The sequence below is a fragment of the Excalfactoria chinensis genome, chromosome 6 (assembly GCF_039878825.1).
Source record: "Excalfactoria chinensis isolate bCotChi1 chromosome 6, bCotChi1.hap2, whole genome shotgun sequence".
NCBI lineage: Eukaryota > Metazoa > Chordata > Aves > Galliformes > Phasianidae > Excalfactoria > Excalfactoria chinensis.
In genome coordinates, this window is record NC_092830.1 from 28,803,025 (window position 1) to 28,874,671 (window position 71,647).

Below are 71,647 nucleotides of genomic sequence, written 5' to 3' on the forward strand. Positions count from 1 at the left end.
TCATTCTGCTCGCTGAGAGGCTGGGTGTCAAAAACCACTTCAGGTCACTTCAGCTTTTGTAGAGTAAGGAGCTTTTTTTTTGGCATTGCTGGTTTTGAAGCCAGACTGCTGAGCAGTGACTCGATGCTGCAGATGGGGGGTCACGGAGCCTAATTTTACAAGGAACAGCTGTGTGCAAGATGGCATTTTAGGTTTTGTATTGATGTTGTTTATTTGTATCAACAAGTGGTCTTAAAGCTGCTCTCTGGTCAGACAGTTCCCACAAAGGCGTACAAGCCTTCCCTTAAAGTTCTGCTTTAGTGCTTGTTTTGTAACCTCGAGAAAGTGCTCCTTCTGTCCAGTGAAAGCAGATAGAACCTCCTCTCACAGCCACCTGTAAGAGACAACAAGTGGCTTTCCTCAAGGAGATCCAAGTGTTGCAGAGCTATTACCAATGGTGTAGCTGAGACAGGGTCTTTAAGGTGCAGGTGCAGTACAGACTCCCTCTCCAAAAAGCAGTGGGCCCTTCTCTCAGATTATTTTAGTGTAAATGAGAGTTTTTCTAGGCAGAAGAAAGTTCACACCTACCCCCAGCTGGCAGCAAAGGTAAGGAATTAAGATCTACTTGATTTTTGCAGTGCTAGTGACATACCTCCCATTCACTTTTGAGTATCATGTTTTCTATACCCATTGTTCCTATGTAGCATCAGCAGATTCTATACTTCTCTCCATCCTGATTATTTACTGTGCCCACGCCACACGTACATTATGTTCACTTTGACAGATATATCCAGCAGATTTTAAACACTTTATTTAATAAAAGTTAAACATACAAAACTGAAATTAACACACTTTGTATTCATAAAAATCACCTTCTCCCATTATAGGGAAAACTTCTTTCTATGCATGGATTCTAAACTACCAGTTGTAGAGTTTAGCTTGAGTTGTGACTCAGGTAACTGATGGACATCTCCACCAATCAGTGCATCAACAATTGCTGACGTGACCTGATCTAGGTAACAAATTACAAAATGAGCTACATTAACATAATATACAGGGAAAGAACGGTCAGGGTTAATGAACAAGACGCACCCTTTAATCATTTAATGGGGGAAAACAGCTGATGTACTCTTGTCCATTAACTCAGCCCTAGGTTTTACAAAAATAATATCTACATTGTATACAGGGCTACCCATTAAGTTCTTTGAACACGTTACGGATTCAGAGATGGCACCGCTACCATAAGTGGGAGACAAATAACAGAAGAAAGGCAAATCACATGAAGTACAAAAAAGCAAGAGCTTTTACACGTGGCTTCCTGAATAGAACTGAAGGGGCTCAGCAGCTCTGTAATACAGCTGAAGTTACAATGAACACTAGGGCCAGTCAGTTATTTACGGACAGAAACTTGAGACTAACCTTCACTCGCTCACAACTAAGTGGGATCTAGGCATTCATACCTGCTATGCTTCAGTACTACTTGACAAGATGGAGGCAGCCCGGACACAAGATGTTACCATCTGCTCGAGGTCTGTGAGCATACCATCTAAACTCTTAAGTTTGAAAACTGCAAGAGAGGAGGTGATGACATTTCCAAAGCATAACCGTCTACAGTTCTCCCACCTCTAATCCCTGGGGCATTGCTTTAGGTACAGTTCTGGTCTTCAGAACTGAAGTCTCTTCCTATGTTGTTCTGGTTACATATTCCTGTTAAAATTTGGCGACTATTAAAGAAAAAAAAAACATTTCTACTTAACTTTTAGCACAGGAAATTTGGACTGGAATTAAAGTCGGATTTATTGTTTCTAGCACATGAATCATACTTAGTAATAACAACCACAACAGCCCTGTTCTGCCCTCATTCACAGCTGTACAAATCTATCCGCAGGGAGTAATTTAGAACCTCCCTTATAATTCCACATGACTTACACTCTACACTGGAATCCTCCCAGTGCCGCAGCAGCTCTGTAACACTGAGACCAGCAGACAGCACTGTGACTACAGAAATGAGGGAGGCTCTTATAGGTGCCATTTTTATACCACCACTTTTCGTAAGGAAAAAGAAAACTTTAGTATCCATACAAATGGAAGATTCTGGAGATCAAACTTCCAGATAACTACTGCTTTTTAGCACAAAAGGCAGCAGCAGTTCATGAAAGCGTTTACCCGCAGAATGTATTTTAATGCGACTACCAAAAAATATGATGAGGGGAATCAAATCAATAGTTGGAAATTTAAGGCTCATATCAGCTGAAGCCAAAGTGATGGTGACCAAAAGGGACTACTTGCATGTGCCAACAAATAATTTACTTTTAGAAAAATATAATGATAAAAAGATAAGTGAAAAGCCCTGCAGAGATGAAGTTCGACCTTTTTCCCCTGCTACTGAGGCATCAAATGCCTGACGTTATATTTAGAGGTATCTTGATACTGTGTCATAGGTTTGTCTGCAATTCCACATGTTCCAACTCCAACCTTGCCGGTAACACTCTCTGGGGAAGCAAAAATACTCCGCTTTACCTGCAAATGAAACAGAAAATACCATTTCTGAATGATAACTGATTGGCTTTTAGAAATAGGCAACCATTACTATTTGAAGTGTTTCAGAATCCTGAACTTCCTACTCTACAAGCAACCATGCTTTCCAAAGGCTAACTCACCTGTGACATTATTAGCAGATGAGATGGGGCTGGGCTGAGATATGCTGGATGTGATCTTTGCCCCTGCAGCCTCAGATCAAGCCAATAGTGAATACAAAAGAGATCACCTTATGAGGAAGGTAAGTGCTCGTAAGGGGGAATTCGGATTTAGCACAATGTCTAGCAGCTCTCTTGGTTAAGCCATGACATAAATTTAAGCAAAGCTTCAGGATATCCTTGCTAACTTGTTTTTTTTGCAATGTGCTTACTAGTCCACGGGAATTACTACCATGTGTGCTGCCTCATAAACACAAGAGGACTTTGGTTGGTTTAGATAGGCCTCGGGACCTTAACTCCAACAAATGCTGCATTGCAACTCAGAGTGAACCCAGTTCTTCGATGCAGTGCAAGCTCAGCCTCATGAGAACACCCCAAAGTCATCCAGTGCAAAAGTAGGTCTTGAAACTACAAAATTACCAACTGCACATTTCAAGTAAGTCACAGGTGAACAAACTACCTTTAAAAACACCTTCTTCCCCTCTCCCAAGTTACTGCATAGAATTCTCTAACTGTTCACATACAGACAAAAAGCAGACAAACCTGGCCTTTTTTGTTTTTAGAATATGCTCTGTTGTTGAACTGTTGCCATTTGACTTTCTGGTCCTCTCGTTCCTGTTCAAGTTCTTTAATTCTCTGAGCTTTTTTCAAAGCTTTTTTCTTTTTATACTCCCGTTGCTGAGCTATCATCTCTTTTCTGGAAGAAAGGGGGAAAAAAAATCCTTTATGTTTATGTCTCTGTCTTTATATCTGTAGAGTATCCTGTAAGAAACTAAAACCTCTCTAAGAGAAGGGCACGCACAACAGTTTTTCTTAAGAAACTTTTAAGCTTTTAAATGAAGTCAAATCCCAGGAGGAAAAAATTCTTACTTGGACATGGGCTTGTTGCCACTGTCCTCTTTTGCTTTTCTTCCCTCTTCCACAGGCTTGAGGTTGAACAGCGGTGTAACTTCAGCATTCCCATATCCAGCAAAAGTGACTGCAGCTGTTCCATTCTCCTCATCTATTTCTTCAATCTCAGCTTCATAACACCTGTAAAGATATCATGGCTGTAAGCATGTGAGTAAAGGTTTAATACTCAGCCCATCAACATCTTCACTGTCAGCCAGCTAATGGCATTAAGTAAAAATAACTTGTAAATATCAGCCTTCATTTTCAGGAGCAACACAAACCACATCAAAAGCTTCTTCTTAAGGCCAGAAGGATACAACTACAAAGATTAGGTTCTGTTGTATTTGACCTTAAGCATCAGGAAGCAATGAATGGTCTCAGCAGTTATCAAGACTAATGACTAATGCTTGGGCAATCTAATCAGAAATCTTGATTTTGTTTCTAATTCTGGCGGGTCACAGGACTGGAAAAAGCCCCAATCAGATACAGCATTCAAACAGTACAGCCTTCAGGGAACTTAGTGAGAAGCTTTGGAACACGGTAGCTTATGACTATAAAGATTTGGTCTCATCTTCTTCCATATGAAGAAGAGTTAAGAAAACCTCAGGCACTACAAATATTTCTTCTCCGCCAGGTACAAATTACATTTCAGAGATTAGGAAGTCAGAATAAACTGGTTTGGTTCCCAGAACTTCAAACACTCGCACAGTGGAGACCAAATCCCCAAATCCTACAGCTGCTTTACACAGTTACTTCTTTCACAGCCAGAAAATAACACTTTCAATTAAGAACTAATTTCCAATTATTCACACAAATTGAGATACAGCAAACATTTTTTCTTGATGGTGATCAATGACAAATACATGCACATGATATTGGGAATTGTATTGCCCGAAACCTTTATGAAACACTGCCATAAAATCCATTAATGAAAGTCTGCCATTTATTACATTAATAAATGGTCACTTACCAATGCTACTCTGCTTGCATAAGGTTAGCAACAAACAGGGCACTTCTAGGAAATGACCCCACAGCTCTTTGCTTTTTATCTACAGTGCTGATCTTTATTAAAGGGGTACCACGAGAGCTAGTTTTGTAGTTCTTTCCCAGTTTCTTATTGGTTGCCCTAGGGGCAGTGCAAACCGAATGAAAGTCTCTTACCATGGAACTATTTCACGTAACGGTTAGAGAAGTTTTCTACACTTACTGTCCATCTTCACTCCATATTGCCATACACCTATCCCCAACCTTCCAGGAGTGACTGGGAAGAGCAGAAGCAGAACTGTCAGAACTTGCAAGAGTTTCCGAAGGTTGCGTAGAAAGGAGATCTTTGGTCAGTTCTATCACTTCCTACAAGAGACAGAAATAACACAAGGAATAATTTCTCAAGTCCTGTTGCCATTCGTATTTTAGAACTCACTCACTGCACACCTACATAAAGGAGCTGCGGGCTTCACTGTATCTCAGTAAAGATCCCCATCCCTTCATCTGAGGGTCAATGGAGCCTCAATTTTCCTCACAGCTCAGCTGTGGACTTCAGAAGCCTTGCTGAGGGAATGGTGGTGAAGAAGCTATTCTTCATTCCTCAAGAACACAGAGGACTGTAAGCAGTTCCCAGATAGCAGGTTAATGCAGCGTACCCTTCTGTGCACTTTTATCCAATAACCTATACTACCAGAATCAATGTCCTGTTTGTTTGTAGCAGTTGTTACTGTCTTAATTTGTCAGCACCTTTCTAACAGAAGATCTGTTCTCTGTTTTAAGGACTTGCTTGTTTCTAATTTAACAGTAATCACAATGGTAGCAACCATAAGCACAATGACATGCTGAAAACTATTTCTACTTAACTTTGGTCTCTATCTTCTGTAACATTAGAGCTGAACCAGAACAGACTCTGAGATTACCCAGTTTGAGAGAGCTCTTCAGAAAACACAGTATCTGCATAATTTTTCCTTCCAGGTGAGAAATCCCAAACCAGCTGTATGGGAGATTGGTAATCACAGCCTGAACCTCTGATTAATCAGCTGAGGCAAGTATGGGGTCAGCTGTGGGAGCACAGGTGAGAGTGATGTAGCTGTGCTCCCGGAAGGGGTGGAGCTCAACTCCATCCCCTCTGAGCCCTCATTTAAGGGCTGACTCCCACTGAGGCAGCATCTCTTGGAGATGGCTCAGCAGTGAGGACTGCCACAGCTTCTTCAGCCAAGGCACCAGCACTGGTGAGTTTTCCTTTACTTATTCCTTCTGTACATTACCTCACGCAAAATGCAGAGTTTGTTGCTTTGCTGTATGGACAGTGTCCAAAGAAGCCCTTCAGTGGGACAAAAGGCAAAGAGCAAAGCATTCGTTAAAGTTTCTTGTCATATTTATTTTAATCCTGTTAATCAGGAATAGGCTCAGTATACAAAAAGCAGCAGTGCATCTCTATGCCAAATGTAAGAGGATATTTCAACTTCACAGTAAGTCTGAACAAAAGAAAAGCTACGCAGTCAGGACAGAAAGCACTGAACCTGTTTACAATTGTTAGGTTGATATATCAAGTCTGCAAAACATTGTCTACGTCATTTGCAAGGTGGAACATATGAATAGCAAACCTTTTGGGGACGAAAGTGTAAACATCTTCCCCATTCTGTGCAGAAAGCTTTTATTAAAAAGTTTGCAAGTTGTCCTTTCACATCAATGATCTCTGCACATCAAAGCCGAGGTCGTGTTGGTATCGGAAATATCATCCCATATGGGTTTTGCTGTGCATTTTAAAAATATAAAAATATACACATGCTTTTAACAGTGTACAACAAAGGACATTCAGATGATCTATTAAGAGCCCTGTGGGCACCCAGCCTTTATAATTTAAAAGGAATTCTAAGGATCACTGACTTGAGGCACTGCTTGTATCTTGGCTGATGCATCATTCTTAGCACTGCTTTTCTATACAGAACAGTGGTTACCCAGTTCTGCACTGGGTGGTTTTATGCATCTTAAAATGTCACTGTGTTAAAGCAGTCCACATCAGAAAGGAGGCAGCATCTTGCACTCTCACGAGAGATTGGCACAGTATTACTGTTTGCTTATATGCCAGCGTAACTTTCTATACACAAGAATGTAAGAGCCCTTTTATCAGTTTAAGATTAGCTGCTGGTCTCCCTGGCACTGAGCAGCACCCGAAGCACAGAACTGGTTGGAGCTTCTTACAGGATGCTACGCTCAAATGTTTAAAGAAACCGCAGGCAGCAAATGAAGGACACATCTGTCTGCCTTTCTTCCATAAGTAACTCTTGGCACAACGGAGGATTAGATGTACAAGGAATGCAGAAATAGATTCTGAAGTTTATATTGCTACAAATGCATGTAATGAATACACGGATCCTTGATCAAGGATTTGACAACTCAGGAACAGGCAGAATGAAGCACTGTTAAGCCCACCATTAGGTTTCAGCACGTTAAAAGCAATATGAGGCCGTGGCATCCTTTAACCAACGTGTAATTTTGTAACGTTCAGGAAAATTTGTTGCTGTTCTCTCTAAAGCAGCCCTACCATAATTCCAACAAGTTATCAGCGATCAGTAAACCTACCAGGTCCATATTTCAGTTGCCACACAGACATCTGGAACAGGTGAAAAAAAACCAACCAAACACTCCCATTCCCTCACCTGTAAATCCTTCTTTAGCTTTAGCAAGTCCTCATTGTCAGCGTTCCCAGACAAGGCTGCCTCGACCTGCTGGAGCTGGGCCTTGTAGCTGGCTAACTGCTTGGCCAGGTCTTCCGACATCTGTGGGAACACACAGCTCAGCACACGGACAACTCAACACCGGCCGCGCGGCTTCTTAACCTGCAGGGAGAGCCGCTGAGGAGATGTCAGCCTGCGCCGGCCTGACGCCGAGCCCTCCCCTTTCCGAGGCCCGGCCGTGCGGGAGATAGGGCCGGCACGCTAGGCCTAGGCCCAGGCCCGAGCGCGGGCTGCCTCCCAGCGGGTAGAGGGAGGCCGCGGGGCGGGAAAGAGGGACCGAGCAGCCGCTTCTCACCTCGGCGGGCGCTGTGGGGCCCGAGGGCCGGGCCGGGGGCGCCGCGCTGGGAGCCGTCGGGCCGCTACCGCCTGATGGCCGGAGCCGCGGGCAGCACTACGGGGACAGACCGGAAGTGGGCGGAGCCGACGGCCAACGCGCGCCGGCCCTCGCGAGAGCGGCCCTGACGGTCACGTGCTTCTGGAGCGCGGCGGCGATTGGTGGAGCGCGTACGTCACATGAAAGGGGGACGCTGATCGCTGCGCAAGGGATTGATATGGGAGGGTGGGGGTGCGCATGCGCGAAGCCGGGGTTGGGGGTGGGGGGACATGGACGACGGCTTGATGGAGGACTTGAAACCAGCCGCCTTTAACTCTTATAAATCGGAGATTAGAATTAATTGTATCCTTAACATTGACTCGTCTTCGCCTGGGACTACAGACAGTTTGCTGTTCTTGACAAAATGAGGTCTGTTATACAGAGGAGAAAGAATATCATACAGACTTATCTTGGAGATTACAGCCCTCGAACAATATGCTTTATAGTGTATAGTTCATATAGGCCGGTGTTTGGAGGACTCTCTCTCAGCTCTGTTTCAAACAATATACATCCAGTTGCCAAGGTTCTGTTCTTTGTTAAGGGATGAGAAGTTCACACGCGTCTGTATCTGGGCAGGAGAGCTTCCTCCGCACGGGTCGCAGCTGTTTCCTTTGTGCTGTCCTGCCGGCGGTTGGCCGCTAGGTGGCGCTGCTGCTGCGCACACGGCGAGCGCCGGTAATGAGCATCGCAGGAGAGTTCTGTTGTCCGACCCAAATCACACCTCTTTTATGTCACTTCACATTTGGAACTAATAGCAGCATTGTCCTTATTGTCCTGGATCTACCCACTCTTTTGGTGTGTGCGTTCCCTGATGTTAAATCCTATTATTCTATTTGGCTTTCCGTTTATTTTGTATAACTGTTTGTTATGGTAGAGCTTCCCAGTTTGTCCGTAGATGCAGTTCTGTGATATTTGCTGTTTCATGGCATTGGTTTTTGTTGCTCATGCAAAGTTTGGGCTGAATTGGTTTTTTTTTCTGCCCTGGTTCTTTGATTCCGGCAAGACTTTGGAAACCTCCAGCAGCTTCAGCTACAAAACGAAATGACAGGAAAAAGTGCTCATGGGCTGGGCATGAGATACAAGTCAATAGGTTGGAGTTTCCAGCCTCTCTCCATTCTAAATCATGGACTTGGAATTTCATGCACTTTGGCTCTTGTTGGTTTGTTTGTTTGTTTGTTTGTTTGTTTTTGCCATTACAGCTCCTGAAACTTGGCCTAATTATTGGTGTTTGAAATACCTGTTCTTACAGGAGTTTGTTTGTGAATTTAGGTGAGCATCCACAGCTCTGAACATAATTAAACTCTCTGTAACCCCAGTACCCGACCTGAGGTACGGGGCTAAGCGGAGAAACTGAGAGTTCTGACACGTTCTGTACTCTGAATGATTACAGTAATTATCCCCCATCAGTGAAAAGGCCCAGTGACTCAAAGTGAGGGGGAGAGGTGAATCAGAACTGAATGAGGATTAAGAGACAGGGCGGAGCATCGTGGAGATAAGAAGAAAAGGTCAGTATTAGGGAGAGGTGACAGAAAGCCTGCGCCCATTGGGGCATCACCTGCTCCAGAAAAGCCTGAGGTTCTGGGTTTTCTGTTTACCTACTGTTGGCAGCTTTGTGAATCCTGACAAAATGGTGTCTCCCGTAGGAAATCACAACCTGCCAGCACACAGCTGGTCTGTTCAATGGGTCTGCATCGGGATACACAACTGGCAGGTTGTCAGGTGGTTTTTCAGCTCAACGTGTGCCTCCAGCATGGAAGAATATGCCACGTCAAGGCATGACTTCTCTCTGCGAGGCACTCTACCATCTGTGTCAGTGAGTTTGTTGGTGCTGCTGGAGATGCTGGTTCTGCAGCTCAGGGTGCTGGGAAGGCTGTGGCCGAGATTGCTTCTGTTCATATGAGGCTTGGATGACAGCAAAGCTGAGAAGATGATGGGAGGCTGGAAATAGAGAGCAAGGGCCAGAGCAGTGGGTAGAAGAGCCTGAGAGGATTAGAGGAGCCTGAAGCAGTGAGCCAGCAGCGTGGGAGGGTTGGGAAGCAGGAACTCGAGGTTAACATGGGAACAGCGTAGGGGTGCTTTGTGTTTGTGTGTGGGGAGAGACCTGGGAAGCACGGAACAAGGAGTGCTGCTGTGATGAATGGAGGGACTGGTGTGGGGGGAGGAGGCAAAAGCCTGGCAGCAGCAGCTGCTCTGTCGCAGCAGCTCCGCTGAGTGCTGGCAGCCCCTGCTCTGTGATGGCATCTGACAGCAGTGCCCCCACAGCTGTGTCTGTGCCCACCCAGCCTTGCTGGTGCCAGCGCTGCAATGGGCTCCTTGGGTCGCTTTGCTCTCATTTTGTTACCTGCTTTGCTTTTTGTGTTTTATTAACGCAAGCACATTGTCTTGTGAGAATTAGTATGAAGCAAGCACCTGAAATCCCAGCATGAACCTCGCCTACGTGTCTGTAGTTTGACCACTTCTGCTTGTGTGTTAGGCTACGGTCTTTAATTACATTATCAGATGCCTTCATCCTCTTCCTCTTAATCTCTGTTCCGTTCAGCACACAGGACTTGCAGCAATCGATGATGTGTTGTTAAAATAGATTGTAGTTTTTAAGTTCTGCTTCTCTTTTTGTTGCATTTAAAAGGAAAATGAGATGGGAGAAAACAAGATGTGCAAGAGGGCAACAGAGCACCACTATAGAGATCTGAGTTTAGTTTCCTGTGTGGGAATTTCTGAGCTCTGTGAATGATGTGGACTTGTGTACAGAAAAAGGAAAGCTGAGAGTGGAAACATAGAGCAAATTCCACCATGGGACTTGACACTGGAACCTGGCTGAAGGATCCCATTTTCAGCTGGAGGTACTTCTGCTGCCATGGGGCATCGTTGGGTCGCCTTCAGGAACTCTGTACATTCCTGGTTATGAAGGATCATAACGTCTTGACCTGCAACTGTTACCATTCCTGATCAGTGTTCCTTAAGCCGTATTGGGAAGTTGTTTGGGGTCATCAAAAATGGAATGAAGTAATTTGAGGTGGGGTGATTTACTTGTGAGGAGAGTACTATTTCTTTGATGTCTCTTCTAAAGTTAATGTGATCAGAACTTTAATTAGCGCCTCAGACACCTTTGGTTGTTTGTATTTTCTGTCCTTCAATAGAAAAAGGGATGGTAAAGTTACTTTATATTATGGAAATTAATATTTAAAGAATGCTGAGATGCAATACTGATGGGGACCAATGAAAGGCAGTAAGATAAGGAAGAATTCTCTCTTTCAAATAGAATTTGAAGAGTCCTTAGCAAAGGATATACACATCCCCGTTCCAAACTCAACCATCATTCCTTTTACTGATAGACTTTGAGACACCTTCTCCTAAGTGAGAGAATTCCTGAAGTATGCGTATAGCGGCGAGATGTGGCAACAGCCCATCTTGTTGCAAGAATGGACTTGTTAAATATTCCCTTCTACATCATGTTAGTCACTACTTGAGCCTCAAGGCTGCTTTCATGTGGTTTAACATCCTGTTCTTGGTAATGTTGTCTTACACCTGATGCAATGCTTAGGGAAGCTGAAATTCCTGCAGATGTTTCCTCTGAAAATGAAACTGAAATTTCTCTCACAGTAATTGTTGTGCATGTCACTGCAGCTGTCTCCAAACAAAGTCAGTTTGGATTCTTGGCAAGCAAATAGCATTATTTAGAGGCTAATAATGAAAGGAGGGTGTCTCACTTGTGCAGTTAAAACTCTCCTTATCAGTATTTCCCGTTATATGTCACTTGAAGGAGAAAAGCATGCAGAGCTACTAGTTGATATTTCTTCAGATGCTGGCTTTCATATTAAAATGTTGCAATATCTATCCTAGTATGATGGGAGAACCAAGATGGCAGGTTATGAGGAGCATACAAAGATACAGCAGCTCTGCAAGCCTAACTAAATGATTCTTGTTCACACAAAGGTTTGTCCTCTTCTTGGTCAAGGCTAATGGCATAATTTGGTGAGAGGATAAAATACACTATTTGATGGCATTGGACCCTGAACTATTGCCAGCAGAGAGAGCTTAAGATGAAAGTCAGCTGTTGTCAATGGGGACAAGATGACAGTAATTATGGTCAGCGACCATTACAATGGTCATTATCCCTTGTAATAAATTTTCTTGTTATATTCATGGGATTATTTTTTTTTCCAAGGAAAGTAACTCTTGAATTGGCAGAGGAAATAGTTGTGTCCAACAGTGGGCAAAGTGCTGTCAGAAATTCAAACACATCGCCATCAGTGGACATCTGAGGTTATTTCTGCAGAAGTTCCTGGATCTCTGCTACCACCCTTAGCATACCAAGGAGTATTGCTAAGGAGTAAAAAAGGAGTGAGTTTCTCTTGTAAATTTCATTTGTGATGACTGCCTGGTTTGGTACTATTGCAGTACCTCCTGAATGAATTAACTTGGTGTCCAATCATGCTAATTATTTACATGATGCCTGCTTTTCTCACAGTTTTTAGGTTTACACCAGGTCAGTAATGTACTGAACATTTACAGGACAGGTGCTGGCCAGAGCATGTTTAGACCAGCACCTGTTCTTGTGTTTGTCAGGGTGATCTGATGTGTAGTTTTTAATTGCGTAGTGGGAAGACACGGTGTTTTACAGCCTAAGGAAGGATGGATAAGGATGGACAACTAATCAGCTGAAGTGCAGCTGAGAGCTTATTCTTCTGGGTTTTAAGGCTTGGTGGGTTTTTACACCTGGACTTTTTAAGTATCAGTCTCAGAATCTCCTTGGGATTTGCCAAGCAGGCAGATAAAGGTGACAAGCTACATCTGGATCCCAGCTGCCTGTGAGCAGTACTGCTCTGTCACAGTGCAGCTTTATGTCTAACATTTTTTCCTCTTTCTGCCCTCCCTCCCACACCTGATGAAACTACTTAGCTTTGAAATGTCGGGAGGCCACATACCTGAAGCAGCAGTGGGCTTGTTTAAACATCATTTGCTGGCATTATAGATCCAGATATGACTAATAAGGAAATTTCTTCAGCTGGTGTCAGTGGATGACCAGTTTGTGCTAGCATGAGGAACAAAGCCAGCATGAGGAGGTTGTGTTGCCCAGGGAGCAGCTCTGTCCCTGGAGTGAGTCACGTTGCTGATGTCTTAAGCCACCGGGAGAAAGCACAATAACAAAACTTAAATATCTCTATTTTTTTTCTGCCCTGCCTCTTTCTGGAGGTATCTCCAAGCAGCCTGACATCCCTGACACCCATAATGTTAATATTTCTAGATTCAGAGCATTCGCAATTTCCCTTTTGTTGTAATAAAATGAAGAAACTAACTACCTGTAAACCAGAATAGTGAGTATGGTAAATATTTACTTCAGTATCCTTAGTTGATGTTTCATAGTAAATTTCTTTTTAAATCACTTCTGAGATTCAAACGTACATTGCTAAAGAAGAGAAGTCAGAGACTTGTTTTTCTTCCCAGAGTCTGTGTTTCTTTTGGAGTTAGAGATCAGGCTCAGCATCGTTATCATTACCAAATTACTGCACGTTCTGAAATGATTTTGACAACAGTAGTGGGAGACATCCGTGCAGCAGAGCTGCTCTGTGCTTGGAGAGTAGCTTGTGTGCTCAGCACTGCCCCGGGTCACTGCTGAGATGAGACAGCAGTGTGTTCGCAGCTGACAAATGCTTTTAGTGGCGTCTTCAATTAAGTCAGTAGATCTTTCCTAATTCCATTTCCTGCTGTACTAAAAACTGCCTACCAGTAGATGATGATGCTCTTCAAACCACGAAACCATCTTAAAAATTTAATCTGGCTAATATGTAAAACCAGTAACAGAATCAGAGCTCAATAAAATATAGACATGGTTTCAGACTAATGTAAAGTGTGATCAAATTAGGCTGTGATATAATTTTAAGGCTAACCTTGAGGGAGCTGTTGTCAGAAACCATGGTTCAGAGTGGTTGAAATATTAGATCAGCCATGCTCATCCTTCCTTTTTTATTTATTTAGTGAAAGCTCTCGGGAAATACTCCGTCTGGATTTCTTTGGAGCTTCTGAACAGATCTGATCGGGGAAACGGTATTGGTTTTGAAACTCTACAAGTCTCTGTGGACTATTACTACCATCAGCTGTATTAATAATACAGGTGTTTTTGGTATAGAGTGCTCAGTAGCTATTGATTCGCTTCTCCTTTGGAGCTAGTCAAGCTTCCAGACAGTATATTTCCATTTGCATGGTATTAAAACACTGTGTGTGTCTAATAAGACCAATTATTGACATGTCAATATCCTTGAAGTAGAAACAGGAAGAGAGGAAGGAGAATATGAAATAATAGACGGAAGGAAATTAGGGGTGGTTTAACCTGCAGATGGGGGTTAACAGTTTGAGTTCTGCTGCAGGAAGAAATGTAACTTTGAATCAATGCATGGTGCATAGGGCAGGGACAAACTGAACTAAGTTAAATGCGTGTTTGCATCACAAGAAGAACAGAGTAGCTCTGTGGAGTTGTTTGTTTTCATTAGGCTAATCCTCCTCCGCTTGGGTTTGGTTTTGAAGCTGCAAACAGTAGAGCAGCTAAATGCCATCGCTTGGGCTTAGCTACCTTTGCCTCACTGCTTTTTTGCTTTTGTGTATAAGAAAAAATGTAATAAAGGTTATGTTTTTATTTTGGGGCCGTTCTTGTAATGACATGCTTGTTAAATGCATTCTTAAGTAGTTTTTACTGTGTGATTTTTTCTGTCCCTTCTTTTCCACTATGATGGTCTTCCATGTGAGTTAACCAGCTGTGTTAGAAGTTCATTTGGTTGGAGACAAAGGACCGAGATGTCCCTGGGGCAGACAGTGAACTGCCCATGGAGAAAGCAGCACACAGGTAGCATGAGGATGTGGGCCCCAGTGGAAGGGGCCTGTGTCTTAGTGCCATGTTTGGGGTGTATGTAAAGTTATGCATGGTGCAGAAAAGTTGGGTGCCTGAAGGTTAATAGTTTTGTGCTGTTGCTTCTTCTGTTAGGATTGGTTCTGATTCGCGCAAGCCTCTAAAAACAAGAGGACACTCAGCTAACTTGTTTGTGCACCCATATTCAGATTTGGTTCAGGCTTTGGAGGGCAGTTAGTTAAGATAAGCTCACTGGTGTTCATTCAGTTTTGATATAGGCAGTTACTGGCACTTCTGGTGGGAGAGATGGGTTTTGCTAGGATTTACACAAAGATGGTAACTTAAAGCACGGGGGCCAGAGGTATTGACTGGGGGTTTGATTTTGTCACTGTTTTTGTGTTGGTTTCTTTTGGTCACCTATATCTTACCATTGCTGCACATCTGCAGACTGGAAATATCACAAAGTAGAGGGCGGCAGGCGCGTGACTTACGCCATGCATTCAGACTCCTCAGCTGGAGCATATAACGAAAGGAGGGTGCTTGGTTGCTCAGCTAAGTGATTTATTTTACCCATTGATGCTTAAAATAGTATCGAGGCAGCCTGACGCATGCTCTGCTCTCTTGTGGCCCACATAACATATGTTGATGTGTGAGCTGTGAGCCCTCTGTTCTTCCCTGCCGCATCCTTCCTCCTTGCCTGCTGTCACAGTCTGACCCCCAGTGCTGCTGGATGGAGTGTGTGTGTGGCACAGCATGGGCTGAGCCATGGGCAGGTGACGCAGAAGGTTCTGAAGCACACAACTTCAGAAAGCTACAACTCAAAGGAAAAAATGAGTGTCTGTCAGGTAAATACGCCAATGGAAATGGAACTTTGGGACACTTCTATAGACATGACTAATCCTACGCATGCTGTTACTCAGCTAGCGAAGCATATTATCAGGAAAGGTCCCAGAGCTCCTAATTATAAGCTAATAAATGAAAACCTCATGTTTGCTGTAATAAACAGAATCACTGAATCTAATTTTGTCGTCTGTTCCTTTCCCCTTCAAAAAATAAACCACTCAAATGTTTATAGCCATGCAAGGGGGGGGGGAGCATCATTTATAGTAAACGTGTGCTGCAGTTCATGTGTTCCCTCCTGATTCTTGCTGTTTCTCCCTTCAAAATCTTTAAGCTCTGAAAAGCGATTGACTCCAAATTAATTTGTAAAAGCATACTTTTGGCTTACTTTGTCATCTGTGAGCTGTGTGATGATGAAAGCAGTTGTAATTTATCAGGCTCGTATCATCAGTAAGTTGTGTGTGGTGGCTGAAGTGATGACAAAACAAGTCGTCTTTCTGGATGGACTTGGTAACAGAACTTCAAATAAGCACATTAGTTGGGGTTTGGTTATTGCATGATTAAAAATAAAATGCAGAACCTAGGATGGATCCAAACTTGCCATCTGATTTGTTTTAAAACATGAACCAAATCAAGCAGATTCTATCACAGATTTCTGCAAGGATATTAGGTTTATTACACTTTTCCTTACATTTTTATTTCAGCTCTTCAATTGATCTTTGAAGTTTTAATTTAACAGCAAAACAAAAATGAGTTAGTCCAAAAATTTCAGAAAAAAAAGAATAGCTTCAACTTTTCCCTTGGCTTTTTGGCTGCCAACCCCCAAAATTGCAGATGTGTGTTCCCTTCCTCCCTCCTTTTGGTCCAGGTCATGGCATTCACTCCCAATTAGTATTTAAGGCTACATCTCCTACTGGGGGGCTGTTTAAGGTTCATAAACTGCCTGAGTCCCAAGATCTGTGTGTGCAAACACAGCATCTTCTAGTCCATGTGGAATTTACACAAGGATTATTACCTTTTCTTCATGTTAATTCTTTCTCCTTTAAACACAGCTAATTTCTTCAGAAATTGAACATATCCAGCATTGTAGCTTGTTTTGTTCTCTGTCCGGTCAGCGTTACTTCGAGGAATCTGTTTAAGAGAACTTTTAATCTTAATAGGGGGCAAATTATCCCATTTTCCTGCTGACCTACTTCAGGAGTAGACAAACATCAGCTCTGTCCAAGGGCTGGGTTTGGCCCTTGATAGCTGCTTTAAAAACAGTATGTTCTGTATTATCTTGGTTCTTCATCTATGGGCAGTGTGAATGAATAGAAATTACTTATTTTTATATGGTGATAAGTTTGGCTGCTGTGAAAATGTAATTACTTGGAGGCACTGAATCAAGCTTTTGGGTGGAGTGCAAACAGCTGATTTTGATTAGTTGACCCTGGAGAATTAAATGCCTCAGGTTGTCTGTTGATTATAAAGAAGTAGCTTATCCTTGGGTTGTTCCAGCTGATATAGGTAGGTACAGTTTTACAGAGGAAGTTCTTGCTAGACATGAAACAAGTATGCAGATCCCAGCCTGCTTCATAGTGGACAGGAATTCATGCAAAAAAAAATGGCATCGCTTTCAACAAACCACATTTATGAGCAGTAGCTCAAAGGCCAAAGCAAGAGCAGGCTGTGTTATGCTGAGGCTATTCCTATGTAGCTAATAGGTATAATAGATCTCTACATTTCGTTTCACTGTCCAGTCTGTAATCAGCCTGGCTCTGCCTAGCAGTGCTGTTCACGTTCTTAGCTGAGATGGTGCAGACTTGTTCTCGGTGTAGGTTTGTGTTCCATCATTTAGGTGCCCACGTGCTTGGCAGAGAAATGCCCTGGCAAATTAGAAATATGTCAGAAAATATATTTTGAAGAAGCTGAAACACCATGTTGCATAAAGTTGACATGTGTTTAGTCAGTTTAGTGTGTTCAAAAGCCAAAAAAAAAATGTAATTTCAGGTTCTTTCTTCCTTCAGAGGTGTCCCTGCCAAGATGGGGTTCCAGCTGGATCAGTTTTGGAAGACAGTGCTTCAAAGCCTCAGTGTCCTGCCATGAGTCTGCCTGCCGTGCCGACATCTTGCTTGTTTATTCTTCTGCCTCCACCACTCGACAGCAGTTGCTGCATTCACAGCATTCCTCTTTTCAGCCATGGTTTGTTACAGGATAGGTAAGCTGAAACATATGGCTCAAAGTCGAATTGCTTTGGATAGTGAGCAGATGAGGGGATACGTATGTGGAAATTAACACTTTTACTAGCTCAAGAGCAAATGTCTTTTCTGTTTAGAACATTGTGTCATTCTTGCAGTTTGCTGTTTGAATAGTGTGTCATGAGAGTGGCATCTGCCAAATACCAAGCAGGCATTTCAGTTCTTTGTGGCATCATTCTCTGTGAAATAAATGGAAGGGGTTTGAAGGAAAGGCAGTCCTCATACAGCAGCCTGTCACTTTGCAAAGCAGCTGTGAAATTAATGGCAGTACAAATGAAAAGCAGCTGATAATTAGGCTGCTGGGTGTTTTAGCATTATTATTGTTAATTTTAAATATAAATTAGGTAATCAAGAGAATGCTATCAAGAGGCATATATTTGGTGTTTTTTGTTGTTGTTTTTTTTGTTTTTCTTTAATATCCTAAGAAGGGTTCCAGCTGTGTGACATGGCAAATTACAGCTCCTGGTAGGAATTTGGTATCTGAATGGATTTAAGGGTCCTACTGAGCTGAAAGGAAGTGGATTGTGATGGTCGAGCTGACATAGTGAGGCATGATATTTATTTGTAGTAAATAGGCTGTGAAACTTAGTTAAAACTTCTTTTGTTGTTGATCTGATTTGTTGTGTTATTCAGGGCACGAGGGTGCATGAAAGAGAATGGAGAAGGCTCATAGGTATTCCTCAATTTCTGCTATGGTGGGCGTGCTAGATAGAACATTTATCAGTGATTTTGGCTTACGGACTGTAACACATCATGACAGAAGGCATGTGGAGTCTGTTCTTTCTATGTGTGAGTAATTATTTAATTATGATGCCTCTTGTGTGCAATCCAAAGGAGAGGAGACCTCTTGGTGTGTTAATCAGACCATAAGACATACCTTTATCTGAACTGAAAACCCTAAATCAAAGAGGGGATCAGAACACAACGTAACTGACAACAAAATAGCAGTTCTTTACATTTGGAAAGGTTTTACATCAGGACGTGAATTTTCTGAAAGTCAGAGTTGAATTTGATTTGATTCATGTTTGATTTGCATGCTTGTATTGAACCATGTGACTTGCACATCTCTATGTCAGAAATCAAAGGGATCACTCATAAAAACATGGGCTTCTTTAGCTCCAAAGCCACTCCTCTTCAGTCAGGGACTTCAGATCATGATTTATTACACCTCTATTATTTGTGTGATTTTTATTTCCTTTTATATTGGACATGAGAGAGACTCTGAGACTTGATTCTATGGTGATGCTCTCTTGTGCTTGGTGGCAGACTGTTGCATTGTGCTAGTTTCTCTGTCTAGCTAAGCAGACTCAGCTATCTTTCTCTGTGGCTGTTCACTGGGCCACAGAACAACATTCTAGATAACACTTTGCTTCCCATAACCTCTCTCCAAATCCTGTAGCCTTTTCTACAGTGTTCACAATTAATTGTTAACAATGAGTTGCATGGCAAAATAGTTCTGCTTTACAGCTGATTGTTGTGCCAGGTCAGCAGATCCGTGAGTGGCTGCCTGCATGTCCTTCCTGTGCCAAAACAACAGGCATTCTCTTTCTAGTCTGTGAAATATAGAAGTGGCTGAGTGCACCTACTGCTGTGTTTTTTGATTAGGGGAGGGAGATAGCAGTTTGCAAAGCAGAACTGAAATTGCCTGAGAGAGAACATGAGCCTTTAATGGTAAGAATCTGCTGCCTTTTGCACTGTGCTTAGGAGGAGCAAGAGTTCATTATTGTTGGTGCTTCTTTTGCTGTTTTGGCGTGCAGCAGTAACATCTGAAGTGCCAGATCAGGGACACTGCTTTTACAGCTCTGCCTGAGATAAGGGTATGTAAAAAGGGAGATGAATTGTTTGAGAAATGCCCTGCTTCAGCTGTGAATATAGCCTATGCTTCCAAGTGATGGATCTGATTTGGCATGTGAATGTAGCACTGAGTGACAGCTCTGTACTGAACACTGTCCAGATGGTGAGTTCTTACAGAGCTTTACACTCTCATTCCTCACAGACCTGCTTATTAGGTTATTTTGTGTCCCCACATGATTAGGCATGAGAGCATGTGCTGACTGACAGCAAGATGAGGGACAGAAGAAGTAGCTCTATAAGTGGAGGAAAAAGACATTGAATGTTACTGTCGTTCTCATATATCTGCCAGAGGTCACTGTCAAAAGCAGAATCCCTTTGTAGCTGATCTTGGTCTGCTGTGACTGAAAGAGAGGACTGAAGCATGAAGACATACATCACATCATGAGCTGGAGAAAGGGAGAGAGGAGTGAGGTGGCAGGGTGCTGAGGAAGGGCAATGTGTCAGTTATGGTGAGAACTGGGGAAAAAAGGAGAGCTGTGAGAGATCAAATAACTAGGAGAACACAAATGACTTAGGAGAACACAAAGACAGTGAGGCCACGGAAGTGACAGATTGTACAGAAGTACAATCCTTTTGTTGCCCAATGTTCATTGAGTTATTGCACACACAATCTTCTTTCCACTACAGTACAGCAAATTATACATATGTCCCAGGTTTATGCTTGATGCAGAACACCATGCAGAATATCTCATGAGCATGCAAGGCTAACAGGCAGCTTTAGTCCAAAGCACTGCTCTTTATGTGGCACAAAGTAATAGCTGCTGTTGTAAAACCTAGTAGAGTCTGTGACCTGCTGATCTGTTTCTCCAGTGCTAACCTAGTAGCTAAAGTAACCCAGTAGGCAAAGCACTCCAGAACTGATATGGAAATGCTGAAGAGTCAGAACCTTATTTCCCTTTATTCATCTTCCAGGCTCATGCTGCCTGGTCATATCATGAAGAAGAAAGCCAGTGCTAATGAAAGGATGGAGATCCAGGAGGATAAAACCTTCTTGCCATCACAGATTCTCTATCACAGATTCTCTTTGTCAAGTGATAGCAGCTTGTTCAACTAGTTGTACAGCAGGCTCATGCTCTCCTGAAGTGGTTTCTTTTCCATCAATGGTTGATTGTTACCCCTTAGAGCATAACAAAACCATAACACCTCAGATGTTACTTGCTGGTGGCATGACAGATGCTGTTGCTGTTGTAATCAGCATGACATGCAGGGGTGGTGCTGGCTCACTAAAATTAGAAAGAACTGAAGGCTCACCCTAAAGTACAAACATTGTTATTATGTGACTTGCTTGTTTTTGTCATTTAACTAGCAATTGTCCCATCAGAACAGGGATAATGCATGGCAGATGAAGAACGGTGCTTTTATTGAACTCTCTGTGCAGGTGACTCATGTTTTGCTCTATTTGCTTTTTTTGTTGTTGTTGGTTTTGGTCAGTTTAATTTATCGTAAAGGACCAAGTGCAGTCGTACAAGGTGTGCCAGGGGAGGAAATGTGAGAGCACACAGAACACCACAAAAATCTTCAGTTTGAGAGTGTTTCAAAATCAGAATTGTTTCACTCGCTTACGGACATTCCTGCTGGCTTGCTTTGAAAAGTTAACTTTACCTCCACACCAATTTGCTCTCACCTCTGATGAAAGGCATCCAGCGCCTCCATTTTTCTGCTTTCCCATTCCCAGTGAGTAAGTCCAGCGTTTCTTTGGTTAATTAAAGTTTACTGCAGAAGGAGCAGGAGTGGGTTGAGAGCACTGATGAAGAGATGACTAACAAAGTAATCGGCATGTGATTAGAGTGTGGGCTGCCAGGCACAGATTAGCCCTCCCTGGACTCTGCTTTTATCTTAACTCCATGTTTTGAAATAATTCCATGTTAATAATATATAGAATTTCTATCCCATCTAGCTTATCACATTAGAATGAACTAGACAAAATGACTCAATTTCAAAGGCTCTGATTCAGCTCAGGCTGCAGCCACTCACTTGAAATATGAAGTTAGGTGACTGACTCCTCTTTTGTTTCTTATGGATTCTCACTCTGTGGGAAGTCTAAGGGGGAGAGAGTTGGTCAGAGTGGAAACTTAAGGTGACATTATAAAGCCTCCTCATGAAATGCATCAGTGACAGTCACGTCTCAAAACTCCGTGTGAGCTGACAGCCACTGGAGGGTGGGGAGTGTGTGGAGGTTTGACTTGTGGATAAATCATGAAGAGAAAACTTTTCCCAGAGGGAAAGCTGCCATGAATGCTTGCAAAGAAAGTTGTTTATTTGCTCCCCACAGCGTTTTTTTACAGTTACTTGAAAACGTGGGGGTTTTCCAGTTCTTTTTCTTTCTAAGTAAGAAATCTTGTTTGATTACTAACACATACCTGATGCAAAAGAACAGAAAGACTTGTTTTAAACATGCCGTATTAATGTTTCCTGCTGGTACTCATATCCTCTTCCCCCTATGTAACTAATATCCCATGAGTCTAATACTGAGGCATTAGCTTAACTGCTGTGCAGTTAGCAAAATAGTGACTTGGGGAAAGTACTGACATGCAGAGAGAACAGAGGGATGTTCATTCACTTCTGCCCCAACTCCTACATCTGCTGTTATGACTATGGGGAGGAAACCATTTATGATGAGAAGAGCATAGAAGCTGTAGGTAATTGAGAACATGGCAGGGAAGGCAAGGAAGAAATTGTATGGAAGAGCTGATGTCAATGGCATGCGAATGACATGGGTGCTTCTACAGAGATGACTACCATAAAATGCAGTGCTCATTCCATCAGACAGTGGAGACAGCGTCATCCAAGTTGCTTGACAAGCTGTTCTTAAATAACACACTCGAAATTTGAACGTTGACAGCTAGGAATAAAACAGAACAAAACTCTTGACCATGAAATACAGAAGAAAAGGAACTCAAATCTCTGAATATGGTACTAATACATTATTTGTGGAATCTTAGAAAAACGGGAAAGGAAAAAATGGAGAGAAGGGGGAGGAAACCTCAGTTTCCTGGAGAGTTCAATAAAGTTTCAGTTTGTTGCTTCTCACTGAGCGCAGCTCACTGTGGCCCTGCTGGTTCTTTGGAGCTTTCAGTCAGAGGATGCAAAGTCATCATTCCTCCTGCTGTGGACATGCACTGTCACTGCATCGCCCTCTCACTTCACAGTAGTGGAAGAACCAGGATAACTTAAGCCAGCAAGAGGATAGTACTTTTGAATAATTCTTTTGTAATTTCTGCTTTAGACAGCTGTGACAATGTGTGTGTCTTTGAGCACTTTGTTGGATGGTGATGTATCCAACTAGTCTTAATGAATCGGAAATTGTTTTCTTCTCACAGGGTGATATTGGTTTACCTCTTTGATTTTAAAGTTGTTGAAGGTGTTCGTTTATAATTGACTTAAAGCTGCCACCTGAATATTTGTTTTTTTTATAAACTCACAAGTTAAAATGGTGTTTTAATGAGTTTTCTTGGCACAGCACTTAATGATGCTTTGCTTAAAGCCAAAACCAAAGCAAAGCAAATGTGATCTTTATGATGCAAAGTGAAGAAGAGAACCTTCATGCCATAATGACAGGTGGATAAATTTGCACATTAACTGAATAGCATGTACAATTTGTTGTCTCTTTGGATACTTTTCTATACAGAAAAACCAAGTAAGCTTCACAAATACCAAATCTGATAAAGTCATTCTCAAGCTAGAAATGATCTTCTGGGTACCCAAGGGAGCCAACACGTTTGTATGTATCATGTTCAGTTCAGCACGAGGCCCTTGAACTCAGCAATGGCAACATGAGCCTCGCTCTCCTATTTCAATTCTTATTTTACCTAAATGTGGGATTTAGGAGGGATGACTGGATCAGTAGGTGCTGAGCACTGTGACACTCCTCTTTTATATATCTTGATGGAAGTTGGAGCTTGAATGACCATGGTGAGAAGGTGTTTTCTGAGTGACTCCAAACCCCTCATTCTTGACTAAATGTAGAGCGATCGCAGCCTTAGGTTTTAGATAACTCGGGGGAAAAGAGATTGCTGTGGGCTGTTGTTAGTAAGTCTGAATTCAGCAGTGAAAACCTGTTAGACTGTCTGAAATGCTTTTCTCTTTTTTTTTTCTTTTCCCCTAAAGTAATCTGAAGACCATCAGTGGTCTCATTTTGATCTGAAAAAGAAAAGAAAAAGAGGATATAGTATCTAACGTGGAGTTTAAATTGCAGCTTTCAAAACTAGCCTGAAACAAAAAAAAAGGAACTTGTTAAAACAAATCATTTGGCTGTGGTTTTGCTTTTTAAGGCAGTGCTGCTGAAGTCATCTTAACAAGCTTCCATGCCAGCTTCCCCATGCTGCTAACACAGCAAAAGTTAACCTGTTTTGGTTTTTTTTGCTGCTGGATCAGTTAACCATTCTGGTTGCCAGTGTGGGTGTCCAGCAGCCATGCCAGCTCCCTGATGGGAATGACGTGGAATGTGGACAGCTACTAAGGAAGTTCCTGTGGAACCGCATTCGCTGCAGCTTTTAAGCAGTAACTCACTGCTGTATAACGGTCCTGGTTTTGGCCATCCCGATGACTGAGTCATTGGCCTGCTTGGAACAAGGAAGAGAAGCAGTTCCTGGCACATGTTTATCAACAGGCAGCTGTGGAGACAGGTGGCAAAAGCTCCTGGTTTGTCTATACTTTGATATTGCCTTGGAGCTCCAAACACCAAGTAAGTTTATGTGGCAGGCACTGACCTGCAAATGAAGCTGCTTTTCTTTGCAAGCTGACCTGCTGGGTTTCCATGGTCTCTGGAAGTTGCAACATGATCAGGAGCTTAGCAAGTAGCTAGGCTCAGTTTCATTTGCTAGCCTCACAGTTTAACTCTCTCTTGTAATACTTCGTATGCAGTTTGGGCTCTGAAATGAATGCTGCTTTGCTTAATGGCAATGGACATGAAACCATCTATTTGTCTGTGCAGCTGTCTGCAAAGGTGTCAATTTTGGTTGTCATTTTTAATGTCGATATTTGTGCAGTTTCGAAACCTGCTGGTCTTGGTGCGTTACGTTACATGGTAGTAAAATCCCATTGAGAGAAAACTGAAAAGATTCAATGATATCACCAAAGGAGGCAATGAAAGGGCTCATAGAGACAAGTGAGAAGAGCTGGAAGTTGTTTTGAGACTTTCCTTTTCCTTGTTGTGTGTGGGGTGAGTGACGGGGGAGGACCCGCTATTTGCAGATGGCAGAATGATTCATCACTTAATGGAACCTTAATGCTGGCAAGGGAAGATGTCATTAACTGTGCCGAATCTCTGTGTGATCTGCACATTTGGTCCAGAGCGTAGCATGCATCTGTGCACTCACTCCGCCTGCTGCTCACCGAGTTCCTCTCTCACTCCTCTGCATGCACGTCAGAAGTTGCTTGAGATAAGCTCTAGATTTATGGGCAAGTGACTTTAATGGTAAAGTGCTCTCATCTGCTAGGATGACGAAGGGCTACTCCTTGCTTATTAATAGTGACTTAAGAGACAAACGGCTGGTAAATCTGTGGTAAGATACACAAGACTGATGTGCGCTGACTGGGCGTTGTAGTACTTGGGCAGCAGCTTTTCCAATGGCCACTGTTGTGGGACAGTCTGCTACTTTACTCATGGGAAGTTGTATAGGGAAAAAAAAAGCATTAAACTTCAGATGAACCAGGCTTTCACAGAAGGTAACATTTGTTTTCAGGTTCCTGGTTGGTTGTTGTCTAAGAAGATAACTGAGATTCTAAGTTATAACGCATAGACTACACTGTTTTAAAGATGATACTGTTAAGAGGAGAAATGTGTTTAAAAATACAAGCAAGCAAAACAAGCAAAAAAACCACACACAGACACACAACATTGAAAAAGAAAAGAAAAAAAGGAAAACTCCCCCATTTTTGTCGTTCATATAGAAAAGCTGAAGTTCTTCAGCTGGAGAACTCCGTGTGTCTGCGTCAGTCAGCCCAGTGACTCAGTGTTGTGATGCTAATGTAGGTCTGACTGGATTGGAAGCTTAAATGTGTATAACAGAGAAAAACTCATCATAGCTTCGTTTGAGAGAAGTGAGGAATTTTTGTTTCCTAATGCGTAACCCAATTTAAACCCTTTTATCTTTCACCATTGTATTTCCCTCCCATTTCCCCGCTCTTGCACACTCCAGCATGCTACCTCAGAAATAACTGTTCCTCTCTTTGTTTCCTGTAGCAAATAATTGTATTTCTTTCTGAAAATCTGAGGATTTATCTGCACAATATTCCTACGTAAATTTCCTTTAGAAAAATTGCACCTCCTTCAGTTTAACCTCTTTTACCTGGAAAGCAAATCTCTGAAGTTGGTAAATCAAAGCAGTCATTTCTTTGTCTTGGATTAAGTTCAAATACCAGCTTGCCCTTAAGACTCACCTGTCTTAGTCTAAATAAACTTCCAGTGGTAGGATGGTGCTGCCTTTGTTCGGTGTTGATTGAAATGATAAGAGCAAGACTGTAACTGATCACCGATACTGTAGAATTAATCTCACAGAGCTAAGATTTGCTTCCTTTGGCCAAGCATCCTACCTGCTTGGTGTATGCACTGTATTAGAGAAAGATACCGTGATTCATAACAGGGGAGAAAACACAGTGGTAGGAATGATAGCAAGTGTTGAACAGCACAGATTTGTATAGTGTAGCATCTCAAAGGCTTATATATCTCCTCTTTGTCTTCCAGCTGCCTACTTCTAGAGATAATGGCCCTGAAGACCACATAATGTATCCCATAGAGGAAGTTTGCTGGCAATGTTTCCCCATAGTGAACCTTCCGATTTGGATATGCTTCTGATTTATTTGCTCTTACACAGTTGTGTGGTGGGCAATATTATGCTGGCAAGGAACATGTGCTATAATGCCTCTGCTGTGTTGCAGCTTGCCATACTGCAGTGCACTGTCACAAACAGCCCCTGAGAACATCTTGCCTTGGATGGCACAGCCATCCTCAGCTGCCAGTTGTACAGCCCCAGTAATGCTAGGAGGAGATTTTGCTAATACTATCCTTCAACAATCTGGGGTAAATAAATCTTTAATTCTCTCCTGGAGAAAAGAAACCCCTGGGTTAAAGTAATACAGAAGTAATAATCCTGTAAATTATATTGCAACAAGCACCAGTGTGCCATGCAGGCAACGAGCCTGCAGTGAGAATGTGGCATAATTCTGGCAGTGTGCTTAGTAGGGGAGTTTCTTATCAGTACCTAACACTGAACGCTATGATCAACTGTAGTATCTGTGATTCTGAAGTATTACTTGGATGTTTTTTCTTGGGTTGTACTCATGTGATTACAAAAGTAACTTACCAGCAAATAAGTTTACTTCGTGCAACGCTACTTTTTAGTATTTTATTAGCAAAAAATGCTTTATACAAACACCGTGAAATTCTTACAAAACAGTGGAGATAAAATATCAGTTTAGACTCAGCTTAATGGATCCCAGCAGGGACCAGCAGGTTTGGGGTAGCTGGAAGTGGGAAGGCTCTTGGCTGTCCTGTGGAATAAGCTGCCTGTACCGATGGTATGTCAGGAACGTACCTGGAGTGATCTTAGCATGGCAGCACAGATTCTCCCTTGACTCACATTATCATCTGACAAGAAGTGAAAGGGATCAGAAATTCAGATTCCAGCTTAAGCAAATAGGAAGAAGTTAGTACGTGTCCAAACAAGCTGTCAGCCCAGGATATCAGTTTGGAGGCCTTGTGGGCAGTCAGACACCAGTTGTCCTGTCTTGGCTTCATCTGAGATAACCGAGCTCTAGTTTGGTACCTTCTGGGAACAGCTGGGCAAGCTGTCCAGGTCTTTCTTCTGGTGCAAGAGGGTAATCTCATTTATTTGTTCCCTGCGTTCTCCATCACCTTGCTGAAATGTGTAAATGGAGGGGAGATAGGGGGAAAAATTGTGGTTTGCTGTAATATATGTTATATGTAATGTGTTGCAGTGTGATATGTGTGTTGTTATGTGCAATATAAAAAAAATATATTAGAAAATCAACTCACCCAACATTGGAATGTGAGCAATTCTCTCCTATTTCCCAGAAGCAGTCAGCTCAGGAGCTGGTTATGTGTAATGCACCACTCATAAAGCAGTGGGAGTATGTTAAAAATCAGGGAAAGGAGCGAAAGGGGGGCTGGGAGGTAGTCTTGGAAATGAGTAGTCCTCTCCCACTCAGCAAGGCAGTTCCATTATCTGAATTAGTATAAAAATACCCACCCACCCCAAGGAATGCACTGAGTCTCTCCCTCCATGCCAAATATCTCTGATTGAGAGTAATTACTTGCTTTTGACAGAGCCCAGCATGGATCTGCATGGAGTGTTTGAGTAGGAGGTGAAAAATCAGCAGCTAATGTTATGGCTTCTGTTTTTGTTTTATTTATTCTGAAACTGTTTTCCAAGCCCAAATAGCAGCCTTCCAGGGAAGGTGTGTCTCTGCTTGGGGTTCATTATAGTTGTTATCTAGCAACATGTCTCTGGCTAATTGCACTTGGTTTGTGAGTGACAGCCTTTGATTGGACAGCATACTTCTCCCTCCTGGGGAGGGGGATGCTTTTCAGGTCACAGATTAAGTCATTCCTAGATAACAGTTTAATGGCATGTTATGGCAGCACATGCTTGGACTAAAGACTACCACCTCTTAACTCTCTCAGGTCCTTCCACACATCTGCTGGAAACATGAGACAGGGCTTAAATCTTGCAGCTGATTATGTGGCATTTTATAGCAGCGTGAGGACCTACATTTGCCACTTCGAGCTCACTTCTAATAGGAGCTAGGTATAGAGTTCAGTGAATTCATGCAATGATGTCCAAGTCATCATTACTAGGAGACTTCCACTCCCCTTGGATGCAGAGACAGTAGAGTAGAGAGTTTCAAGATGAGGCATTTTAAAGAGCGACTTCTCTGAGCAGCCCACAGGTTCTGGGTAGAATTTCAAGAAACTCAAGGGCTCTTACAAAAAACATCTGCTATCAATAATAATCAAAACATCACCCTTTGTCATGCAGTCTGTTGGACAACATTTCTGACCCTATGCCAGTTCTGACACTAAGCATGGAGCACTGAAGGCCAATGTGCTCATTCATTTGCAGCTTTTGGTCTGCAGGTCTTAACTGAGGCCAGTGTTTAAGAAACGATTCAAGGAATGTACCGTTCCTGTAGTGTTCTGTATTTGCTATTTGAGTTACTTAGGGAAAATACAGAGCACTTTGCTGTCTGATGGGTTTTAGTTATCATCTGCAACACTTAACAAACACAGCATCTCTCTGCTTGCCCTGGCATTTTTCATAGCGCTCATTTTGCACTACTGCTAATGTGGGATAACAACATGGATAGCTTGCCATCCATATTTACATTCACACTGACAGACTTCCTTGGCCGCACAGAGTGCCTCAGCTCTCCCAACTGATCACAACATTTAACATCAGAGTGTTTTTGATGAATCTGGTTTGAAATACATCAGCTTGCTGATGAATTCTTCCTTCCATTTCATTAGAAGAGAGAAAACTAAGGCTGGTTAAAAATCTTTGAATGATGCATCTCCAAAGGGATGCAAAAATACAGTTAAGAGACAACTACTTTAAAATTACTACCTAAAATCATAGTCTCTCATATGTAAGGCTCACAGCAGTTCATAGAATCACTCATGTTGGAAAAGACCTTAAAGATCACGGAGCCAACCATACTAAACATACTAAACATACTAAGCATACCCTAACTAAACAACCCTCCATTAAATCATGTGCCAGAGCAAAGCAGTTGTCAGCAGCGTAATAGTAAGGATAGCAATGATGGAGTTGTTCCTGGTTTCCTTAAATGAAAACAAGAACAGGATCTGAGCCATGATGAGAACTGTTAGCAGTTGCTTGAAAAACAGAGATTTCCCTGAACTTTAGTGAGGAAATGGCTTCCACTTGGTTCCTTGGGAACTGTTGGGCTTTTCTAACAGAGAGGAGGCCTTAGAACAGTCTGAGGTCAGCTGGGTCTCTTCTGCAGCTCAGTCACTCCTAACCTTTCTTTTCTGGTGTCTCATTTGTTAGAGGCAGGCCAGCTGTTCTGAAAAGTCAAAGGGGAGTCCAATCTTTCTTCCTGGAGAGTATAAGAGCTAGGAGAAGGAAAGCAGGGGATACAAATGGTCTCTTCCTCATTGCTTTTCTTTCTGTTTTCAATAGAGCTACAAATATCACTTCCCTCCTAATGTATCTGGAGAGTGAAGCACTTCTGTTACTGAAAAGGTTCATATGACTCCAGCAGTAAGTTTTTGTGCTGTACTCTTTTCTTGAAGGAAGCATCTAAGGGCAGGATAGATAGCTGTGTCTATCCCTTCCTTGCTACAGAGAGCCTGATTTTTGAATGCCTCCTGTTGGTTATCTTTGTTTGTTTCTTTGGGCTTTTATTTTGGTTTAAAGATCATCTAAAATCACATAGTGGCCTTTATGAAAGCTGTAAATAGTCAGGGTTCTGCCTCATGCAAAGTTCTTATCTTTCTTCCCCAGCCATATCTCCTTAGCTGGTTGTCTTAGGGCAGAAAATGAATAAATTAATGAATGAATGGACGTATTCTTTCTTGACTTTCCTGGAGGGTTCCTCAGGTTAACATACTTAGTGTAGGAGGAAAACTGGCTTTGTGTTTGCCCTTGGACTGCCTTGCGAGTAAAACAGAATTCAACTCATGGGGATGTTAGTCAATTTTGCTTCCTTTCACTTGCATGGAATTCACTCAGCTTTCTTTACAGAAGTATTCATGATGCTGTAATTATTTTTTTCTCATGTAGCTTAGAACGCTCTGTTGAACAGAGCTCTGAATGTAAGGGTTTAAACAGGCTTTGAGGCAAATGATACTACAAATGCTTAGAAAAGCATCTTCAAATCTACACAATGCTTTTTGTAGCTATGACTTTGCATCCCTTGCACACATGCATCTGTTGTGTTGTGTAGTATCTTGCTAATGAACTGTTGGGTGGACTGGAGCTGTGCTGTCATTAGAGGCATGCTACAGAAATAGAACAATTTTCTGGTTCTGCCTGTCAGGATGCTGGCTCATCTTAAGGATTTATCTACCTTTATTTGTTGCAGTGGAATCTATGATTTCAACTGCAGTATGATAGGGAGCAGAGCTTACGACCAGCTCACATACTCTCTTATAGCTCTCCTAACACCTCAGCAGCTTCTAAAGTAAATGAGGACCAAATGAGAATCTGGGGACTAATTTTGGCAGAATAATGCCTGTTTTAACCTATTGTGTGTATTGACCCTATCTTTGCAATGCCACACCTGAGAGTGAAATCTGGTATAAATACCATGGCTTGAACTTGAATGCAGTGGCAATTGCATGTCTGAAACATGAAGATGTTTTGCACAAAGTGGCACTGTTATAAGCTAATGCTCAGATATCCAAGCAAGCAAGCTGATAAATGGACAGCTGGCATTTGTTTCTGATCAGGCCAGATACAAGGAGGACAAATGCTTCAAAAACATAACTGAAATCTGTCAAGCTGAAGGGATAAAGCCGTGTTTCCTCTTTACTTTCCTCTTGCTGAACTGAATTTCTCCTGAGTCAATTCAGATGAATTATAAATGAGACAACTCCAGACTCCTGTTAGCTGTTTTGTGTTTACATCACACCTGAACACAACCTGTTGTTCCTTCATGAGGAGAAAAGGTGAAGCCGTATCCTTATGATCTGAGTGTCAGAATTTAGCATCCTTCCTCCAGAACCATCATCTACCCATAAGACATTGCTTTCTGTCCTGTTAGGTTATTCTTCCTTTTATGAGGAAAGTTTTTGCAGTTTCTTTTAGCTGCAAGAATTCTTGTCAGTAAGTACATTTCACATCCTGAGGCAGTCAGTTATGCCCACAGAAGATGCTTACGAGTTCAGTGTTGGCTGTGTATTCTGGCTGTCACCCCTTGATCAACAGCTTTGTGAAAAGAACTGGTCTTCTTCAATAGGATCAGAGTAGGTGAATAGTACTTCCTATATCCTATTAATCTATGTAATTTCATCAGTGCTTTTATATTCTTTCTCATGTGATGAAGGTAAAGAATTTTGCTAACAGTAATCTGCTAACAGGACTTCTACTAGGGCCTGTATTTAAGAACTTCAAGCTGTTCTATGCCATTTCTAAGCTGTTCTATGCCTTTCATAATTGACTGCTGAAGACAATGGAGATGTCTCACTGTCTCATCTTCATGGGGAGAGGAAGATGTCATTTATCAGTCATTAATGCAAATAGAAAACTGTGTTGGCCCATCTGAAATAGATTTCTTTTGCCTTCATTGGGCTGGGGCTTTGCAGAGAGCTGGGTTTCAGAGATGACATCCATACTTATTGAATGAAACTGGCATTCCTAGTGTTCCTCCAAAAATGAAGTTACCATTGCAGTTAACGATTGTGTAGTAGGCCTAAACACAAAATGGTAAGTCTTATGAATGTAATTTGTATATTTGTAATTCGTTTGGTACTCAGGCTGTCTCTGATCAGAAAATGAGGTATTCTGGGGGAGAATTGAATGAGGAGATGGGAGCGAGTGTTTAGGGAAACTTGAGGAGAATTTGAGTCCCAGAATGGCTTTAATATTTTCAAGATTTAACATACATGGCTGTGATTTCTAATGGGAAAAAAATAAAAATAAAAATAAAACCTTTTCTTTGTGCAGATAAGTTTTAGTTTCCTTTAAAACTGAGAACATATTGGTGGATATGCAGAAAGCATGAGAGAAAATGGACCAGAGTTCAGCTTAACTGATCTAAGAGTGGCACAGCACTGAGCTTTGGCTTGATAAACCCGAGTTCCATGCCCTGCAGTATCACTGGGGACACTGTCTGGTCACCCAGCAGTTAAGTGTACTCTGTGATGGAAGTGATGTGACTTCACAGCTCAGTGGTGCTTGTGATGGTAATTATGTCTAAAGATTACGAGATGGCAGAGCTGGGTAAATGTTGCGCAGATGCTCTGACAAATAGAAATGACTGTACAGTGGTGGTGCAGCAGAAGCTTTTTGTCTCTCTCACACTGTTCTACTCCAGCACAAGCAGAGGTGGAAAACTGTTTCCAGAAGCACCACAGAGAGTCATGAACTGAGCAGCAAGCAAGTAGGCAGGCTGGTGGAATATCAGTCATGTCAACTATAGTCAATGTAAGTGATCTCACCAAAAGCGGTATTTCTTTTTGATTGTTTTCCAGATCATAGTTTCAGTTTTTAATTGCGATAGTCAGAAACCTGAAAATGTTGAATGCAACTGAGCTTTTCCCTCTAGTGAATGTCTACAGAGAGGCAAGAGGTCAAGCAGCAGTGCAGTTTGAATTTGTGTTGTGCGGCTCCTGATACTACCTAGGAATTGAATTGATTCTGTAGCCTGTGGAATGATAAACAAGTAGCTGGAAATGCTGAGGGAAGGGAGTATGGGCATCACTGCTAGAGGGATGCTCAAGAGGTTTTGGAGCAAGTTCATTGCTATAAGGTTCCCTTGCACAGCGTGACCCATACTGCTCAGACAGATGTATCACCCAGTACCACTTTTCTTATATCCATAGCAGAGTATTCTGCTATGTATTCCTGCTTCAGATTTCCTTCTTTATCTTTGCAGGCTTTCTGATCCTGTCACCATCTTCTTTCTCGTGTTTTAACTGCATATGAAAATAGACATGTTTAGGAGTAAAATTGTTATGAAAGTCTCAGTGAAATTACTGTAATTAGTTACTGTAAACAGATGATCTGTATGTCTTCAATTACATTTCAGGCAAGCAGTCTCTGGAAATGCAAATATGTGGTTTAGTGCAGCACAGGCTGCAAGGAGAGGGAAGAGATGTGTAGGAGGACCTCTTACTACTGCTTAATCTCGTGCTGCTGATGGTATTTGGCAGAGGAAAGTACAGTTTATTAAAATGTAGGCTGTAGAGAGAAGTGTCACACAGGGACAGAGGCTGGCTGAAGAGTTCTACTAAATACAGTCAATTCAGAAACCCACATGCTAGTACTGCCCTGATAAAGACAGTCTTTCTAGGCTCCCCCTATTGTCCCGCAGCAACTCAGAGATGCTGCCTGGGCGTCTCCTGTTTCCCCTGACAATGATCTGTTCCGTTTTGGGCATCTTTACTACGTACTAGGTCTGAAAAGTGAGGTGCCCTGCATGGAATCAGTGTCCTGAGTGACAAAATCCGTACACCTTTCAAAGTAAATTTGTTAAAATTTCTGCAGGAGAGTAACACATAACAAGAAAAAATCTGTACAAGGAGAAACTTCTAAAGCTAAGCCTACAAAACCAGAAATTCATTTCAAATTCTGTGTTTGAGAACTTGGGTTCATACCATTCTCCAGATATTTACTTCTTTTAGCCTCTATATGTTCATCCATTCCAGGATCTTTTTGTTCAAGATTATTTTCTACTGAGGATCTTCTCAGAGAATAGGAAGTGGGAGCTGTTGCCTTAGAGTTATTATTGTATCAATTAATATAAGCACTATCTTTAGGCTATTTGCTCCAGTAGTTCAGCAAATCCCTTAAACAGGGAAGCACTCCAATAGTAATGGGACAAACAGATGGAGAAACAGCATCTATAGTATCTACTGTAGCATAGTATTTCTTGCCTCTTCCTCTTGTCTGGGATCTTCCATATTGGGTAGATGCTGTCAATGTCCGGATGCTAAAGTCAGTGAATTTCAGGTTTAATTCAAAATACAGGAGTTTCCTTCTGCAATTCTTTTGTTGTTTTTAGGTCTTATTTCTTTGTTTCATGGGCTTATTTCATCCATCAAAAGAAAAGAACATACAATTCAAGGTGGGTGTGCTAATGAAAATACGTCAGTATCAAATCCAAACAATATTGTAAAGCTCAAACTGAGGCTTCTCCATATGGTACGCTGATATTGCCAGCCAAAAACACAACATGCAACTTCCAGAGCTGGGTTCGGTGAACTTTAAAATCTGTACAAAAATAACTCGTGACAGCTTTCCTCAATGCAAAATCCTTTCTACTCTCTCCCAGAAAGAGCTGTTCCCTGCCGTTTCTCAGCACCTCCTCCTCCCCGTCTGCTTGTTCCTTCCTCCCTCTGTTCTGCTTTTTCCCACGTTTGTGTGATGTTCTCCATCCCCAGCTCTTGTTCTTGTGACAGAGAGAGGATTCATCAGTGCTGTCTGTCCGTCTTACTTTCCAGAGACATTACATCACCTGCTGCTGAGCAAAGCTGATTCCCTGTAGCTTTCCCATTCTGAAACAAGATCTGTTCTTGGATCAGTCCCCTTGTCTAGTGGCATCAATCTGTATTCCTGACCTGACTCCAGTGGCTGATGTTTCTCTTGCTTCCAGATTTCCAAACCAGAAAGCAATTCTCCAGGGCTGGAGCAGAACACATAAGTTTGACTGAAATCTTGACTAAGCTCAACCTGAAACCATGGGCCGTGTGAGACAAGTCACAAACCCATCTCAGACCTGCTCTAATTGGGTCTGCAGCCATCATCTGTGGACTGCGTGTCACCAATGCTTGTCTCTCTTGTCACCCCTACCTTTGGGATGTTCCCACTGCTGCAGCTCACAGGAATAACTTAATGATATTAGTCTACAATTTATCTCCCAAGAGTTGTAGGCCAGAGAGATGCGGTGATAAGAAAGACTGACCACTAACTAAAGTCACATGGGTACAGAAATGTGTGCAGAAGAGCACTGAGTAGGAATGTAGCAAATTAAGTGATGATGAAGAAAGTCCAGCTAAAGAACGGGTGATGTTTTGGGGGAACCAAGCCAGGTTTTGGTGTATGAGTTAGTGAATGTTTCTGCAGTTTTGAAGTACTTCTTGGTGGTAGTGCTAAATACGTTGTATTCTGGTTTCTCTCTTCTCGAAATTCCTGAATGCTAGTGAGACTGAAGAAGACAGTTTCAGTTGTGACACTGAGGCTGAAAGGATTAACAGTTCCTCAGCAGGAGACCTACTGCTAAAGAAACAAGAGGAACTTACAACATATATAGCATAGCACACATAGCAGCTGGTGTTCTTTGTATCACAGGATATAAAACACCTAAGGAGACAAGAAATAAATGGAGAGTCATGGTACTGGGTAACCTGGGCCAGGGAAAATGGCTGAAAGCTGTGGATAGCAGCAACATTTTCCTTCCAATGCCCCTAAATGTGGATGGCTGAGTACAAATGAAGTGGTTTTCTTAGGACATCGTGCTTTAATAGCTGTATTTGAAGTACAGAGTAGGAGGAAATGAAGAAAGGGGAGGATCAAGCTCTGATTTTGTTTTAGGGGGAGAGCTGTGTGAGGATTAATAGAGAGGAAAGAAAATGAAGACTGAAATTGATACAAGCTAATCTGTGAGTCATCTGTGGGGATTCTCCAGTGGGGAGTGACGGCCCCATGCTGTCAGCACAGGAAAGGCCCTGGCTTCTCTCTGCCCTTCTCCCTCGTGTCTGTGGTACTGCTGGAAACTTTCTAAAAGAAAGGCCAGCTTTCAGATGACTGAAATCTGGGATGCACATGAATTGTTCTCAAGACCTTTTTTGGTTTTGAGCAACGCATTTCTCCACACCCTCTTCTCAATAAAAAGAAGAAGGGAGGGGAAGCAGTTGGATTGGGATGACTTCTATCATGAAGTATGTGGTGAAGTATTTATCATGCTCTTCAATCATGTTGCCTCGCTTCATGCTGTATTAAACTGTCAGGTTAGTCAACAGCATGACAAAAAAGAAAACATGAAAGGATGCTGAGCAGAGTTGACGTGTTAGAAATGTGAATCCATTGTTGCCTACCCACTAGCATTAAGGCAGACTGAAAATGGCTCTCTTCTGCAGTGTTTTATATGGCCTTTTCTCAGATCTCAGCCTCAGGCTGTCTTCCTGAGACGCAATAGGTGCTGGACATTTGGTTCAGGGGCAGTTGGGCTCCAAGCATCTCAAGAGAGTGTGTAGAAGTGCCCGTGCACCATGGAGACTATTCCACAGCCTGAATCAATTGTCACCTTTATGAGCTGAAGAAATTAGTGTTTTCAAATTCATACCATCATTAAGAATGACTGCTGTCCATACAGAAAGCCTTAAATTTTATCTAGGGTGGCTGTGTTACAGCCACAGAGCTTAAAGCAATCCACTGTTCAGAGAATGGGACTATCTTTGCAACCAGACAGAGAAACTTAAATAAAACCAAGTGCCTGATATTTTTTTTTTCTACTTTTAGTCTACAATGTTGTTCTTATATTATTATTATTACCTCGTGGTGGCTGAAGCAACAAGATGTTATTTATGTATGCTATTTCTTGGGGTGCTGTGACTCCTTTTTATATAGACATTTTCTGCAGAAAAGATCTTTGGCACTCACTGTGATACTCTTCGTAAGAGAGTAAGCGATAAGTCAATGCTGAGACAAGCTATGAAATCTAAAACTCTCCTTATAGTCTCAAAGGAGTGCCTCTAGCTCAGGCTTATAAACACAGCAGAAGCTATCACTTGAACCTTTTTCAAGTGAAATGCAACTGGGAAGTCTTTCTCAGTAGTGTGGTTTGTTAAGGATGTAGGCAAGTAATTATTGTCATGTGGAGTGTCTGTTGTAGATGTAAATCCTCCATGAATCACTAAGAAAACAGAGTTTGGTTGCCTGCAAGTTCCAATCTACCATCTAAGTGTGTCTATAGGGAATGTATTTCCTGTGCAATATGCTGGCTCCTGATCAGTGTGCCTGGCACTTCTGGTGCACAGCTGGAAATTTTAAGTGGTCTTCTATCCTGAGCAACAATGCAAACAGCTGATGAGATAGGAGAGGTTTTGTGGCAGCCTGTGTTGACAGAAGGCAAAGCAAATATGACTTGGATGAAAAACCTGAGAGGAAAACAGTGTTGAAGCTCTAAATCTAAGAAGAGAATAATCCAAAAGTCACAGTGTAAGAAAGAGAAATTTAGCAAATGGTAATTGCTGAAGAGAGGTAAAAGGGACCAGGAGGTGAATCTGGCACTAGTATGCAAAACTAGAAAGATAATGTCAAACTGGAAAGTACTTGGAAGGGTAATAGATCTGAGTACTGACAAGTAGAAACACTTGAGTTTAGGACTAGCTATGTCATGGTCAGTACCTTTCTAAGCCAGCACCTGAGGCAGTGCAGAGGGTCAGTCTAATGTGGGCCAAGATTAAGACAGGTCCATGCAATATGTTACATTGCTATAATTACCATTTGTAAGCTGATTCTTAGCAGAATAGACAAGCCTGGAGTGTAGGAAGATAATTAGCTGTGCCCAGACAAGCCACTTTAGAGCTAGCTACAGGAAAACAAAAGAAATAAGTGTAAAGAGTTCGTTATTATTCCTTTGAAGCTTACTTATTTAAGCAAAAGATGATGGCAGCGTATCTTAATGTCATCTGTAGTTATTTTTGAATAGACTGAGCAATCACTTTTAGTTTTGTCAGAAGCTGTCCTTTAGTCCTCTTGGCTTTTCATTGTTGTCTTTGTGGTTCTTGTTTGTGTGTTTGTTTGTTCTTTAAGGTGAGGGAGGAATGCAGGTCTCATATTTCCTTCTCCTTTCTATTACTTCAGTGACGTTACAGTTCTGTGTGTGGGAAGCAGTTTCCAATTTTGTTCCTGCAATCAGCTGTGGCTGCAATGAATGACCTCTGGAGGGAGGTCCAGCAAGCTGGTGCTTTAGGCAGATGATTAACTGTTCTCATTTGTGACTTCAGTTGTTTCCATATACAGAATATCATAGCCGCAGTGAGAATCTTTGGGTCCCTTGGAAAAATGTGAGCCTAAAATTAACAGCACTTATATTGCTTATTCATAAAGTGTATTTGAAGTGAATCTGAAGTCAGGAATGAAGATTTAAAATTAGCTCAGTGGGCCAATTAAATGTGTTGGTCCTTTGCAGGTTGATTAAAATGTGCTCTCCAGGAGGAGAGATGAAATTGCATCTTGCTGAGGACTAGGAAGAAGTGGCCCTGATGTGCTTTTGAAAGACACAATCAAGAACACAGCTTCAGTAAAGGATAATGAATAAGAGCACTTTGCACAAATTCCACTGCCCCAGTCTCATGCTGGGCACGTTTTGATCGCTGTAGTGGCATCCATTTGTTCAGGAGAGGCTCCTTCCACTGCTGCGTGCAGCCCCAGTCACCTTCTTTTCACCACTTTGATTTCAGCTGGGTGTATTTCCTGCAACACAGTGCCCATGTGCATGTGTACCACGAGGAGTCACTTAACCCCAAACAAAGTGGTTAAAAAAAATAAAAAGCCTCTTTTGCATGTGTGTGACTCCCCTGTGCTTGGTACTGTATTGTAGGTTTATCCTGGAAATGTCCCTAAATCCTTTAGCTGCTGAGACAAAGAACCTTTATGCCAATGCTCACACACTTGTAGCGTGTGTTCTCTCATCCACCTGGCTAGGCGGACTAGGGCCCAGGCTACCTTTGAAGCCAAGCTCTGACCTGCCCACTCTGTGATAAGGATTACTCTACTGGCAGAGAAATTGAGCTCAGCCTTTGTAATGTTTCAGTATGATTCTACTTGCTACCAAATGTGTTTTTTTCTTGGGCATTCTTCTTTATGAGAAGAACATTTTGAATGTTTGGGATAAGTTGTAGTCTATCTGGAACTGCAGAGCAGAAGGTCAAGGTCATAGGTGTGAACCATCATTACAGCACAAAATAGAGCTGGCACCATCATGGACATATGAGATTATACCCTTCTATATATGTTAAGAGTTACATGCACACCTCCATGAGATTTTCCAAGCACAAGAGGAAGTTCTTGGGCATAAAAGGAGTTCTTTCAGCATGCCTTTGGCAGCTGGACCCCTCAGTGGGTCCTGACTTACCTTCTTCAGGAAACCAGCTTCAAGTCTGCACTAATATGGTTGCAAAGCTGGAGACACCTGGATCTCCTGTACAGCATCATGGCAGAGAAGGGCCTTCTTGCACCTACAGGGGAAAGATAAGGTTTCAGAGTTGAAACTGGCAACTGCAACATGAATGATGGTGTTGCTGAAGGCCTCTGGAGGAGTGGTACCAGGTTCCTGTATGGATGTGCTTCTGAGCGTGCAGGCTGCTCCAGAGGTGTTTTCTACCCTCACACAACCAGTGGCACATCCAGTGCTTCCTGTGCTTTTCATGGCCACATCTCTGGCACTGATGTCAAGCTCCTCCATCCTCCAAAACTTTTGCAATAGCACTGTATTCAGTCTCACAGGACAGATGTTCTGGGAACGACTCTAGCAAAAAGGCTGAGAAACAAAGAACAAGATTCTTGGAATCTTTTCTGAAGAACGTGAAGAAAATTTTTATCTTAAAAGAAATCACATTCCTGCCCTTTCCTCATTCTTTGTTTGACAAATTGTTTTCTATTTACAGCCAGTTCTTTTTAATGCGTTCTCCCTCCCCCTGCCTACTGGGTTCCTATTTTCTCCTTCTGACAATGTTACCATATGGTTCTATTATTCAGAGATTCCTAAACATGTATTACAACAGTCCTGAAAAATAATTAGGTGCTGCTGTGCTGTAAAAGCACATCTGTGATCAATGGCTCCCAGTGGAAATTATGGGATAAAACATCCCAAGATACTTTCCTATCTTTCTTCTTCCTCTCCCCCCACTCCCATTTTCTTTCCTTCCCCACACACATCAGAAGTAAGCAGCAAAGGAGAAAAATTTCTGTGTGAGCAGTTATTTTCATTTTCTTTCTTTAAAGCAATGCACATTGTGATTTGTGGGTTTTGAGTACAGCTAGGGGAAGAGATCTCCAGGGAAGAAAAGGTATATATTTAGACTCTGTACATTTATAATAGAACTTAATTCTATGTTGATAACCAATGATTTACACCCTTTAATCCAAAAGCCCTCCTGTGCCCTGTGGGGAATTACAACATATGTCCAGCAAATTGGTAACCATATGCTTCAGCGAACGCGTGGTCCCTCAGCCCTTTCCTTACTCTGTTGCCGTGAATGGTGCCCTGTTAAAGCAGTCTGCTCTCATGATTTACTCTGCCTTTGTTGAAGGCTTTGTCAAGGGAAGGTTATTTTTGGATTCTTTTAATATGGCACGTTCTGTGTTTTTTGAAAGGCTTCCGGCAGTTTTTGCTAGAGATCTTCACAAGTGAATCAGTGACTAAAAGTTTTCTCAGCTTGCAGTGGAAGACATAGAGACATCTCCCATGCAACTTCTTCTCCCAAGTGCATATTGGGAAAATAAAATCAGAGCTATCAAAAACAAGATTCACAACCACTTTGCTCCCAACCCCTCTGCTTCACCCACCTTGATGCAAGCGGGTTCTGCTAATGGAACCAAACAGTTTGAGCACAGGCAACAAAAGCCTTCCTTGGCGCATTGTGGAATAGAAACAAAAAGGGCCCCGATATACTTTATTTCCTCTTTGTGGCTGCTTTTTAACAGAAACTTTGGAGCAGTGGCTGGGAGATAAAGCTAACTCATGCAGAGGGGTACTAAGTGAGTGAGCCTGCTGCTGCCCTCCCAGCAGGAAAGATTATCCCAGATAAGCAACAGCAGGGTAATGTTCAACAAATTAGCTTGACTGATGAACCCTGCACTCTTGTCAGTATTAATGCCTGCTAAGTTAAGCAGGCCCAGGCTTTATTCTGAGGACTTATCCTCAGAGACCAATGCAAATGAATCTATTTTTTTCCCACAGATACTGTGTAGGAGGGGCTCTGGGTCTTCTCCAATGAAGACAGGTTATTACAGATGGACTTTTTACCTAACCTGAGCAAGCTGCTGTACTGACAGTGACTGGAGGTAAGTGGCCACTCTGGGCCCTGTGGGAGGGCACGGGGTATCCCTGCTAAGTATTGCATTAGGGCAGTCTCTGCTCTGCTCTCACAGTGCCCAGGAGCACAGGGCAGCTCAGCCCAGGGTGGTGTGTGGAAGCACTGCTCAGCAGCAGTAATCCAGGCAAACCCTGCATGGTCTTCATTAATCACTTGACAGCATGGCAGCTGACAGTTCACATGCCTTTTCCACTTTGAGACACTTATTTCCTCCTGCATATCCTCAGCCCCTCCCAGATTCAGACTTGAAAAACCAGAGTGCTGTCAGTACCAGTCAGTTCCCTGACAAATAATATAACAATATTCACCCAAACACAGCATTATTAAGGATCACCGATGTGCTCTTCCTCTCAGCAGCCAGGTAGTCATTTTGTGTAGCTTTGCTCAGAGGAAGGCAGGTTTAAAAAATATCTTCCAGACTATGCCCACAGCAATGACCCTGGTACAAAACAGGACTTGTGGGCCGGACCTGGGGTGTCAGAGGAGTACAGAGCCAGGTGTGCTGCTGGCACTGGTCAGCATCCAGGAACCTGGAGCGATGGGTTCCGGCACCTGGGGCTGGAGGATGGAATCAAGCTTTCCTTGGATGCATTTCAGCGTGCTAAAGAATCATTTCCTCTGTAAAAATTTCCAACTGATTTACGAAGTGAGTTGTCAGAGCAAATCACACGCTCCTTTGACTCCTCTGCTCAGTTCATCTCTTATCCCCTCACTAACGGGCATTTCTTTAAGTAATAGAGAGCCGCTGTGCCTAAAAAGGAATAATGCCCCTTAAATATTTGCTGATACATATTTGAAAACCATCTGGCATGAATGGATTTGTTGTTGTCAGATGAGAACTCTCTTGGGATGTCAGTGAAGGGCTGGGAAGCGCTGGTGCTCAGGTTTTGTCTGTGGGATCCCAGCACCTCCAAGGTAAAGGAACAAAGATCAGCTTTTTCTTTGAGCTGCAGCATCTGCTGGAAGGAGAGTTAGCAGTGCAGTTCCCATAAGGAAGATAATATTTGTCCTGTCTCAATGTCAAATTCTCTTCCCCTCCTATTCCCAGTTTGGTCTGGAGTTTGCATATCTCCATCCCCAGAGTGCTTGCTTAGTTGCAGCTGCCTAAAAGGCAGACAGGCAGACGAGAAATCAGATTTTATTCTTGCCTCTACCAAAATATCCTTTTGACCTTAGGCAAACAGTTTTCCTTGCAAGGAAAATTTAAATAATCTTTTATATCATGCAGGCAGTAGTTACCTATTTCATAGCACTATGGGGAAGTTGGTTTTGTTCAGATTCATAAGATTGATACCTGAGCTGAATTTGCTTAGACTTATTAGGGGAATCTGAAGCTGAAACTTGAGTTCAGTCTGTTCATTTTCTTTCTGAGGTTCTATTGGAGAGCTATACAAACTGAATAGTCTTCCCAGCAGATAGGAAAGGGAAAATATATATATATATATATATATATATGTTTATTCTGGAGGAGTAACACCAGTTATATATACATACATATATTCATTCTCCAGAAATGTGTACACTTTGGTGAAAATGCTATTTTTGTTACAGAACAAGATAAAAAAGAAAATATCCCTGGAAAGAGCTGTGCTGTGTTCATTGGATGTCGTGTGTCCTTGCTTCTCATCTGCTAGTTGGAAAGGAGTGCCAAACAAAAGCCTTTTTGTCATGAAAATCACCCACCAACCTCTGCCAACTGTCAGTCAGAGGAACAATAAGTGTGAGAGCCAAACATGCCACCCACCAAAAACATGTATGTGAGCTTTGGTTAAAGGATGAAGAAAGAAATTTGCACTCGCAATAGTACAACACAACAGCGTGGAAACAGCTCTGCCAGCACAGCTCCTTTCCCCCACCCAGTGAGGTGATGGGACCATCTGGATTTCTCTGGGTTCAAGTTTTCAAGGGCACGGTTCCCATCAACACCACAGAACGGAAATCATTTGTTCCCAGACCTGATTGCAACACAAGTCGTAACTGAGTCCTTGACTGTTATGGTCTAGATTGGGCCATAGGCTAATTTGGGATGAACTGAGAATATAGATGGGAACAAATAAGAGAGAGGAATGTCATAGCTTGAAACTAAATTCAGCTACTGCTCATAAACAAGAAATGGAAATCAAAATCCCCAGGCAGGCACAAAGGGTTCTGTGAAGCTGTTCTTGTTCACATGATGCAATCTTAAGGTTTGATGCCACCAGAAGGAATGACTTTTCACCACTTCCTTTCTCCTTCCTGCTGCCAGCTGATATGGTTGGATATTGAAAGTCCCCTGTGACGCTACACCCTACTCGCATGTCAGCATGACATCCCCAAACATGGCAGCTGACGCCATGGCAAGTACACTGGATTATGCCAAAGGTACAGTTGAAGGGTCCTCACCAAGAAAGCATCTTTATCCTGTATATCCTGGAATAGTATAATTTGATACTGAAACTGTAGTTATTGGAGACAGATTTCAGGCTATTCAAATCAGTCATCTGCTCAATAAGCCCAAAATTACAGTGCCATATGCTTGGTTTGCCTGAACGGATCAGTGAAAGGAGTTACCACCTTCAGATATGGCGACAGTTACCCAATCAGAACAGTTTTAACAGGGAAGAACATCAACGGGGGCAACTCAAGTGAGCTTTCAGCACTCACTGGGACAGTGGACATTTAAAAGTTAAAAATAAGAAGAATTCACAGTAGAAGAGCCTCCTTTTCCCCTCTAGGTAAATATGCAAGCCATAAATAATACTGCAGGTATGATGCAATGCTGGGGTATTTTTGTCTCTGGTATACACTGAGATCAGGTTTCCTGCTATCCAGTAATTTCCAAATACTTTGGCATGTCAAGTCACAGGCACTCCCACAAGGTGCTCGCCTGACCGATATACACCTGGTGTATTGTTCTAAGTGGGGGAAGTGTGAGGTGGGGAGTGTGGTACCACTGTGACTACACTGATCAAGGGCATGGGTGCCTTTGGTTGTTATTTTAACCAGGAGGGCTACAATATTGTAAAGCTTCCTGCAATTCTGCTGCTGTTTTGTATAACACAATACTTATTCCCATTCAACTCTGCAAACTGTGCCTCTGTGCTGGGTATGGGTGGGACTCCCCAAGCTGTACGGAGTGTGCTGAGTATTTTTTCAGATTCTTAGCCATCATAGCATTTGGTCTTACTTTACCTTACATAGCCAGGGAAGAATCAGTGACAAAGGCACTTTCTCAGAGACTCCCTTTAGAAGCCACGCATGCTGGCTGCAGCATTAACTGCACCATCTTTGTCTTTCTTCCCATTGGCCAAAGGTATCAGCTATATTCAAATCCTCTTCTGTTTTCCTCCCCCCCAGAAAAATTGACCACATCATTTCTGTGAGGCTGAGCTGGCTATTACCCAAAAATATTGTATAAGATCTGTACAGTTCCTGACGAAACCAGCAGAGCCCATAGCAAGCTACAGAGCTGTATTTCCTCCCTCTCTCCCTCTGCAACTCCTCTGTCACTAAAGAAATTTCTCAATTTTCCCTGATGACAGAGCAATAATATACTGCTCCTTACAAAGCCAAAAAGCTGCTCATGTTCGGCTGTAGCACAAAATGCTGCAAGCCAGGCTTTCAAAAGATAATAATGCTTTAGTGCAGCTACATACAAGACAAACACTGTTTGAGGGAAGCAAGATGCCAGAATTAGAAATTCAGTGCTGGAAAACAGCATGCATTTCCTGTCCCTGTGATGTTATTATATTGAAAAGGCTGCTGCCAGGCCAATACTTCTGTGTCCTTCTTGCTAAATAGAGAGGATCTAACCAAATGTCAGCCTTTCTCTGTGTTTGCTTGCTGATCTTCTTAGTAACTTTCAAATAATTGGCCCTAACAGAATTGCTCTGACGTAGCCTAGTTGTAAATAACTGCCCTCCTGAATGAATCTCTACCTGATTCATGGTGTGACACCGAATCCCTCACTAATGTGCTATGTCACTACCTCAAGTGATGTGCTGGGGGCTGGTAACTAAATGGGTGGTCAGGAAGAATCTCCTGGCTGACCTGGAGTTTGTGGACCTGATGGAAACAAACCTTAATGTCAGAACCAAGGTTAGAGTTCTACTCTTTCTCCTCCAATGGCATAGATTTAGATCACTCACAAAAGCAACTCCGTCAATGCTCTTGTTGCCCCTCTTATAATATAGAGGTGATCCAGACTTCTGACATGCTGGAAATGCTGTGTCTTGTCAATGGTTTCCTCACCAAGTTCTCTGCTGGAGATAGGCTGGAGCTGACGCTCTGTGCTTTCTGATTTTCCAGTGTTTGGGAAGGCATGGGTTCCAAATTGCACTAAACTTCTTTTCAAAGCAGAATAAGAACCATTTACAAATAAAAAAAAAAGCCAAATTCTTAAACATGCAATTGGTTATAACCTGAATAGGCAGTGTCACTCCATTGCTGTCTGCCAGCCCAGGAAGTCATGGAATCATTAAGGTTGGAAAAGACCTCCAAGATCATCTAGTCCAACCATCAACCCATCACCACCATGCCATTAAACCACATCTCTCAAAATCATCTGGGTGGGGTGAGCTGGACGTGGGTACAAGTTGAACTGTTACCTTGTCCCTCTGGAGGGAGGTCTGGCGAAAGCAGCCTCATCAACATCCCACAGTTAGGAAACTGTGGCCCTGGGGACAAGCACAGCTGGCCATGCCGAGTCACTCTCTCATGACTTGGCCGTGCCTACTGATATGTGAAACAAGCAAATGGCCCCCGCAGAGCTCCTTGGGAGCAGCATTTCCACACTGCAAGAAACCGTCTGCGCCCCTTGCACTGACTGGCATCTGTACTAACAGTCTGAAAGGAAATGCCTGAATGGCTCATGTCTAAGCTATGTCTCTGCTAGGTGAGACCATCCAGACAGAGCTGAATCATTTGCTGAAAGGACAGCCCTATGTTCAGCCCTATAGGTAGAGAGAGAGCGTCAGGCTCAGGGCTCTGAAGTGAGTGCTGAAAGTATGGTTTCAAAAAGCATAAAAGAAGTAGCTGTTTCGTTTACCTTGCAGCTTTTCCTTCTAAAGAGGGTGACGTTCATTTGGGAAGCAAAAGTATGTCTTGCTTTGATATGCAGCTTTAGGGTACAGTGTTTTGCATCTGATTTCTGGTGACCAGTGAACTAAGCTGGACCATTTCTTTTCAGAAGTGCAGAACACCCATGATGAACTGGCATCATTCAGACTAGTGCAATGTGGTACCACTCCCACATTCTCAAAAACTTGGTGTTTCCAGATCAGTAAACTCAGAAACCCATTTCTGGTGTTTCGCATCAGCTCAGCCGTACAGAACTACTCACACTGATGTTCGCTATAATGGAAAGGATAACTCTGACATCACTGAGCTTCTTCCACTAAAATTTGGTGGCTTTTACTCACATGAGGTGAGACAGAGTGGCTCAGTGTATTATGTTCTTCTTATAGGCCCCCCACCTCCCCATATATTTTTGTATATACAATCCCCAAAGAGTTTTTGTCTCAGCCACTTTTTTAAGTAAACCACTCTGCCTTGGATTTGTTCTGTATCAAAGCTGGGAAGCCTCAGTACACACAAAGCAGGCTGGTTTGCAGATAATGAAGCTAATGCCTATTTTACCTGCTTTTATTTTTTGACTTGACAGAGTGACCTTTCAGTACAACAGTCAGCACCTGGACCTGTGGTTTTACAGGTGGTACTACTATGTTGCCACTGCAATTCAGTTTGTTTCCTCTGTGTAATCTAATGTTTCACATGAAAATTCATCTCTGAGCTAAGTGTATTCAGTGGGAATGCTTGTGTATGCACCCCTCACCACCTGTTATGAACCGAATTCTTTCTCTAGGCTGCCAGGAGTGTGGATTCATGCTTTAGATCTGCACTGTTCCAAAAGAAGCAGTCCTGTCCTCACCAAGCACCTGGCTGCAACTTCCTGCTGCCTCCTTTCTCAGTGCTGGAGCTTGGGCTGGAAAGGATGCTCCTGCTGCCTGCCTGAAGACATTTTACTTTCAGGGCTGTTTTTCAACTGGATCAGCAGCAGGTCTGGCACTGCACCAAGCCCCGTGATGACTGGTACCCACACAAGAGAGCTGATGGCAATGTATGGCAGGAAGGAAGCAGAGTCAGATTGGTTTAAACTGATCATTAAATCATTTAATGAAAGCTGCTAGTGTGTGTTAGCATTGATTCGCCTTCCGTGCATGTCATAGCCATCCTATTTTCAGGTGCCTACTGGGTTTCCTGCTCGGACTTGTTTACAAAGTCTCCTCTCCTACCTGCTGTAGAGAACCTGCTCTAGCAGGGGGCTGGACTCAGTGATCTCTAGAGGACCCCTCCAACCCCTATGATTCTGTGATTCTGTGACTTTCTTGCCATAGCGTAGCTCAGGTCACACTATAGGGCTGATGGGAGACTGGTTCTCATCAGATTGGATCTATCTGGGGATTTACGCTGCACCCCCATCCTACAGTTTCACTTCTTGCTTCTGATTCAGAGGAATTACAAAGCCTGAAATGAAAGTCAGCTGAAACCGTGACAGGTCCCTCGTTATCTTTTTGCTTTTGGTAACAATTATGTACAAAAGTCTGTCTGTGAGCAGAGCTGATATGATGGGGCCAGGCTGGGTCAGGAAACCTTTAACAAACATCAGACCGAGCTGCTGTCCCACATCAGGGGCAGAGCTGGCAGCACAACCTTACTCGTTGGTTTTGGTGACATCTTTGGGCTTTTAGGGACAACTCCTGCCTGCACGGGACTTCGTGCTCCAGGCAGAGCGATGCGTTTCGGCGGCAGGTGGCTAGGTGGCGCTGGGTCGTGCTGCTGTTGTCCCTGCAGGAGAGGACCAGCTCAGGATCGTGCCACGGTGTTGTTTTGGGGTGCAATGGGAACAGCTTTTCTGCACAGACATGACTTTGTGAGTCTCTCATGCAGAGCTGAAGGTGGAGGAATCGCTGCTGTTTCTGCATCTTGCAAGCTGCGAACGGCTGGGACAAGGGACTCAGGCAGAGCTCCTGTAGTGTCTGTGGCCATGCAAAGTTATCTGCTGAGCTGAGGGAAAGTCTGTAAGTATGTCTGTACAGGGTGCCCCTTTCAGGGTCACCTGACGGGGAATGGCTCTGCTTCTTGTCTCTTTTGTGCAAGAAATTTCAACAGCAGTGTCCAATGTCTTCAGTGAGATTACCACTTCCTTTGAAGAGCCAGGGGAATTACTGGACAGTCCTGGCACCCACAGTACTTTATAGGCAAGGTCTGAGTGCTGTGCTGGTCGTGGACTGACATCAGTGATGGGACACTTTTCTCCTGCAGTTGCTTTTGTAAAAGCAAGTTTGGATGTTTTCTCACCACCTGGAGCAACGCAAAGCAGTCTTAACTGTGTAGAGAAGACTTTTCCCACTCTGTCCTGGGGGATTATATCAAAATGTATGCATATTCTGTGTGACTTTGGTTTGATGAAAGCCCATGGCAGCTAAGCACCAGCACAGATGCCACAGCCAGGGGCTGAATCCCAGTGCAGCCTGAGTGCTTCAGCTGGGCTCTTCCTGCAGTCAACAACACTTGAGGCAAGATGAGGCATTCTGGATGTCAGGAAGCCCTGCAAAATGTAAGAGGGCCTCTAAAAAAGTGTCCTTGCAGAGCTTTGCTTTGGTTGCATCAGTCATCCCTTCTAGGTGCTCTTTCTTGACATAATGGTGCAAACCTGTTGCTTGCTTAGCTCTGCAAAGTGAAGGGAATCTGCTCCTTCCCTGACATCTGGGTGATATCTGCAGCCTGCTGTGAAACCCTCTGGTGACTCACTTCTCTGCTGAAGGGTTTCCACTGATAAATTCACAGAACTATGTTCACATTATTATTTGTAGGCCTCTCCCACTCACTGTGTCCTGCCACGCTCTATTTGCCAGAGCACAGGAAGAAAACTCCCTGTGCCAGAGGCGCTTTCCTATGCCTCCCCAACACCTCCGAGTTCCTGGGGGCAGACAAAGCTCTGAGAACAAATTATCCAAAAATCTGAAGAACTCAGAGCAACTTTTCTCTGTTCAGAAGTTAGCTGAGGGAGGGACAGGAGGTCTCAGTGGGGAGGTCGCTGAGCAGAACCATTTCTGTCTCTAACCAGGCTGTGACCTCTCTCCTCTGTTTCCAGTCTCCTTTGGCACAAATAAGTAGTAGAAAGTCTCTAAGGCCAGAGAGAACATTTCTGTCCTCGCTTTTAATACTTGTTAGTGGGATTGGTGCAACATGCTTGGGACTAAAAGCCTACACCTGCTTCTCTTAGGAGCTGCGTGTCTTCAAGGGCTGAGTCACGCAGCAGAACAGCTCCTTGGATATGACTGAATAACACAAAGAGCTTAGCAAAGGGAAATGGCATTCCTGGTGGGAAGATCCACGAGGCAGTGTTGCAAAGGAAGTGGTTGAAACCCACGTGTTGTGTCACTGCAGGCCAGGCTGAGCAAGGCGCTGGCAGGAAGATCCATGAGCTGCTCACAGATGCCCTTTGGGATTACAGTGCCTAAGTCCTGTGGCTGAAATAGTTCGTTTTCAGTGGAAAACTGTCTGAAAAGTCCTGCAGCAGAGCAGCCCAATGACATCCCTACCTTTTCAGTGGCCTGATTAACATCGTCAGCAGGGACATTCTTCAGAGTGTGCATAGAGCTGAAGTCTATCGGTAGGTGACCCATCAGCAGGAATTTCTGCTGCCTCAGCCCCAATTCAGCCCACTCTCAAGCAGCGGGTTAGGGTCAATCATTAACCTCTTCCGGCCCTCACTCCTCCAGAGGGCTGGGAGCACAGGCTTCATTGTGTGTGGAATTCTCTCTCTTTGAGGGAAAGGCACTGCCCAGACCAACCATGCCTGCGTATCTCCCACCCCCAGTTATCCCACAGCTTTGTTCCCACGTTAGAGCTGCAAAGAGGAAGCAGTGAGCTAGACCAAAGGCATTACTGTCACTTAGTCACTTTGGCCATAAACCTCCTCCTTCCAGATGTTTGTGGAAAGGTGAGTTTTCCTGTAAGGTTCAGCTTTTTGTTTCGAAACTGGCAAATAGAGAAGCATGCAGGAGTGGGACCTGTCCTTGTGGTGGGTGTGCTCCTTCTTTAGACTGTGGGTCAGAGGTGGGTTCTAAATCAGTGCATACAATGGAACAGACAAACTTTTTTTCCTTAGGGTTTGTCTGCACGGGGAAGTTTACCACTATAATTATACCTTATGTTACACCAGTATTTCCACCCCATGTGAATGTTCTTATTTTGAAATAAGTGTGTCCAAACAGAGCTACACTGGTGTTTTTAGCAGTATAATTACGCTAGCAAATTCTAGGTGTAGACCAGACTTTCGACGCCAATGTCATGTTGCAGGGTGAAAAGCACTGTTACAGACCACCATTATCTTCTGATTGCTAGCAATTCTGTGTTGACTTTTGCTGTTACTTATTTTCACAATCTCTCTCTCTTTTTTTTTAAACTCTTTCAGAGCCATCTTTAATTATTTCAGGACTCGAGATCCACTTTCCGTTCTTCTTCCTCCCATCTGAAATGCACCGTCTGATTTTGATGATGATCACAAGTGCAGTTAGAAAACCTGGCAGCTCTGAAAAGCAAGTGCAGGACCTCATTATACACAAGCCCCTTTGGAAAAGGCTTGTATAACAGGTAGCCCTCTCCACAAGCCCAGCAGCAGTGCACTTATCAATTTAGACTCAGCGTTACCGTCAATATCTTTTGCAGATGGCAACAGCTTGTTCCATGTGAGAGGAATGGGAAATTTCCCAGCACACTGATGCCCCGATGTACAAGTTTAATTGAGACACCTTTAGAAGGACTCTGTGGTTAATTAAGAATCACAGTTCCCCTCAGGATATTGATGCAGGCTGTGCTTACGATGTGTGCAAATCCACGGCTCTCGGAGAAGTGTTTGGCAGAGTAAACAGGAGGCACGCGGCATCCTGAAATCATCCACCTGAGGAAAAATCAATGCAGCTTTCCTTGCAGAGCTTACAAACATCAGCACCCAGCAGACAGGAAATCTCACAAAAGGAAAGAGCAATGATTTAACAGATCATTATCTGTATTCCGTAATGGACATAAGGCCCGTTTGGCTGGGCAGCATGGACATGAATTAGTAACCATGGCCCCAGTCAAGGGTATGCCTGCGCAGTCACGTTCCTTGCCAAGGCTTAAATGCTGCTGAGATGCTCCTTGCTAATGCATCTAAATGGCTTCAGGAACCCAGCAGCTCTCCAGCAAAGCTGAGCTGCCATATGACCGTCTGCATCTGACCACGTAGCCGCTTCCTGTGATAAGGGACGGGCTGTGCTGGCATCTGCCTGCAAGCACAGGCTGTGACGGCTGCAGCCAGAACAGCCAAGCGAGGATCATTTCTGAGAGGCAGAGACTTGCGCATGGTCTCACTGTTGTCTCATTTCCCATTCGTACCCTTGTGTGAATGTGGACACCTGGGCTGGGGCGGGTTCCCAAAGTCGCACCCAAGCAATCCTATCATCTTGGGTATATTTTTAGTGAGATGAGAAACAGTTCATAAGAAACCTGCAGGGTCGGTTGTCTGCTGCTAAAAATCTTGTGAAATGGAGATCTGAAAAAGAGCTAAAAGTCTTCAGGTATCCAAAGCTTGTCTGCTTTTCTTCCGGCTACATTCCCTGTCCCACAAGAAGATCTTGTTACTTTCACCCAAAGTCTGACTTCCCAAAGGACAGAGGAAGAGCTCCTGGCCCTGAATAACATTAATGGAAGCCTGTCAAAGAGAGAAGCTTTTGAAGGGAGGCAATAGAAAATGCTGAGCAGGATGATTTAAATCCTACCCTGCTGTGTTGCCCACAGAGCCTCAAGGGGCTGCTGGGCTTCCTGACCCGAAGACACCACTCAGAGGTCAGTGCTGCTTTCCCCTGGGGCTTTTCTCTGGGATGCAGAGAGTGGAGAGCCCTTTTTGAGGGTTTCTAGTGTCCAGCCCCTAGACTGGGGTCTCTTGTGGAAAAAGGCAGATGGCAAGACATACTTCTGAACCACCTTGTTGAGACCATGTCACTAGTCCAGAGACAGGTTCCTGCAGCCTGGTGGCTCAGGTGTTTGTATGAGGAATGGATGCAGGTGTCAGTGATGGCATCAGGCCCTTAAGACTGGGCTGGGAGGAATAGTGGGTCAGCTGCACCTGAGCTTGCCTGCTTGCAACTGGTTCTTCTCACTTCAGTTGTAGCTGGGTGGTTGAGTGAAGGTTGTGCTGCAAACTCCAAAATGCCCGAGTTTTGGTGAATAGTCTTTGGTGTAAAGCTACTGTTGAATAATCTAAAGGCAGAGCAAGTGTTTCAGAGAGAGAGCAGCATCCCTTGTGTGCTGTATTTAGGATCCCTTCCATTGGTAGATGTCCATGGGATTCAAAAGCAGAAGTTGAGCTGCTGGATGAATTTAAGGTAAGCTGAAAGGCCTTTGGTCTCCAGGAGCAGATTGTATTCTGAAGCTTTGGGAATGAGGTATCTAGATGGAGGACAAGGGTTGGCTTTGGTACCTGCAGTCCTTTTTGGAGGGATGAAATTAACAAAATCTTTAACTTCATATATTTTTTTCTGTGTGATGCAAAGGTCTTTGCATTTTTCCCTGGTGACCAGCAATAAGATCCAAAGGAATGGTACAAAAGTATGTTGGGGGGGTCGGGTTGGGCAGTGGTCATGGTCCCAAGCTGCCATAGTTCAAGAAGTTCAGGCAATGCTCTCAGACACAGAGTTTGATTTTTTGGGGGGTGGTTTTCTGTGACGCCAGAAATTGGACAATGATGTCCCCTGTGGGTCCCTTCCAAAGCAGGATATTCTATTAAAGGATGCACATGTACATAATCAGGTGAGTTAAACTTGCCAGTTTTTATCTCAGTTTGAATTGCTATTTAATATCGCATATACTCAGGTCTACAGGTGTGGTTTGTTCTTCTCTGGTGATTGCTCAATACAGACTAGATTTTAATGCAGGGCTGTAGTGGGAGTCTCCCAGAGCTCCTGGACTTGGCCCAACTGTATTTAAGTTAGAGATGAGTTCAAAATGAAAGACAAGAGTAGTGGGGAGCCCACTGCCTCAGCAGCAGAACTGACAATAAACAATGGTTATTTCTTCCCTGTTACAGGTTTTGCAGGATGTCCTAATTACCTTGACATTATTAGTACGGAAGTTGTGCTCTATCCACCCACTAAGTACAGGAAACATGCCCAGTCTGTAATTCTATCCTTCACCTCACATGCCTCTGATGGGATGGAGTCGGAAAGGAAACTAAATAGCCTGGAAAGGTTAACCAGAGACAGAGAAATTAACCCTTTCATTTTCTCTCACTGGAAAGTGGAGTTGGTGGGTGGTGCCACAGAGGGAGACTGTTTACTTCCAGACTAACAGAAGTCTTATAGGATGAAATCTGATTATTATTATTTTTCAAGCAAGCACAAGAGATGCTGCTATGCCTATGTCCTTCAGCTATACTCAGAAAGCATGTAGCAGCCTATTAGTATAAACTGATTGTTAATTAACTTCTTTGTGTTGTGTTATGGGCATGAATTGCAAAGGGTTATATAGGTCTGGATGTCCTGTTTGAGTTTTGGAAAGGGAAGAAATGAGAAGATACTCATTAAGGCAACAGAGGCTTCAGACACAGAGGCTGAGTTGACTTTGTATCCATTTCAAATGCTGCTCTAATTTGTTTCTATAGGACAATGAGGATTAACTGAAGGTAATCTCTTTACAATGGTTTAATCAGTATAGGTGAGTCTGTTAGTATCAGGATTGTATAAGTGTAGAAATAATTGTTTAAGTCAGAGCAAAGGGATGGGCAGAAATACTGGAGAGTGGAGTGAAATATGCTTGTAGAAATGTTTATTTTCTGTTATAGCCACGCAGTAAGAGGTAACGACTGAATGCAAATAATCTTGCCCTGTCTTATTTGCACACCAAGTATGTGCACACGTGAGACCTTGTGCAAGAGAAGGAGGATTGGCTGCATATCTATTAGCAGAGCTCTGCTTTTTGCTGTTCACCCACCCTGTAGCCTCTGTGAAGGAAGAGGCTGGTTAAGAACTTGGTGCATTTAACTATGCAATGCCTTTTACGGAGCTCTGCAGTGTTACAAATGTTTCCCTCTCCGAGGGGTCCGGAGGGGCAGTGATGCTTTTTGTGCTCTGCTCTGAGGATTGCCGTAGGAGGGATCTGCAGTGCAGGAGGTTGGCTTTTGTGCTCACTTGTTCTGCATGTTTTCCATTCAAACATAAAAATCACTCTCCTTGAAATTGCCCATCTGGTCTTTGTGACCGAGGACAAAGCCGTAAAGTGTCAGGATAGGTTCTCCTTCCCTGCCTACTCAATACCATCAGCGCTGAAGGCAGGACTGACTTGCTGTAGCAGGGTAGGAAGTGGTGTTGGGGAGGAGAGAATGTAAATTCCCCAAAGCAGCGAGTCCTGAGAACTTCGGGCCTGAAAACGTTATAATCGAGTTACTTGTGGGTTAGAGCTTTTCTCAGCAGCAGCTTCACAAAACTGGGAATTGGGTTTACATGAAATGCTCATTTTGAAGCCATGAGTTGTGGTGTTGTGCTTTGTGGGTGGTTTCCTTGTTTATTGTTTGTTTTTTGTTTGTTTTAAGGAAAAAAGAAAAAAATTCCACATCCCATTTGATAAGATTCGTGTTTGAAAATGTGAACTTAATAGGAACAAAAGTTAACCTTTCTGAGCTTCCTGAATTCCCTCTGTGACGTTTCTGTATCTCTGCTGATAGTGTAAGTAAGGATGCTGAGAAAATGGGAGGAAGAAGAGGCTGTCGTGGTTCTCTCCCTTTTCTCCTACTTGACTCCAGCTTCTCAAAATCTCTGCCCCCACTATTGTAATGAGAAACTTGCAGACTAAGCACCTCTGGGTGATTCAGCTGATATTTATTTCTGTTTTCAGAACTTCTTACTAAGAAGGGGGGGGGGGGGGGGGGGGAAATGCAGCTCTCTGGTTGCAAACCTTTTTCAAGGACAACAGACTCTTACTCATTTCGTAACATTTTATTTGCATTTGGAATCGATTGCTCCTGTCATCAGGTGATGGGCAGAGCTGGAAGAACAGGTTCCTTTCTGCTGGTTTCTTTTGCTAATTTGACAGAAGGAGCTTCTGGGCTGCAAGCATGTCCTGGAGATGTACAGGTCATGTTTATTTTCCTGCTCCTCCCTTCCAGCAAAATGGGAATTGTAGGAATTAGTGCCAAGAAGGCTGTGTGAGGAAGGGACACGGACTTTGCACAGTGGCTTTTTGATGGCATCGTGTGAGTGTTCCAGGATGGTTCCCTAACTGACACCTCTGGGCTGCTGCGGGGTGAGGTGATGCAAGAGCTGGTCTTGGAGAAGGAATACAGGAGTTTCTAGAGGTTGACAGTGCTCTTATGAACCTGGAGAGCAGGTGTAATGGGTTTCAGCCAGAGACAAGGGAAATATAAGTCAAACCAGGAAGGCTAATTAGATTCATCAAGGTGAGAAAAGACTACTAAGATCTCATGGTGCAACTGTGAACCCATCACCACCATACCCACTAACCATGTCCCCAAGTGCCACAAGAAGTGGAGGAAGAGCACAGTACAACAAAACCCAGCTCATGTTATGTTTTGCTAAAGACCAGACTACGATTCTCTGCTCTTAGGCCCTTTTGCTGCAGGATGTGTTTGAGGTGCCAGATGTGAGCGTGATTGAGTTGGGATGTTTTAGTGCAGACCAAATGAAATTCCCCATTCCCCTCCCATGAACATCACTGTGACATCTGCAGCTTTGAAGTGAATTGTTACTTGAGTTTCCTCTTTATTTCTCTGGAACTCAGCAAGGGAAGGGAGTCTCTTTATGCTGGGAAAAATAAAGCAAAATAAATGAACTTTCCAGTAAAACCACAAAGTGTCAAATAGTTATTAGTCACCTCAGGACCAGATCAGCTGGTGGCTGTTTTGGGAATGCACAAGGGATTTTTTTTTTCCCCCCACCTGCTCAGTGCATGACCAGGACTAACTGCAGGCTCCTAATTTTCTCCTGTTCATCAGTCCCTGCCTCCTCCCTATTCAGCTTTCCCTTTGTTGTCATTGCTTTCTCCACTCGTTGTCTGTCCTATTCTTAGCTCTCATTTATCGATATTGTGCTGTTATTGGGTGACCCAGAAAGATGTGCGTTGTAGGACTGGTACCATGGCAGCTGCAGGGTACATTTTCCTGTTTTATTGACCTCCTTTTTCTCTGTGCTGTGAAAGTATACAGAAATATCACCTTCCCATTCTCCAGAGCTTTCAATCTGCAATGTTGGCAGTGCAGAAAGTTTGCTTTACACCCTTTTTTGACCAGTCTGTTTTCTCTGTTGTTAGGAGAGATCATGCTGGTTAAACAGCGATGGTGAAAGCAGAAGTGGATTCTCGCATCTATTTCTGGTGTCTGGAGTAAATTGGACTCCAAGCAGGCTGAGCTGGCTTCTGAGGAAACTGGTCTCTGAGCAGAAAACCAGAAATAACAGTGCATATGTGTGCATAGCTGCCCTAAATGTGGACTAATACCATCAGGCTCAGAAGCATGGAGGAGAATTGGGATGCCTTGATTTAATCCTCACTGAGATGGAGGTATTTTCAATAGTAGCACAGTTCCACCACCATTTCTCTTTCACTCACTATTGAAGTTAATGGCAATGGGGCTGGGTTTTCAAAACATATTTCACAGCAAGGTGTAGATCTTTCTTCCTCATTGCTGCTAACTCCTGACTTTACTAAGTAGGCACGTGGACCCCTAAGTGTCTCTTGCTGTAACTCTGGCACCCTTTCTGTGGACCTCTAAGACTCCTCATAAAAAGCCCGATTAACATGACCCCCTCTCATGTACAGGTATTGTAACTATCTCATCATCCCTCTTGCATCTGTCCCATGAAGGACACATGGCTCTGCAGTCCCTTGGCTTCCTTCTTTTGCCCTGGAGCGGGCTTGGGTGGCAAGAAAGCTGTGTGGCACCTCCAAGCCATGCCCATGGGAATGCAAAGCTTCCATTCAGTCATCATCTGGAGGGATGCATCTTACCCAAGCAGCTGAATGTGCAGTTGGAATAAGTTAACGGACATGGGTAATTGACTTTGTTGTTTTTCTAAGTGGTGCTGATGGTATTCAGTGTGACCCAAAGTAGGGTGAGGTGGGATGAATGGAGAGGGGATGGACAGGAACTGTTTTATCACATTAACCACAAATATTTTCAAAGTGGAAAGCCATTGAAGACTGGTTTTGGCAAAGTGGGGAAACTTAATGGTTGCTCTTATCTGTAGCTCTTTTGAGAGGGATTTAAGTATGTCGTCTTCCATTATGCTGAAGACACATTTACCCACTTTAATTGGAGTGCCAAGAATGCCAGGACTCTTCCTCACTGTTCATTCACTGATCTTCTCAGAGGACAGAGACATGCAGAGATCTCCTCTGAATTTCCCTGCTGCTCGAGGACACAACAACTCTCCTTATTTCAGAATCCCCTAACCTAGTGAGGCACCAGCAAAACCGTCACACTTTTGAGACCTTGTTGGTGTTGTTTCTGGCCAGGGAACCACTCTTGTCTTGCGTTCAGAAGTACAGGATTCTTTCCCAGCCACCTGGTTGCTACAGGAGAACTAGGGAAGGTGCACTGAAGAACTAACAAAATGGATGGTTTGTATGTTGTTTAATTTTCAGTTCTGTGTTATAGTGCAAAACAGATGGGGTCCAGTCCTACCTGATCTCTATAGGCAACTGGGCAAGCTGGTCTGGTCTGGGAGCACACCTTGTCTAGATCAGAGGTTTCTCCTATGTGTATTACAAGAACACTGACTTCAGGTGGAGTCAGAACATGAGTTAACTGTGCAGTGGGGAAATATCCTCAGAGCAGCTCCTTGGGATGCTGTTGTAAGTCTTTGGTTGTGGAAAAAACGGGGCAATCAGACCTGAATTTCTAGTGTTAAGATTGGAGAGGAAAGGTATTGCAGCGTATATGTTCTTTTAATTCATCCAAAAGAAGTCACTTCTGAAGGTCACCTTTTAATAATTCCTTGGTTGTTCCTGTCCATGTGGTATGTGAGAAGCAATGCTGTTTTCTGTGAAAACTGTTCCACAGAAAGGGAGCACTTTGCTTACACATATAAACAAATATATATATACAAATATTTGTGCTTGAAAGTCTGATTATGCTGATATATTCACACAATGTATTACAGAGGCATTAATTGCCTGCTCAGTTCATGCAGCCCCACGTTACACACACTGTTACCCCTTGAAGTCCAACAACAGCAGCGTTTTTCCATCCCAAAGTGGACACGATGCTGAAATACCACGCAGGAGAGGAAGGTGTGAGGAACAGGCCTGAGCTGTGTTAAACCAATGATTTAACATGACTTAAAAAGAAAAAAGCCACCCAGGAAAACCGGATGATGACATTTGCCACCATTCAATAAAAAAGTCATTCTTTCCTGTTTTCCAGCAAGCTCTGGGCTTTCCAAGCTCACTGCTCTGTGCTGGGATGACTGACTCATGAACCTGATAGGAAAATGCACCTGTTTTTAGCCAAAGGTTAAAGCAGTTCTTTGGTTTCCAGAGTAAACAAAGGATTTATTTCTGTCTTTAACAGTTACCCTGTGAAGTCCAGGAGTGCAGGAAGGCTGGTAGGAACAGAGAGCTTTGAGCAGAGTTTGCTGAAGTCAGTAGAGATGTGCAGTCTGTGCTAAGATGTCAGTAGGTGTCAGTGGGATTTGGCCCCTACTTTTTAGTAAAGGGAATATGGGAAAGGAATTTGGTGCAGTGATTGCGTTGGGTGCTGAATGCTTCCTAAGAGCTGGAAGTGAGTGAGATGCATATTCTGTTCTCTGCCCTGAGCTCTCCATATGCACCATTGGCAAAAGAGCAACTGTTTGTCACAGAGATGTGATGGGCACAGAGGCATTTGAGTCTGTTAGGCTGATTTGAAACTGTAGTAAGAACAGTCCTGAAAGTGGCAAGTGGGTAAAGTATTTGGAAATGGGAGAGATGGATGTGTTATGGAAGTCAAGAGGTTTGGTTAGCTGAGAGGCACTTATCAATTCCAATGTGAGAAATGGGATGGCTCAATCTCTGCGCAGTGCTGGAAAGTGCAAAGATGACACTGGCTTATTTCATGTCAGCAGTCAGGATGGTATAGAAGCAAGATGGATTTTAGTTTTTATTTAACTGGATTTAATTACATGTGTGAGCTCCAAAGTGCCAAGAGCCTAATGGTTGGTGACCTAAGGTCTGAGTTAAAGAAACAACAGACTAAACCTTAAGCTTGTTTGTTAGACCATATGGCATGAGTGGATCGTGTGATATTTCAAGTAGGGATATACGGAGCAAAGTACCCTGTGCATCCAAAGATTTCCAGCTTTGCCAAGAAGAATCTGAACACTGACCTTGCCTGCCCTCCGCCTGCAGTACAGGAGCTCAGCTGGGACAGAGGGGTGAGAGGCTTTCTACTCTGAGAAATCTGCAGTGCTCTTAGATAGACCACTCTCATGCTTTTGGAAGAATAGGAACACTTGAATGTTCCATTTGAAAGATCCATGTGACAAGGAAATTCTAAATCAATTTAAGGAAAAAAAGGAGATCTTCAAAGGCTTGTTATCTTAATTTAATTTTGTTGTGATTAGCGTTAGCACATTTTGATTAGTATTGTGAAAGCTGTCTATTTGCATTGCAGGCTGTGCTTGCTTTCAGAGAACACTGTTCCTGGGTAAAGGCTCTCTTTCTGTGCAACATGGTTCGAAGTAAAGTTTGTTAGAGCTACCTTTAAAAACTAGAAACGGTCATAAAAAAACTGCTTTTGGATCCAAGACCCGCTCCTGCATGGCTAAATGTATGTGCTTGTGGAAGATGTTTGAAGGGGAAACAAAGTATTTTAAATGGCTTAATTATGGAATAAGCAGAAATGTTGAGAGGGGGCATACCAAAGTCGTATCTCCCTTACTTGAAGTAACTGCGGTGGTTCTGTCTGCCACAGGATATCCGTGCTGTATTGGTTCACAGCCTGATCCAGCTCAGATGAAAATGGTTGATGTAACAAATCACCAGCTGGAATGTTTCGCATTTCCAGTGCCTGTTTGGCGATTGGCATCCACACTGAGCAGCTGCCCCAGGTGCTTCCACTTTGAAGATGATCAGTTCCAGACCCTTGCTTTCATCTTGGTCGCATATCCAATTGAAAGAACCTTGACGTAACAGTGTCTGTTTCACATTTAAAAGAGAACTGCTTAAAAGCTGTTTAAATAATTTGCATGTGCATCCAAGAATCTCAAAGCTTTGGCTGTATCAGTTAATTTTTGAGGCAACCTCCTGAGGTGCTCATTATCTTAATTTATATAGGAGTTCAATGAGGCACAAAGAGTGAATGTTTTGCTTTGTGTCAGTTTTGTATCAGGTAAAGAATACCAGCCTGTGCCAACTTCCATGAGTCATCCCAGAGGGCTGACAGCATCCAGCTGCTTTGAGCCTGAAGCACACAACCCATAAATGGCTGCAGAGTGCTGCCCAGGCACAGCATGGTAAGGAAGCCTAACTGGTGCTGACACATGGAAGGGGGCAAGGAAGGGAATAAGGAAAACAATGCTCAGTGGCCTCAGCCTGGTGCAGCTTATGCTGTAGTGAAACTGTACCCTATGACCTCTCCTCTTATAGAGTAATGCAGTGTGGAAGTTCCTACAGGAACACCAACAGAAAGAACTAATTCTTATTTCCTGTGATGGCCTTATTTTTACATGAATCTGCACCTAAATCCCTGCACCCCACCATCTCTCCAGCAGCCTCCTGCTTGAAAAATGCTCATTGTTCAGTATTATGCCCCTAGCAAGTTCTTAATTTCCTTGTGTTTTATTAGCATTTCATAACCACTTTGTCAGATTTCATGTCATTTTCCATCTTCCTTAACACCCTGTTTTTTGGAAGAATTTCTTTTTACAACCCTGAAGTATTGCATGCTTTAATCACATTAGCTTACCTCTTCCTTTGAATGTTTTATCTGACACTGAGCCTGCTGTACAGCATCTTCAAGCAGCATTACAACATCTACAAGTGCTTTACAGCTCCTAGCTGCTCACTTCAATGAATTTCCTCACTTTCATGTGGTTCCCTTTTTTAAATGTAAACACTGAATTTGACATATTTTTATGACAAGAAGAGATTTGTTCTTAGCTACATCTTACAACAGATCCTGGCTGCCAGATGGGATGAACTCAAGTATCATTTATCCTCTTCCTGTAGGTTCTCTACCTCCACAAAAAATGAGGCATGTAAGTAAAGGCCTGAAAAGTGAGTGGCTGTGTCACACCTTCTGAAATGCATACGGATAGAGCAACACACAGGGGCTTGCTTACGTACTTACTGAAGGGGCTTACTTAATTGGACCTTCTCTGTTTTCCACTCCACTGCCCTCGTTCTATCTTTTTTTTAACAGAGATTTGAAAGCTTCAGCCAAATGAAGCATTCTTCCACATTTCTTCCTTCCCTGCAGCCTTTAGTTTAAAACTCTTCTGCAGTTTTAACTCTATAACTGCCAACTTCTTTCTATGTCCATGGCCCGCACCACGCGCTCCTCTGATCCCTCACCATAGGACTGTGTGCCATGGGAGCTCACGAGCGGCGTGGCTCTTTCCCAGGAGATAAGTGAGGGCTTTTTGCCTACACAACAGCTCTCCTGAGCTTTCCCATGCTGGGAGGGAAGGAGGGAGGAGATCCGGTTTCCTCTCTGTCCTAGCGCCAGCCCCGTGGCACTGCTGGGAACATCCGAGGGCATTGTGCAATCTGCAGAGGCAGCTCTTTGTGCAGCCTGGCAAAGCAGTGTCTGATAATGGCTCTCCCTTTGTTTGTATCGCACAATCGAGCTCACGATCTCTCCAGTACAGGCAGCCCACGGTGTTGTGTCCTGTGAGGCTGAGTGCAGGGATGTGCATAGCACAGAGCCCTGCAGTGCTGCAGTCACCTGCCCTGAGAGCTATGTAGGCACAGAGCATTGAATGCCCAGAACTGCCTACAGACTGGGAGAACTCAGAGCAGCCCTGCAGAGAAGGGCTTGGGGGTCCTGGTAGATGGAAGGATGGATGTGAGCCAGTAGTGTGCTCTTGTAGCTCTGAAGGCCAGCAGTATCCTGGACTGCATCAGCAGAAGGATGGCAGCAGAGAGAGGGAGGGGATCGTCCCCCTCTGCTCTGCCCTTGTGAGGCCGTGAGAGCTGTGGGTGCCACATCCCTGGAGGTACTCAAGGAGAAGTTGGATGGAGCCCTGGGCAGCTGAGCTGGTGGGTGGCACCCAGCCCATGGCAGGGGTTGGAACTGGATGGGCTTTCAGGTCCCTTCCAACCTGAACAGTTCTATAGTTGTAAAAGGACAGGAATAAGCTGTCTTGGCTTCTGTTCAGTGGAAGTGCAAGTTGCATCTTTTTCAGGAGGCATGGGAAATGAAGCTTAAAAACAAGCTTATCAACTCTGACTTCTAAGCAATGCCAGATTCAATTTTCCAAAGGTCATGGAGGAGTTTTCTTCTGCCATCTCCAAAGGCCATGACAAATGTTCCCCTAACAAAGTAACAAATTGTTCAACACAATGCACTTAGCAATTACCTTGCCATAAAGGTATTTATGGCAGGTATAGTAAGATAAACCAGTTTGTTTCCTATTGTTTTTCAAAGGAAAAAAAAAAAAAAGGCTGTAGTCATTTTGTGGTGAGTCTGAGGGATAAATATAAATTGATGTCTTCACTGAATGCTTTCATGACTCTTAAAAGATATTTATAGGCCATCCCTCTCAAAGATCAGGAAACATATTCATTTCTGGTGGGTTTTATTTTTGTGTGTAAAATCGTTTGAGTTGGAAGGGACCATTAAAGGTCATCCAGTCCAACTCCCTGCAATGAACAGAAGCACCTCCAGCTATGCATGTGTGTATCTACAGGTATGCAGGTATTCTGTGTATCTATTCTGTGTAGCTATTTAAATTCTATCCAAAAATTGGCCTTGATGTATTCTATTGTTGCAGGGTCAGTTAAAGTTGTCCATAGTACATGAATTTGGCACCTTTTGTGAATGTTCATTCCTACGTGGTCTGTATTTACAGGACCCTGCACTGATCTGCCTGGTATCACCCTGCCTCCTGCACATTGCTTTCACAATGCGGACACAGAGCAGCTCCTATGGTGGGCACAGGAGCCAACCATGCAAAAAACGAAAAGCAAAGACTCTATGGTATGTTACTGAATGCAAATGTAGCATGGATGTTAGCAATGCAAAACTAGAATCAGTCTGGCAAGAGGAAAGCCAGCCCTGGACTTGCATCAGCAGTGCTGGTCCATGGGTTCCAAATGCAGCATCACTGCAGAGCCGGTTAGACAAGGCTCCCTGATCTCCTCTACTTGGCAGGCTCTTCTCTGCATTTTTGGCTGAGAGACAAAATAAACTGCCCCCCCTCTCCCCAAGCCCTCCAACAGGTCCCAGTACATCCTGGTGCAGGTGTGCTGGCCAGCAAGGTGAGCAGAGGTTTCATCACTCTAGCATATGGGTAAGTACAGGACAATCCACACAGTGTTTTTCACCAGCATGACGTAAAAGTGAGGAGAGTGGGGAGAAACAGCCACAGTGATGTGAAGGCTGTCTGTAGCTATGGAATGGGCAGGTAAGAGTATCTTTGCTGTAGAAGAACAGGCAGTATAACAGCTCTGGAGCACGGATCCCAGTAGACTGCCTATTTTGGGGGGCTGTGGCTCAGACATAGTCCCATTCCAGAGATAGTACATCCATAAAGGATTTCTAGCTTCTGTTTGAATATCCTGGTATGCCTGTGCTAACAGATCCTCTCTCTCTGAACTGCCTTTGGCTTCACAGACCTCTGGTAAGAGGGAAGATCTTGGAGGTAAAACACTGAGAAATAGGTGCAAGGAAAGGGAATCTGTGGCTCTGCCACCAAGTTCTTGTGCCATCTTGTACAGAACATGTCTTATATCTGTGCCTGCATTTCCAATCTGTAACGTAAAAATAGCAGTACTTCATCTCAGCCATGCACTGCAGTCCTAAAATACAGAATCTTTCATAGAAAGCCTGCTGATTATCAGGTTAACATAGAGTCTTGCCCCATAGTGCACTCTTCCTCCTACGTCTGTTTCCTCTTGTGTGTGGACTTTGCTGTGGTCATCTGTAAGGTAAACTATGATATCTTTGTATTATGTACATTTGTGTCCAGCCTCAAAATGTTATTTCATTCCCTGAGGTGTGTGCTGCTGTCAGGCAAATGAAATGTCCCAATCCCCTGTTTAATTACTCATTAGGTAAGATTTAATGTGTGTGCATGTGGGGCTGGCAGCCAGAAGTGGATGCACAGGGGAGGTCTGTGAGCCAAGCTTCTGTCAGCTTTAGGGCAGGGGTGGCTGAGTAACTAGAGTGAACTGAACAAAATAAAATGGTAAGGCCGTTAGCTCCTTGCCCCAAACTTGACCCAACACATTTCCTTTTCATCACAAGACCAAACTTACTGTTCACAACAGAAGACTGGGAGAACTGGGGCAGATTCACATACCTGCACAGAATAAATCACAGGCCTGGACTGAGCCAAAGCACCACTTGGGACCCAAGTTCAGATCTGACCTGTGACTATTTGTTCGACCCTCACTTTGACATGGTAGTGAATTTGTTATGTCCTCTGGAAAAATGTTTTAGGTTCTTCTGTTTATTACAGACATGTTATTCCCTGTTTGGTACAAAAGTTGCTGTTTTTCTGTTCAGAAGACTGCAGATTTCCTGGCTGAGTGAGGAAGGCAGCATTGGCCACATACATTTTGACAAGAGAGCATTTGGAAATCCAGGTTGCTATAGGCACACAATATGGAACAGCAAGCAAGAACATGGTGGACAATATACCAAAGGAATCAAGTGAGTGGAAAAATGTCTGGCAGATAGTAATGGGGGACTGATGAGGCACACAAAGAAAACCCCATTCCTCTGGGAGTCCATGCCTGTGCTTGCTGATACAGTAACCTAACACTGGTGGGATAAACGGGGCTTTGAAACTTCTCTAAAATGGGTCTGATGCACAAAAGCCATGCTCGGGGCTTTTGGGGAGCACACCTATTCCATAGGCTGTAGCATCAGGGGTATAACGAAGGAGAAGAAAGCCAGTGATGTTACAGCTCTCTGGGCTCTGAAAATTGTGCCAGTTTTGCCTTTCCTGCTTTCCACCCTCTTCCATTCTTTCTGTCTCTGTTGTTCACCCACATAATTACATAAGATATCGCCAGCTAAAGCTGCATCTGCCTCCTTAATGGATGGCTCATTATCAAGGGAGGGAAACAGAAAGGGCAAAAGCTTTTTTGTGCCAGCAGCACTGTGGAGATGTTCATGTGCATTACAGGAGAAGGAAAGGGTGTAACCTGTCTGTCCTAATTTATAGCCAGATGGGCTGAAAGAGTCAAGGTGTAATGAAGGTCACAGTGGCTGGGAATGAGGTGGAAGCAGTGCAAAGTTTCTTTCTTGACATAAAACCAATTAATTCTCCAACCAAGTCTCTGTCTCATTGGGCAGGACAGAGCGAGGCAGTTCTGTGTTTGAGTACTCCCACAGCTTTGATCTTTCTTCTGGAAAAGTAAGCTTGCAGAGGGGGTCTGGCCTTGTCTGGGGTGATGCATTGTGCCATGTGGGGCTGGCCTTGTGGGGCAGCAGAGGCAGGCCTGCTGCTTTCCACACCATGTTGTTCTTATCAAGTCTCCTTGTGTTCCATTTACTGCAGTAATGCCAACATGCTGCTGCAATGTCCGTGGCCTGGTCCAGAGTGCTGTGAGATCACTCCTTCTCATGACAATTCCTGTCTTGCTTTGGCCATGGGAAAAGACTTGTAACTACAAAGAAAAGTGAAAAGGCAAATGAGAGAGAAAAAAGGTTGATCCATCTCCAAAGATCCCAAGGTATGACAGTACATAACCATTTTTCGCTTGAAAGAAAGCCTTTAGCCCTACACACATATCCCATTCCAATCAGTATATTGTGGCAAATGACTGCAGACAGGTTTTTCTTTTATTGATGTTTAAAGCAAACGTGTTGAACTCAGCACAGAGCTGTATTAATGCCAGGCATCTGGATGGGTTTCCGAACAGCTGATGGCAGATAGCAAAGTATGGTCTGATCAGGAGGTGGGTTTTACACTGCTGCCTGTGCTGGACAGGAGACTGAAGGGTTGTGGGGGACTCCCCAAGCCTTAACATCTATGACGACTGCAGCTGTAGTTTCATTTCATCTCTCTGTCTGAGTAGTCTTCTCCTTATTTGATTTTCTTTATTTCCTCTGTGCTTCCCATGCAGAAAATCTAAGATTCCAAAGAAAGCTTTAAAGTGGACTTCTCCATTACATGAGATGACCCTGAACATCGGTAACAATCTGCGGGAGGCAGGGGAGAGGGAAGGAGACTGCTCAACAGGAGGTGAGTGCTGATGACTCTAATGAAGTCACAGTGTGTACTCTCTTCTGCTGACTTGTGCCTCCTCTAATTACCTTCTGAATCCTAAGGAGCTGAACGATGCCTTGCCTGCTCACTATGTCCCCTGAGTTTGCTCTCCCCAACAAGCAGCGTGCTCCCCACAGTCCCTGGAGGCCCTTTGCTGCTGCTCTGGTGCACCAGGCGCGTTTGCTCTGCATGTTGATGTTTGTGTTTTCTGCGCTGCTCGTGTTTTCCAATTCCTTGGAGCAGTGTGGATGCTGCTGACTTGTCAGAATTGCTGTAGGATGCTGACTTGAGGTCACTGTCGGTGGCCTCATTACATTAACAAGGGATATTTTGAGAAATACAAAAGATGAGGCATTTATTTTCTATGAGAGAGGGAGAGGAGAGAGAGAATGAATGTGTGCAAATGAATGGACTTCCCCCGCAGGTTTTATTACATCCCTCCACTGCTCAGTTAGAAATGACTGCCCAGCTCCCTCCCTGCTGTTTGCTACGTGGAACAATGATGGCTTCTGGTTTGTATTCTCAGGCAATGCAGCCCTTCTTGAAGGGCCCCTCATCCCCATACTGCGGCATCTGAGCTCCTGAAGTGGGCACAGCCTTTACAGAGCGGGCAATGGGATGTACAGCTTCACATCATCTTAAGAGAGATGTAAGTTAAGACTGCTCTGGTCTTGTTCCCTCCTTGAAACCAATATTAGTGCTGTGTGATGGAAAATGAGTCAGTTTGGAAAAATGAGTTGTTGAAGAAGTAATGCTGCGAGGCAAAAAAAGAAAGTAATTATTTCCTTATATGCTTGCCTTCCAAAAGCAGCAATGCCAACTGGCGGGATATGTGGCCATGGCTAAGGAGAAGGTGGACACCTTCTTTCCTGCTCAGAAGGGCTCTCACCCTCGAGGGAGAATATCAAAGGGAAGGATATAGCCTACAAATCCTCTATCTTAAAGAAAGGGGACCTTTGCACAGCCCACACCTCTGAATCAAAGGGAACATCTTCATTCCCTTCCTCCCTGTTGTCAGGCTATTGGGAAGTAGTTGACACAGCCCTTATCAAAGGAAATGTGGTCTTCTCTTCTGCTTGTCTACTCAGTGTTATCATGTCAACAGAGATCAATAAGGCGACACAAATCCTATCCTATTACCAGTATTCAGCAGCAAATGAAGCACCCTTGAGTTCAGCATATTATCATTTCATGCAGCTTACAATTAAAACTTTAGATAAGATTAATTGCTTTCAAGGTGAGCCTTTACTATTGTCTCCTTATAATGGAGGCTGGATCCAGTGGAGCATGGCTTTGTGTCCCTGGAAGAAATCACAAACAGTTTTGCACTTGGATTGAAAAGATTTGCTTAACAGGCCTCACGTTTCTTCTCTTAAGTTTCTCTTGAGAGAAAAGTAACTCCCTAGCAAAAAGCATAACCAGAACCAATGGTGAAAGATGGTTAAGAAAATGGTTAAGAATTACCTACAGCTGGTAAAAGTAAATTTACTTTTAGTTCCTCCAAGTATAAATATTTTAGGCACCCTGTTGTTCTTCTGAAGCCCCAAATCAGATGAAATGCAGCAATACTCCAAAAGAAAACAGATGCAAGTGCTGGACAGAGTGACCAGATTCCAGTACCTATTTCTGACAGCTCTTTTCCGTACAAAAAGCTGAGAGAAGGGGGAGGATAGGAACTACATTCCACCACAAAACACAGCTGCTTATTTATCTATTTGTCATTCTGCTGCAGTTGAGTGTTATGCCCAGATGAAAGAAACCAGCTGGGTGCAACAAAAGCACCGGGCACTCTGCTGATGGAGGCACTGCAAAGCAAATCCCAGCTCACTACAAGGAATGAGAGTTGTGTGGGGTGGAAGAGATGCCACTGTGGCTCCTCAAGTGATAATGGTGAAAGAATTGAGCAGGATCTCTGGTCTGCTACTATTTCTACACCTCAACCACAGCTTTGAGAAGAATGGATACTTGAGTAGCGTGGCTATGCCTGGCCTTACAATATATGGGCCAGGAAGCATTAACTTGGGGTGTAAGTGCTAATTTTTCCCACAAGGGAAAATGACCACTGTTTTGAGGCTTCCTCCTGCCTACATTTTTCAGCCCTGCCAACTAGAAACCTGTGCTCTTGATATTCACTCTTGAGGGTCTTAGATATTGCTCTCATTCTCAAGAAGATGGGCTTTCTGGAATGCACCTCATATCACAAGATTCATGGCAAAAGCTTTGTTTAAACTACTAAATTGTAACACAGGAAAGCACAGGAGTTAGGGGGAAGCGTGCACCTCCCTCTCTGTCCTTTCCCATTCTGTGATGAGCTCCTTTCCCATTCTGTAATGAGCTCCTTTCCCATTCTGTAATGAACTCTGCTTCCTAGTTACAAGATCACGAAGCAGTTATCTTCTCATTGCTGAAATATCATCAAACCCTCCTCCACAACACTGAAAATATTTTGAATTATAAAATGAAGGGTGAGGTTTTCCAAGCATGGCTGCGGGAGCAGAATGACTTGTCCCCAATGTGATGAGAAGGAACAGGATCTCTGCCTCATCAGGGCAGCCCTCCTTGGGTACTATAGCTGGGACCCTTCAGTCTGCTGTGCATGGAGCAGTGAGAAGATATCAGCTGTGGGTGCTGCTGTGCATGGTTAGCAAAGGATCTGTTTCAAAGACACAGAATTCCCAAGCTGATTTTCTGTGGGCATCTGACTGCATCTTCTTCAGATACAAGTCATCCCTTCAGTTAACAGCTCTACCTGACAAGGAGCTGAAGGGCTAATAGGATTCCGTGAGGCACTGGCAGCATTGTTTTACTGCAGATCTGATTACATATTGAGCACTCACCTGATGTAGGCTCCCCATAGCAGGAGGTGTTTGTCTCCTGGTTGAGGACTGGCACAGCACAGTACCATGCAGTCTGGTGTAGTTTGGTGTGATCCAGATCAGGATTCCTGGGAAAGCTCTCTGCTTGTACCAAGCTTTTAGATGACTTTCAGTCAACTGTCAGCCCACCTCACCATGCCACCCAAACCACATCCCTCAGTGCCACATCACTACTTTTCATGAATACCCCTGGGGATGGTGACTCTCCCACCTCCCTGTGCAGCCAACACCACTGCCTCACTGCTCCTTTTGAGAATAAATATTTCCTAATGTCCAACCTGATGTTGCTAAACTAAGGTTATGCAGGATAACAAGAATAGGTCTTACAAAACAGCAAGATAAAAATGATGGTAGCTGTAACAGGCGTTTGATGGTGAAGGAGATTTTAAACAGTCCAGATATAAAGCGTATCCTTGGGGCCCTGGCAAGAATGCAAACTTCTCTCCCACACAACCTCAGTCACTCTTGGAAAGCCAAGTTCTGGAATTTTAAAAGGCAAAAATATTACAGCAACAGCAACAACAAACATGCGAATCAGATGCTAAATGACTACTAATGATCTTATCAATGTGTTGTGTAAACAGGAGGAAGAGGACAGAAAGAAGCATTCAACATTCCTCAGGGTTTTGCAGGGAGGTTTCAGTTTTATAATGGCTTTGTGGTGTTCAGGGGAGGCGGACACATGGACTCTTGCAGCACAAAAGAAGCCAACTTAAGAATCAAGTAGCAAGATCCTGTGGGAAGTTAGGGTTTTTGTCTAGACAGCTAATTACAGCTTTTCGCAGAACCCAAATGCCTGGGAGCACCTACAGCAGATTGCAGCATTGGTGGGCATCGCAGCAAGGTCCCCATGGGCGGTCGCATACTCATGCCATCGCACTGTGTTCCTCCTGTAGGCCATGCTGGGGTGAATGGAAATGTGACAGTCACGTGGATGTGTTGTTTTCTCAGCGCACTGCAAGTCTCTCTGTAGACTGTTCCATCCAGTTATTCAACACTGCTCCCTAGCATTAAGATTTTCAGGCCTTTTCCCCATTGACTCTTTCACAGCCCTAAAAGCGATAAAGGTGTCATTTTATTTTGATGAGGGCACTACAAGGTTTGGAAAAAAACCTTGGTGTTTGTCATCGCGGCTTCATTTTACAACTGTTCCCGAGCTGTAGTCTTTATAACTGGTCGATGGATTCTAATTAAATTGTTTAGCTGACAGTTATTGGCTTCGTGTGGGGATGTGCTGAGCCCATGGAAAATCTGAAAGTTGTCAAAGGTCAGCAGAGAATAACTGACTTGCTAGGCATGCCGTGTATAGCACGTACTTAAGTACAAATATTAAGTAATGCAAGTTGTTTTGTACAAATGAGGTTGCTTTTCTGTGTTGGGCTGCTTTCTTTCTTCTGTTTTTAAAAGCAAAGCACACCTCATTTGCTGCAGAAAACAAAAGCTTGTTGGGATCATTACAGCTAGTACTGCATCCAGGCCACTGTTTGACCATGTTTCCTTTGAAGATGAAGCTGGTTCCAGAGGGTGCGTTGGCCCTGGGCCCTGATTTTCATCCTGTGGTTGTGGCCTGTGCTGTGACCACAGCAATGAAATTACTGGAGGGTTTTGTAGGATGTTTTAACCTGGCTTTGCAGAGCTTCCCATCAAAAAATAAAACTTAGCAAGTCAAAACGGAGCATTATCTGCTGGATTAGTGAACTGAAGAGGGACTTGGAAGCCCCAAAGCCAACATGGAGGAGACAATAAGAACCTTACTCTGGAATTGGAGTTGCAGACAGGAGCAAGCAGGGATGGAAGGAGGAAAAGCTTTTCCTGCTATCAGTTGCAGCAGGCTGTGGGATTGGCTCCTAACAGCATTTCATTTCTGCGTGCTGTTGGTGCTGAAAATAACCCTGCTAAAAAAAACACAGGTTGTGGTTTGGCATTGGGTGGATTTTCTGTGCGCAGCTCCCAAGCCTTCCCCCACCGCCACTTGCAGGAAAAGCGATCTGGGGATGGGGTAAGCAGCAGGGGAAGGAGCTGGGAAAGGGTGTGCTGAGCTGCTGGGGGATTCTTCAAGCCCTGTATGAGTAAGCTGTGTCACACTGTGCAGCCTGACTCTTGTTTTCTTTTCCTGCTACAGCAGTGTGTCGC

The 71,647-nt window shown here is 43.5% G+C and overlaps 1 protein-coding gene and 1 long non-coding RNA gene across 2 annotated transcripts; one reads left to right on the forward strand and one right to left on the reverse strand.

Annotated features, from left to right (window-relative positions):
- Nucleotides 1-768: 768 nt before the first annotated feature.
- SMNDC1 (survival motor neuron domain containing 1) lies at nucleotides 769-7,720 on the reverse strand. Its single transcript, XM_072339791.1, has 6 exons — nucleotides 7,587-7,720; nucleotides 7,214-7,333; nucleotides 4,774-4,916; nucleotides 3,546-3,707; nucleotides 3,219-3,372; nucleotides 769-2,499 (listed from the first exon to the last, which is right to left on the reverse strand). Exons 2-6 carry the CDS (start codon nucleotides 7,331-7,333, stop codon nucleotides 2,362-2,364), a joined length of 717 nt encoding a protein of 238 aa, XP_072195892.1. The 5' UTR covers nucleotides 7,587-7,720; the 3' UTR covers nucleotides 769-2,361.
- Nucleotides 7,721-7,895: 175 nt separating this feature from the next.
- LOC140254320 (uncharacterized) lies at nucleotides 7,896-41,152 on the forward strand. The gene is made up of 3 exons (XR_011904146.1): nucleotides 7,896-8,033; nucleotides 17,352-17,542; nucleotides 41,049-41,152. It is a non-coding gene; the product is annotated as an uncharacterized lncRNA (long non-coding RNA).
- Nucleotides 41,153-71,647: the final 30,495 nt, after the last annotated feature.

Excerpts from the sequence above, each read along its gene's own strand:
- SMNDC1 (XM_072339791.1), bottom strand. The coding sequence starts at position 7,333 with ATGTCGGAAGACCTGGCCAAGCAGTTAGCCAGCTACAAGGCCCAGCTC. Across the intron at positions 4,917-7,213 it reads AGCTAAAGAAGGATTTACAG|GAAGTGATAGAACTGACCAA; the intron begins GTGAGGGAATGG and ends TGTCTCTTGTAG. Across the intron at positions 2,500-3,218 it reads CTAAAAACAAAAAAGGCCAG|GTAAAGCGGAGTATTTTTGC; the intron begins GTTTGTCTGCTT and ends TTTCATTTGCAG.